Here is a 72,089-nt window from a genome sequence, read left to right on the forward strand (position 1 = left end):
GTAACCAACTGTATTTAATGGTGTTATGTAGTTGTGTTGTCATGTTGTGAATGTTGTATTGTAGTAACCAACTGTATTTAATGGTGTTATGTAGTTGTGTTGTCATGTTGTGAATGTTGTATTGTAGTAACCAACTGTATTTAATGGTGTTATGTAGTTGTGTTGTCATGTTGTGAATGTTGTATTGTAGTAATCCTCAACTGTATTTAATGGTGTTATGTGGTTGTGTTGTCATGTTGTGAATGTTGTATTGTAGTAACCAACTGTATTTAATGGTGTTATGTAGTTGTGTTGTCATGTTGTGAATGTTGTATTGTAGTAACCAACTGTATTTAATGGTGTTGTGTAGTTGTGTTGTCATGTTGTGAATGTTGTATTGTAGTAACCAACTGTATTTAATGGTGTTATGTAGTTGTGTTGTCATGTTGTGAATGTTGTATTGTAGTATCCAACTGTATTTAATGGTGTTGTGTAGTTGTGTTGTCATGTTGTGAATGTTGTATTGTAGTAGGCCTAACCCCCACCAACAGAGACAGCAACAGACGACACAGAGAAAGTGATGGAGAGAGGCAGAGGATGGGAGTGTACAGTAGACTGGGATTCTAATTACTGCACTGCGCATGTGTGTGTGTGTGTGTGTGTGTGTGTGTGTGTGTGTGTGTGTGTGTGTGTGTGTGTGTGTGTGTGTGTGTGTGTGTGTGTGTGTGTGTGTGTGTGTGTGTGTGTGTGTGTGTGTGTGTGTGTGAGAGGGTGTTTTGGTACTGTAGGATTCTTTAATCAATGTGGCTCATTGGACAGGTCAGAGTCTCAACACAATTGAAAAGTTACCATCAATAAAACACCAAATGATGTAATTTATTGTGGAAGAATGGTGTCACATCCCTCCAATAGACTTCCAGACAGTTGTAGAACGTTTGCCAAGGCTCATTGTAAGAGCTGTAAAGAGAGAGGGACTCGGAGAGAGAACAGGCAGAACCTGATATGTAAATGAGCAGAGCAAACGAAAGTAACTTTCAACGACCGAATGATCATTCAGACTCTGTTTCTATTGAGAGATAAAAGGTAAGACGACGATTGTCATGTGTATTAATATAGTTGATGATATTGTTGTGTGTATTCATATAGATGATGATATTGTTGTGTGTATTAATATAGTTGGTGATATTGTTGTGTGTATTAATATAGTTGGTGATATTGTTATGTGTATTAATATAGTTGGTGATATTGTTGTGTGTATTAATATAGTTGGTGATATTGTTGTGTGTATTAATATAGTTGATGATATTGTTATGTGTATTCATATAGTTGATGGTATTGTTATGTGTATTCATATAGTTAATTATAATTTTGGTGGACAGTTTTAGAATAGTCCTACTCTCCTTAAAATGTATTTGATATAAATTAGATGCGTGGGGTGAATTCGTTCTGTGCCCATCTGTGTGCCCCAGGGTGATCGCTCCTACACTATCTACAATCTAAAAGGGTTCTTTGGCTGTCCCCATAGGAGAACCCTTTGTAGAACCCTTTTTTTGGTACTAGGTAGAACACTTCTGGGTTCCGTGAAGAACCCTTTCCACAGAGGGTTCTACATGGAAGCCAGAAGGGTTCTACCTGGAACCCAAAAGCGTTCTCCTATGGGGACGGCCGGAGGACCCGTTTGGAACCCTTTATTCTAAGAGTGTACTGTATCATAGGTCTATAGACTTGTCTTCTCAAAACAGGCTTAAAACACAACTAGCAACAAACAAACATGTTCTCTTTCTAATCAACTGTTAATGCTTTTCACTCAGGAAGGTATGTTGTGTGAAAGAGAGACACATAAATATTGTTCGAGAGACTAACAACAACTTACACTTCCTCAAAACAGTTTGTGTGTATTCATTAGTGCCCACCGTAGCAAAACGTTTTGGCAACAGAAACCGTTTAGGTCACATTGTACAGCGTTTAGAGTAAACAGTTTATGTTTTATTTAACATCTTAAAACTGTTGGCTGTGGAGTAAACTAATGAATACAACCCAGGTTGTCGCCTACGACTCGGCATGTTGATACCTGCCTCTTGCTGAAACCTGAACGTAGCCTGAGGGGTATACTATGATACAGGCTTGATATACTGGTTTTCTAAAGCTAGCCAGCTTCAGTTAGCTTCACATTCCAGCTCAGGCCTCACCCATCAGAATATACAGAACAGAACAGAAAAAAATCACAATGAAGTTTCAAGGTGAGAATCCTGCCAGGGATTATTGTAAAGTGTGTAGATAAATTAAATGTAATGTTAGTATAGTGAATGACAGTAAAACACTCCTAACGGTCTACTACTACTGAGACAGGTTGGTGTAATGTTAGTATAGTGAATGACAGTAAAACACTCCTAACAGTCTACTACTACTGAGACAGGTTGGTGTAATGTTAGTATAGTGAATGACAGTAAAACACTCCTAACAGTCTACTACTACTGAGACAGGTTGGTGTCAGTTTAATCAGACAAAATGGAGCTGACTGGATGTGGTCAAGTCAAATTCAATATATCAATATTCAGATACTATAGTTCAGGTGCGACCTGGGTTCACTTCCCTGCCCAGCTGTTTGCTACATTGGTGTCAGAAGTGGTATGGTGTCTGTGAGGTCATCAGAATGGACCGGATGTGTGAGGGGTCTGAGTAGCTGAAGCACGGGACTAATTAACACTGATACTGGGTTAACCCTATTGATACTGATACTGGGTTAACACTATTAATACTGATACTGGGTTAACCCTATTAATACTGATACTGGGTTAACCCTATTAATACTGATACTGGGTTAACCCTATTGATACTGATACTGGGTTAACCCTATTGATACTGATACTGGGTTAACACTATTAATACTGATGCTGGGTTAACCCTATTGATACTGATACTGGGTTAACACTATTGATACTGATACTGGGTTAACACTATTAATACTGATACTGGGTTAACACTATTGATACTGATACTGGGTTAACACTATTAACACTGATACTGGGTTAACCCTATTAATACTGATACTGGGTTAACCCTATTAATACTGATACTGGGTTAACCCTATTGATACTGATACTGGGTTAACCCTATTGATACTGATACTGGGTTAACACTATTAATACTGATACTGGGTTAACACTATTGATACTGATACTGGGTTAACAATATTAATACTGATACTGGGTTAATCTTACTTGGGGCGGCAGGTAGCTGCGCTCCAACGCTCTAGAGCGTTGTTAACCACAGGTGTTAACCACAACCAACATGCTGGATCTCTGTTTAGTTGTCACTGTGTTAACCACAACCAACATGCTGGATCTCTGTTTAGTTGTCACTGTGTTAACCACAACCAACATGCTGGATCTCTGTTTAGTTGTCACTGTGTTAACCACAACCAACATGCTGGATCTCTGTTTAGTTGTCACTGTGTTAACCACAACCAACATGCTGGATCTCTGTTTAGTTGTCACTGTGTTGACCACAACCAACATGCTGGATCTCTGTTTAGTTGCCACTGTGTTAACCACAACCAACATGCTGGATCTCTGTTTAGGGGTCACTGCTCTAAAATGAGTCTCTCTTGGAAGAGAGAGGAGGAGGGCCCTGCCTCTAAAAGGAGTGTCTCTGGGGAACATGGCACCAAATCTAAGAGGTGAGATTAGTTTTGTAAAGAATTTATCAAGAGTTTATATCCAAAACACTATATCCACCATTTCTTCTCATTTGTGTTTTTTTCTTCAGAAATTAAGGCTTATGGGTGTGTAAAATATTACTGTTCTAAGATTTAAAATTAAAGATTTTAGCGTATGACATTTTACTGAGAACATCACAGCAAGATGACACAAATATTGTTGCATTCTCTAGATTCTGCATTCATAGATTCTCACACTTCATTTGCGTTATAGAGCCCCACAGTGGAGGTGTCATAATACCCATAACACCTAGCGGTCAAACAGGGAAATGGTTCCAATAGTTTTATAGAGCCCCACAGTGGAGGTGTTATAATACCCATAACACCTTGTGGTCAAACAGGGAAATGTTCCAATAGTTTTATAGAGCCTGTGCCTTCTTCAGGGTGATGTCATCAATACTTGAACCAGGTTATGTAGACAAACAGTGCAATTAGTGCAACCAATGACAATACAGAGGGGTGTGTCATAATTATTAAGTTAATTAGAATGAATTGAGTGAAACTGTTAAAAAACAATAGTTTCTGGCATATTGAATATATCAGGCTATTGTTATCATATAGAAACATAACTGATAATTGTACATAACATTAGCGTCAACATACATTATTGTTTTATTCAATTTCACATATTTAATTGTTTCCTATTTCAATAAAAACGTTTGTTCCATGTAATGTTTTGGTTCAACCATAATGCATAATGAGCATCATCAACAGGGGAACATATTGGATGTACTCTGATAAGCTGTAGAAAGAATATATCCATTTAAAACAGAGAACTGTTCATAAGGGCCTGAGAACAAAGTCAATATTCAGACCACTAGGGGTCCATGTTTTTAGACAGGATCTCCAGTAAGCCTCCCTTTGTAGTAGTAGGATCTCCATGTTACCTCCTCTCCTTGGTAGAGCAACATGCTCAATGCCTGTGTATTTGAGGGAGGAGATTGGATGGTCAGCTTCAACAAAGTGAGCTGCTATTGGACAGTCAATGTTCTTACACCTGATTGAGCTGCGGTGTTCAGCTATGCGTTGTTTTAATTGTCTTTTCGTTTGTCCTACGTAGGCTTTCCCACATGAACAGGTGATGAGATAGATTACTCCCTTGGTGTTGCATGAGATGATCCCTCTAACAGGGATTTTTCTACTTGTATGTTGATGTCTGAAGATGGATGTTTTTATAGTGCTGTTGCACTGTGCGCATGAGCCACGTTTGTAGTTCCCATTTGGGATGGGTGTCAAGAGTGTCTGAGTGGGCTCAGAGGGCAGGTCAGATCTCACCAAACTATCTACAATATTGCAACCACGCTTATAGACCACCAGTGGGGGGTTCCTTGAAGAGGTGTGTGATTGTTTTGTCTGACTGCAGACTATTCCAGTGCTTTTCCAGTATTGCTATCTATCAGAATACTTGGTGTACTTGGTGCAAAAGACGGTTGTTTTCCTTCTTTGGTTGAGTTTTTAGCAATTCCTCTGTTGGTTTTTGAGATATTTTCATCATTGCTGCATCAAGAGTTCTGTCCTTTTAGCCTCTCATTTTGAATTTATCTGTAACTTCTTAGCATTGCTGTCAAAATCCATTTTTTCCCCTACCATACAGTTTTCCCATAGGGAATTATAGAAACACTTAAAATAAGGGATGTGTTTCGTATAGGGTGGGGTGGCGCGGCGGTCCTTGTGGGCAAATTCTGTCATCAAAGTATGTCATTCTCTGGATTTATGGTGCTTTCAAGACAACTGGGAAATGGGAAGTTCTAATGATGACGTCAGTGATCTTCAGGTTGGAGCTCTAGAAAGAGGCCGAGATCCCCACTTGGAATTTCGAGTTGGATGACCGTTCAAACCGTATTTTCTCAGTTGGAGCTCGTTTTTTTTTCAGAGTTGTCCTGAACTCACTGAAGTCTGATATTTCCCAGGTTCCAGTTGTTTTGAACGTTGCAGAAGTCATGCTGGATTCACAGCATGGCCAATGTATTCAACCTTTTCTGTCCCTTGGTGTTGCATGTGAATGTTTATCCTTTTAAGTTTGGAAAAGAGACCCTTAACTTCTCCTGGGATGCTACCGTCCCACCCACGGTTCACACTATTCAACAGCCTGTGAAATGTCAGGGCGCCAAATTCAAAACAACAAAATGTCATAATTCAAAGTTCTCAAACATATCACTATTTTACACCATTTTAAAGATACACGTCTCCTTAATGTAACCACGTTGTCCGATTTCAAAAAGGCTTTACGGCATAAGCATAAAGTTAGATTATGTTAGGACAGTGAAAACACAAGAAAAACCACACAGTCATTTTCCAAGCAGGAGAGGGGTCACAAAAACCATAAATTCAGCTAAAATTAATTAAGCACTAACCTTTGACGATCTTCATCAGATGACACTCCTAGGACTCAATGTTAGACAATACATGTATGTTTTGTTCAATAAAGTTCATATTTATATCCAAAAACAGCATTTTACATTGGCGCGTGATGTTCAGAAAATATTTTGCCTCCAATACTGCCGGTGAATCAGCACAACAATTTACAAAAATACTCATCATAAACGTTGATAAAATATTAAACTGTTATTCAAGGAATTATAGATGAACATCTCCTTTATGCAACCGCTGTGATAGATTTCAAAAAAGCTTCATGGGGAAAGCATACTTTGCAATAATCTGAGTACTGCACTCAGAAAAAGACATCAAGCAAGACAGATACCTGCCATTTTGGAGTCATCTAAAATCACATTCGAAATATTCACTTACCTTTGATGATCTTCATCAGAAGGCACTTCCAGGAATCCCAGGTCCACAATAAATGTTGTTTTGTTCGATAAAGTCCATAATTTATGTCCAAATACCTCGTTGTTTGCGCGTTCAGTAAGCTACTCCAAATGTAGGAAGCGCGGCCAAAATGTCACGCCGAAAAGTAAAAGAAAAGTTATATTTACGTTCGTTCAAACATGTCAAACGTTGTATAGCATCAATCTTTAGGGCCTTTTTAACTTAGAACTTCAATAATATTCCAACCGGACGATTCCAATGTCTTGAAAAACGTTATGGAACACAGCTACCTCATCACGTGAATGTGCGTCACAAAACCCATGTAATTTTCTGAATCACCTAATTCCAGGTCCTCTTGTTCGCTCTGTGTTCACCGCAAAAGCCTGAAACTAGGTTCTAAAGACTGTTGACATCTAGTGGAAGCCTTAGGAAGTGCAAAATGAACCCTAAGTCACTGTATGTTAGATAGGCAATGACTTGAAAAGACTACATGCATCAGATTTCCCACTTCCGGGTTGTATTTTTCTCAGGTTTTTGCCTGCCATATGAGTTCTGTTATACTCACAGACATCATTAAAACAGTTTTAGAAACTTCAGAGTTTTTTCTATCCAAATATACTAATAATATGCATATCCTACCTTCTGAGCCCTAGTAGCAGGCAGTTTTATTTGGGCACATTTTTCATCCGAAATCGAAAATACTGCCCCCTATACATTGACAGGTTAAACGCAGAATTGGACCAGTCCAATCAAAGCCATGGTAGATATAACGTGATTTGACAATTTTATCTGTGGCCAATGACCTTGAGCCTTTTGGATGGGCACTTCTAATGTAACTCTATGGCAGCACCCAATGGGCTTGAATTTTTGAGCTCTCCCTGTAGATTTTGCGGTGACGTAGTGTCTCCATGAGTGACAGAACACTGAGCCAATCAAGGCGCAACTACAGAACATTACCAACCCCTACGCTCAGTATTTTCCTCTGGCTGCCCCACCACCACAGAAAGCACTGAGCTAGGCTGAAACACCTGCATTTAGGAGCTGCCTAACTCAAGACAACAAAAAAGAGCATGTTTGTATGCAGCTTTATTATTATTTGTTTTACATTGTTTGCAAACTAATATGTGACACGTATTAACTAGGCAAGTCAGTACAAATTCTTATTTACAATGACGCCTACCCCGGCCAAACCCGGACGACGCTGGGCCAATTGTGCGCCTCCCTATGGGACTCCCAATCACGGACGGATTCGAACCAGGTACTGGCAGTGTGTTAGACAACTGTGCCAGTCGGGTGCCAATGTATATTGTATGTTGACTTTGACATGTTGTGGCTTTCAATATAAAAGAATATAAATATGAAGACTCGTATTTCACTTACCAGTCTAATGTAACGTTAGCAGGTAACGTTAGCGTCCTCTCCTTTAGCTGTTGTCTCAAAAAAAATGTAAGCAAGAATATCGTCAAAAATCTCTATGCTTGGACATTGATTTAGCTTTTCCAGTATTAGTAGCCATATTGTAAGTTCAAAATTTGCAAAACACTTTGTTTTAATAACTTTCATAACTCATAGATATGCGTAACGCGCTTCGCCATATACTTGCATAAATGGCCAAAAGGAACTAGCCTCCTGGTGCGCAAGCAAGCAATTGGTGTGGGATAGGTGAGGCAGGTTTGAGACTGATCTAATGAATTTACAAGAAAAATACACTTTATTTCTCAGCTGCCTCACCAACGTCTGAATGTGAATTAATAACTTTTAATTGGTAAATATTTCCAATAGATGGCAGCATAAGACCACGAAGCATCAGTTATAGGCTACAAGCAGCAATATGATTGACATAAAATAACATGCAACCACAGACTATATGTCCCATGATTTTCTAAAATGGTCACTCATTACTTTAGGTAGCTATATATCTTGTATTAGGCCTGTGTTGCTTTTGGGAGAGCAAATAAACAGTGACTATAGCAGGTATTGAACCCCAGGTAAATAATCACTAGTCAGAACCTCAACCTTATCATTGTGATTAGGATGCATTATAAAAAATCATTTTAAATATCTGATATTGTGAGTAAACAACCTCGGAATAGAAAAGACAAGACTGCATCTTCCATCCTGCCAATAAATTACATCGTACAAACCTCGTGGTTAGAAAATTACCTCAACATGCCCCTCGTTTTGCTCGAGAAGGCAGAGTGCACGTACTGAACCACAGCTACTGTAGTTTCAAATGGGACTAGAAATAAGAATTACAATTCTCAGACCTTACACTTCCTGGTTGAAATGTTCTCAGGTTTTTGCCTGCAATATGAGTTCTGTTATACTCACAGACACCATTCAAACAGTTTTAGAAACTTCAGAGTGTTTTCTATCCAAATCTACTAATAATATGCATATTCTATTTCCTGGGCAAGAGTAGTAACCAGTTTAAATTGGGTACATTTTTCATCCGGCCGTGAAAATACTTCCCCCTAGTCCCAAGAAGTTAAATAATTGTTATATATTTTGTCAACGTTTATGATGAGTATTTTTGTAAATTGATGTGCACATTCACCGATGGTTTTGGTGGGAATACATTTTCTGAACATCACGCGCCAATGTAAAATGCTGTTTTTGGATATAAATATGAACTTTATCGAACAAAACATACATGTATTGTGTAACATAATGTCCTAGGAGTGTCATCTGGTGAAGATCGTCAAAGGTTAGTGCTTCATTTAGCTGTGTTTTGGGTTTTATTGACACATGTCCTTGCTTGGAAAATGGCTGTGTGATTATTTTTGTCTATGTACTCTCCTAACATAATCTAATCTTTTGCTTTCGCTGTAAAGCCTTTTTGAAATCGGACAATGTGGTTACATCAAGGAGAAGTGTATCTTTAAAATGGTGTAAAATAGTCATGTATTTGAGAAATTGAAATTATTAGATTTTTGCGCTAGCGCCCCATGTAGCCCATAGAAGTTAAACAGTTTTAGAAATGTCAGAGTGTTTTTTTTATCCAATACTACCATGCATATGCATATCCTAGCTTCTGGGCCTGAGTAACAGGCAGTTTACTTTGGGCACGTTTGTCATCGAAACTTCAAAATTCTGCCCCCTACCCTAAAAGCTAATTCATGAACGTTTCTGAAAGTGATATATAGCGTTTTGTAATGAAACTCTTCTTATGTTTCCCCATCTGAGATCAGAGTAGATGAGAGATGTAATGTTTGTCTCTGTTGTGTTGAAGTCCAATCAAGCAGGAGAGACCAGCCTCCCCTGTTCCCAGCTGTGTGTCCATGAGTGACCGGTCTATGGACCAACCTATAAACTTTAGAGAGGGAGACGTTTCTACTGAACAGAGGTAAGAAGAACTCATGGGTCATGGTCAGTGAGTTAAACAACACTGTCTCTAGTCATTTCTCCTCTCCCATTTTCACATTTATTTTGGTTGTTTTCATAATCCACAGGCTAATCCTTTTGTCCATTTTCATAGTCCTAAAACAATATTAAACAAACACAACGTTCCCTCCCTGTGTGTGTGTGTGTGTGTGTGTGTGTGTGTGTGTGTGTGTGTGTGTGTGTGTGTGTGTGCTCTCCCTGGATGAGGAGATATAATCTCTATCCTGATTGCCTAGTCACTTTTACCCCTACCTACATGTACATATTACCTCAACTACCTGGTACCCCTGCACATTGACTCAGTACTGGTACTCCTTATAGTCTCATTATTACCTCAACTACCTGGTACCCCTGCACATTGACTCAGTACTGGTACTCCTTATAGTCTCATTATTACCTCAACTACCTGGTACCCCTGCACATTGACTCAGTACTGGTACTCCTTATAGTCTCATTATTACCTCAACTACCTGGTACCCCTGCACATTGACTCAGTACTGGTACTCCTTATAGTCTCATTATTACCTCAACTACCTGGTACCCCTGCACATTGACTCAGTACTGGTACTCCTTATAGTCTCATTATTACCTCAACTACCTGGTACCCCTGCACATTGACTCAGTACTGGTACTCCTTATAGTCTCATTATTACCTCAACTACCTGGTACCCCTGCACATTGACTCAGTACTGGTACTCCTTATAGTCTCATTATTACCACAACTACCTGGTACCCCTGCACATTGACTCAGTACTGGTACTCCTTATAGTCTCATTATTACCTCAACTACCTGGAACCCCTGCACATTGACTCAGTACTGGTACTCCTTATAGTCTCATTATTACCTCAACTACCTGGTACCCCTGCACATTGACTCAGTACTGGTACTCCTTATAGTCTCATTATTACCTCAACTACCTGGTACCCCTGCACATTGACTCAGTACTGGTACTCCTTATAGTCTCATTATTACCTCAACGACCTGGAACCCCTGCACATTGACTCAGTACTGGTACTCCTTATAGCCTCATTATTACCTCATCTACCTGGTACCCCTGCACATTGACTCAGTACTGGTAATCCTTATAGCCTCATTATTACCTCAACTACCTGGTACCCCTGCACATTGACTCAGTACTGGTACTCCTTATAGTCTCATTATTACCTCAACTACCTGGTACCCCTGCACATTGACTCAGTACTGGTACTCCTTATAGTCTCATTATTACCTCAACTACCTGGTACCCCTGCACATTGACTCAGTACTGGTACTCCTTATAGTCTCATTATTACCTCAACTACCTGGTACCCCTGCACATTGACTCAGTACTGGTACTCCTTATAGCCTCATTATTGCCTCAACTACCTGGTACCCCTGCACATTGACTCAGTACTGGTACTCCTTATAGCGTAATTATTGTTATTTTGTGTTACTATTTCCTTTTTTTTATTTACAAGGTATAAGGTCAACGTAGCAAGTCTGGTGGACAGGGCAGAGCTCCATATCCGCAGGCAAACCAGCAGAAACTGGATCAGCAGCACTACAAGGTATCACGTCTGGTGGACAGGTCAGAGTTCATATCCTCAGTCAGACCAGTAGAAACTGGATCAGCGGCACTACAAGGTATCACGTCTGATGGAGCAAGTATCAATACTGATAGGATGGAAAGAAAGGGAACGCTGCTCTCGGATCAGTTTTCTCCATTCAGATATTTCCTTAACATTATAATTATGTCACAATACTGACCCAGGATCAGCTTCTATTAGCACCTATGGCTGCAAGTATTGGGGAGGCTTAGTCTAATGCTTACCCAATAAAAACGCACTAAATCACAGATTTGGCACATCATTGTGTTCATGTTTGGATACACATCATGAAATATATTGAGACATATTTCAGACAGTAGCCTACAAGTATCAAAATATTACTCAATATATTGAACAATATGATTGAAATAGTCCTAAAGACTACTGTTCATATTTTAATGTAGTCATCTCAGTTTCATTTGAAGCAAATCTGCAGACGTCCCTTGATTGAATCAAATGCAAAGACATTGGCAACTTCGTATTTGTAGTCAACTTTGTTCTGAATTCATCTGCTGTCACAGAGAGATGGATAAACTATATGATTCTATGTTTAGCAGAGATCTTCTGTGTATAAAGTCAAGTGGAAGGGCAAAAAAAGCATCTAATGACGCACTCAGCTGTTCTAGTGGTCTGAGGGAGGAGGTAGATTACTCAGCTGTTCTAGTGGTCTGAGACAGGAGGTAGATTACTCAGCTGTTCTAGTGGTCTGAGGGAGGAGGTAGATTACTCAGCTGTTCTAGTGGTCTGAGACAGGAGGTAGATTACTCAGCTGTTCTAGTGGTCTGAGGCAGGAGGTAGATTACTCAGCTGTTCTAGTGGTCTGAGACAGGAGGTAGATTACTCAGCTGTTCTAGTGGTCTGAGGCAGGAGGTAGATTACTCAGCTGTTCTAGTGGTCTGAGACAGGAGCTAGATTACTCAGCTGTTCTAGTGGTCTGAGACAGGAGGTAGATTACTCAGCTGTTCTAGTGGTCTGAGGCAGGAGGTAGATTACTCAGCTGTTCTAGTGGTCTGAGACAGGAGGTAGATTACTCAGCTGTTCTAGTGGTCTGAGGCAGGAGGTAGATTACTCAAAATATGGTTATTTGTTAGATTTGAACCTAGCAGTACTACTGATTTCACTGAGAGGCAGATATATATTATTACTGTGTAAAACCTAGCAGTACTACTGATTTCTCTGAGAGTGAGGCAGATATATATTATTACTGTATTAAACCTAGCAGTACAACTGATTTCACTGAGAGGCAGATATATATTATTACTGTGTTAAACCTAGCAGTACTACTGATTTCTCTGAGAGGCAGATATATATTATTACTGTGTATAACCTAGCAGTACTACTGATTTCTCTGAGAGGCAGATATTATTACTGTGTATAACCTAGCAGTACTACTGATTTCTCTGAGAGTGAGGCAGATATATATTATTACTGTATTAAACCTAGCAGTACTACTGATTTCTCTGAGAGGCAGATATATATTATTACTGTGTAAAACCTAGCAGTACTACTGATTTCTCTGAGAGTGAGGCAGATATATATTATTACTGTATAAAACCTAGCAGTACTACTGATTTCTCTGAGAATGAGACAGATATATATTATTACTGTGTTAAACCTAGCAGTACTACTGATTTCTCTGAGAGGCAGATATATATTATTACTGTGTTAAACCTAGCAGTACTACTGATTTCTCTGAGAGTGAGGCAGATATATATTATTACTGTATAAAACCTAGCAGTACTACTGATTTCTCTGAGAATGAGACAGATATATATTATTACTGTGTTAAACCTAGCAGTACTACTGATTTCTCTGAGAGGCAGATATATATTATTACTGTGTTAAACCTAGCAGTACTACTGATTTCTCTGAGAGTGAGGCAGATATATATTATTACTGTATTAAACCTAGCAGTACTACTGATTTCTCTGAGAGGCAGATATATATTATTACTGTGTTAAACCTAGCAGTACTACTTATTTCTCTGAGAGGCAGATATATATTATTACTGTATAAAACCTAGCAGTACTACTGATTTCTCTGAGAGGCAGATATATATTATTACTGTGTATAACCTAGCAGTACTACTGATTTCTCTGAGAGGCAGATATTATTACTGTGTATAACCTAGCAGTACTACTGATTTCTCTGAGAGTGAGGCAGATATATATTATTACTGTATTAAACCTAGCAGTACTACTGATTTCTCTGAGAGGCAGATATATATTATTACTGTGTAAAACCTAGCAGTACTACTGATTTCTCTGAGAGTGAGGCAGATATATATTATTACTGTATAAAACCTAGCAGTACTACTGATTTCTCTGAGAATGAGACAGATATATATTATTACTGTGTTAAACCTAGCAGTACTACTGATTTCTCTGAGAGGCAGATATATATTATTACTGTGTTAAACCTAGCAGTACTACTGATTTCTCTGAGAGTGAGGCAGATATATATTATTACTGTATAAAACCTAGCAGTACTACTGATTTCTCTGAGAATGAGACAGATATATATTATTACTGTGTTAAACCTAGCAGTACTACTGATTTCTCTGAGAGGCAGATATATATTATTACTGTGTTAAACCTAGCAGTACTACTGATTTCTCTGAGAGTGAGGCAGATATATATTATTACTGTATTAAACCTAGCAGTACTACTGATTTCTCTGAGAGGCAGATATATATTATTACTGTGTTAAACCTAGCAGTACTACTTATTTCTCTGAGAGGCAGATATATATTATTACTGTATAAAACCTAGCAGTACTACTGATTTCTCTGAGAGGCAGATATATATACTGCTCAAAGAAATAAAGGGAACACTAAAATAACACATCCTAGATCTGAATGAATGAAATAAATAATCTTATTAAAGACTTTTTTCTTTACATAGTTGAATGTGCTGACAACAAAATCACACAATAATATTCAATGGAAATCCAATTTATCAACCCATGGAAGTCTGGATTTGGAGTCACACTCAAAATTAAAGTGGAAAACCACACTACAGGCTGATCCAACTTTGATGTAATGTCCTTAAAACAAGTCAGAATGAGGCTCAGTAGTGTGTGTGGCCTCCACGTGCCTGTATGACCTCCCTACAACGCCTGGGCATGCTCCTGATGAGGTGGCGGATGGTCTCCTGAGGGATCTCCTCCCAGACCTGGACTAAAGCATCCGCCAACTCCTGGACGGTCTGTGGTGCAACGTGGCGTTGGTGGATGGAGCGAAACATGATGTCCCAGATGTGCTCAATTGGATTCAGGTCTGGGGAACGGGCGGCCAGTCCATAGCATCAATGCCTTCCTCTTGCAGGAACTGCTGACACACTCCAGCCACATGAGGTCTAGCATTGTCTTGCATTAGGAGGAACCCAGGGCCAACCGCAGCAGCATATGGTCTCACAAGGGGTCTGGGGATCTCATCTCGGTACCTAATGGCAGTCAGGCTACCTCTGGCGAGCACATGGAGGGCTGTGCGGCCCCCCAAAGAAATGCCACCCCACACCATGACTGACCCACCACCAAACCGGTCATGCTGGAGGATGTTGCAGGCAGCAGAACGTTCTCCACGGCGTCTCCAGACTCTGTCACGTATGTCACGTGCTCAGTGTGAACCTGCTTTCATCTGTGAAGAGCACAGGACGCCAGTGGCGAATTTGCCAATCTTGGTGTTCTCTGGCAAATGCCAAACGTCCTGCACGGTGTTGGGCTGTAAGCACAACCCCCACCTGTGGACGTCGGGCCCTCATACCACCCTCATGGAGTCTGTTTCTGACCGTTTGAGCAGACACATGCACATTTGTGGCCTGCTGGAGGTCATTTTGCAGGGCTCTGGCAGTGCTCCTCCTGCTCCTCCTTGCACAAAGGCGGAGGTAGCGGTCCTGCTGCTGGGTTGTTGCCCTCCTACGGCCTCCTCCACGTCTCCTGATGTACTGGCCTGTCTCCTGGTAGCGCCTCCATGCTCTGGATACTACGCTGACAGACACAGCAAAACTTCTTGCCACAGCTCGCATTGATGTGCCATCCTGGATGATCTGCACTACCTGAGCCACTTGTGTGGGTTGTAGACTCCGTCTCATGCTACCACTAGAGTGAAAGCACCGCCAGCATTCAAAAGTGACCAAAACATCAGCCAGGAAGCATAAGAACTGAGAAGTGGTCTGTGGTCACCACCTGCCGTACCACTCCTTTATTGGGGGTGTCTTGGTAATTGCCTATAATTTCCACCTGTTGTCTATTCCATTTGCACAACAGCATGTGAAATGTATTGTCAATCAGTGTTGCTTCCTAAGTGGACAGTTTGATTCCACAGAAGTGTGATTGACTTGGAGTTACATTGTGTTGTTTAAGTGTTCCCTTTATTTTTTTGAGCAGTGTATTATTACTGTATAAAACCTAGCAGTACTACTGATTTCTCTGAGAGTGAGGCAGATATATATTATTACTGTGTTAAACCTAGCAGTACTACTGATTTCTCTGAGAGGCAGATATATATTATTACTGTGTAAAACCTAGCAGTACTACTGATTTCTCTAAGAGGCAGATATATATTATTACTGTGTTAAACCTAGCAGTACTACTGATTTCTCTGAGAGGCAGATATATATTATTACTGTATTAAACCTAGCAGTACTACTGATTTCTCTGAGAGGCAGATATATATTATTACTGTGTTAAACCTAGCAGTACTACTGATTTCTCTAAGAGTGAGGCAGATATATATTATTACTGTGTTAAACCTAGCAGTACTACTGATTTCTCTGAGAGTGAGGCAGATATATATTATTACTGTATTAAACCTAGCAGTACTACTGATTTCTCTGAGAGTGAGGCAGATATATATTATTACTGTATTAAACCTAGCACTACTACTGATTTCTCTGAGAGTGAGGGAGATATATATTATTACTGTGTTAAACCTAGCAGTACTACTGATTTCTCTGAGAGGCAGATATATATTATTACTGTGTAAAACCTAGCAGTACTACTGATTTCTCTGAGAGTGAGGCAGATATATATTATTACTGTGTTAAACCTAGCAGTACTACTGATTTCTCTAAGAGGCAGATATATATTATTACTGTGTTAAACCTAGCAGTACTACTGATTTCTCTGAGAGGCAGATATATATTATTACTGTATTAAACCTAGCAGTACTACTGATTTCTCTGAGAGGCAGATATATATTATTACTGTGTTAAACCTAGCAGTACTACTGATTTCTCTAAGAGTGAGGCAGATATATATTATTACTGTGTTAAACCTAGCAGTACTACTGATTTCTCTGAGAGTGAGGCAGATATATATTATTACTGTATTAAACCTAGCAGTACTACTGATTTCTCTGAGAGTGAGGCAGATATATATTATTACTGTATTAAACCTAGCACTACTACTGATTTCTCTGAGAGTGAGGGAGATATATAGCATTTAGCAAAAAAACATTATTTGTCTCTCTGAAATGAAACCATCAAGTGATAGATTTTAAACAAATACATGTCTGTCATTGAACAACCCCATGCCATGATTAGATAGTGAATAAACACACCAATCTCTTTACTAATTTCTTTAAACAATAAAGACTAATTTATGAACATTTCTGTAAAGTGATATGTTCCGTTTTGGAATGAAAGTCTTCTTATGTTCCCCATCTGAGATCAGAGTGGATGAGAGATGTAATGTTTGTCTCTGTTGTGTTGAAGACCAATCAAGCAGGAGAGACCAGCCTCCCCTGTACCCAGCTGTGTGTCCATGAAGAGTGACCGGTCTATGGGTCAACCTGAAGAGTTTAGAGAGGGAGACTTTTCTACTGAACAAAGGTAAGAAGAACTCATGGGTCATGGTCAGTGAGTTAAACAACACTGTCTGTAGTCATTTCTCCTCTCCCATTTTCACATTTCTTTTGGTTGTTTTCATAATCCACAGGCTAATCCTTTTGTCCATTTTCATAGTCCTAAAACAATATTAAACAAACACAACGTTCCCTCCCTGTGTGTGTGTGTGTGTGTGTGTGTGTGTGTGTGTGTGTGTGTGTGTGTGTGTGTGTGTGTGTGTGTGTGTGTGTGTGTGTGTGTGTGTGTGTGTGTGTGTGTGTGTGTGTGTGTGTGTGTGTGTGCTCTCCCTGGATGAGGAGATATAATCTCTATCCTGATTGCCTAGTCACTTTTACCCCTACCTACATGTACATATTACCTCAACTACCTGGTACCCCTGCACATTGACTCAGTACTGGTACTCCTTATAGTCTCATTATTACCTCAACTACCTGGTACCCCTGCACATTGACTCAGTACTGGTACTCCTTATAGTCTCATTATTAGCTCAACTACCTGGTACCCCTGCACATTGACTCAGTACTGGTACTCCTTATAGTCTCATTATTACCTCAACTACCTGGTACCCCTGCACATTGACTCAGTACTGGTACTCCTTATAGTCTCATTATTACCTCAACTACCTGGTACCCCTGCACATTGACTCAGTACTGGTACTCCTTATAGTCTCATTATTACCTCAACTACCTGGTACCCCTGCACATTGACTCAGTACTGGTACTCCTTATAGTCTCATTATTACCTCAACTACCTGGTACCCCTGCACATTGACTCAGTACTGGTACTCCTTATAGTCTCATTATTACCTCAACTACCTGGTACCCCTGCACATTGACTCAGTACTGGTACTCCTTATAGTCTCATTATTACCTCAACTACCTGGTACCCCTGCACATTGACTCAGTACTGGTACTCCTTATAGTCTCATTATTACCACAACTACCTGGTACCCCTGCACATTGACTCAGTACTGGTACTCCTTATAGTCTCATTATTACCTCAACTACCTGGAACCCCTGCACATTGACTCAGTACTGGTACTCCTTATAGTCTCATTATTACCTCAACTACCTGGTACCCCTGCACATTGACTCAGTACTGGTACTCCTTATAGTCTCATTATTACCTCAACTACCTGGTACCCCTGCACATTGACTCAGTACTGGTACTCCTTATAGTCTCATTATTACCTCAACGACCTGGAACCCCTGCACATTGACTCAGTACTGGTACTCCTTATAGCCTCATTATTACCTCATCTACCTGGTACCCCTGCACATTGACTCAGTACTGGTAATCCTTATAGCCTCATTATTACCTCAACTACCTGGTACCCCTGCACATTGACTCAGTACTGGTACTCCTTATAGTCTCATTATTACCTCAACTACCTGGTACCCCTGCACATTGACTCAGTACTGGTACTCCTTATAGCGTAATTATTGTTATTTTGTGTTACTATTTCCTTTTTTTTATTTACAAGGTATAAGGTCAACGTAGCAAGTCTGGTGGACAGGGCAGAGCTCCATATCCGCAGGCAAACCAGCAGAAACTGGATCAGCAGCACTACAAGGTATCACGTCTGGTGGACAGGTCAGAGTTCATATCCTCAGTCAGACCAGTAGAAACTGGATCAGCGGCACTACAAGGTATCACGTCTGATGGAGCAAGTATCAATACTGATAGGATGGAAAGAAAGGGAACGCTGCTCTCGGATCAGTTTTCTCCATTCAGATATTTCCTTAACATTATAATTATGTCACAATACTGACCCAGGATCAGCTTCTATTAGCACCTATGGCTGCAAGTATTGGGGAGGCTTAGTCTAATGCTTACCCAATAAAAACGCACTAAATCACAGATTTGGCACATCATTGTGTTCATGTTTGGATACACATCATGAAATATATTGAGACATATTTCAGACAGTAGCCTACAAGTATCAAAATATTACTCAATATATTGAACAATATGATTGAAATAGTCCTAAAGACTACTGTTCATATTTTAATGTAGTCATCTCAGTTTCATTTGAAGCAAATCTGCAGACGTCCCTTGATTGAATCAAATGCAAAGACATTGGCAACTTCGTATTTGTAGTCAACTTTGTTCTGAATTCATCTGCTGTCACAGAGAGATGGATAAACTATATGATTCTATGTTTAGCAGAGATCTTCTGTGTATAAAGTCAAGTGGAAGGGCAAAAAAAGCATCTAATGACGCACTCAGCTGTTCTAGTGGTCTGAGGGAGGAGGTAGATTACTCAGCTGTTCTAGTGGTCTGAGACAGGAGGTAGATTACTCAGCTGTTCTAGTGGTCTGAGGGAGGAGGTAGATTACTCAGCTGTTCTAGTGGTCTGAGACAGGAGGTAGATTACTCAGCTGTTCTAGTGGTCTGAGGCAGGAGGTAGATTACTCAGCTGTTCTAGTGGTCTGAGACAGGAGGTAGATTACTCAGCTGTTCTAGTGGTCTGAGGCAGGAGGTAGATTACTCAGCTGTTCTAGTGGTCTGAGACAGGAGCTAGATTACTCAGCTGTTCTAGTGGTCTGAGACAGGAGGTAGATTACTCAGCTGTTCTAGTGGTCTGAGGCAGGAGGTAGATTACTCAGCTGTTCTAGTGGTCTGAGACAGGAGGTAGATTACTCAGCTGTTCTAGTGGTCTGAGGCAGGAGGTAGATTACTCAAAATATGGTTATTTGTTAGATTTGAACCTAGCAGTACTACTGATTTCACTGAGAGGCAGATATATATTATTACTGTGTAAAACCTAGCAGTACTACTGATTTCTCTGAGAGTGAGGCAGATATATATTATTATTGTATTAAACCTAGCAGTACAACTGATTTCACTGAGAGGCAGATATATATTATTACTGTGTTAAACCTAGCAGTACTACTGATTTCTCTGAGAGGCAGATATATATTATTACTGTGTATAACCTAGCAGTACTACTGATTTCTCTGAGAGGCAGATATTATTACTGTGTATAACCTAGCAGTACTACTGATTTCTCTGAGAGTGAGGCAGATATATATTATTACTGTATTAAACCTAGCAGTACTACTGATTTCTCTGAGAGGCAGATATATATTATTACTGTGTAAAACCTAGCAGTACTACTGATTTCTCTGAGAGTGAGGCAGATATATATTATTACTGTATAAAACCTAGCAGTACTACTGATTTCTCTGAGAATGAGACAGATATATATTATTACTGTGTTAAACCTAGCAGTACTACTGATTTCTCTGAGAGGCAGATATATATTATTACTGTGTTAAACCTAGCAGTACTACTGATTTCTCTGAGAGTGAGGCAGATATATATTATTACTGTATAAAACCTAGCAGTACTACTGATTTCTCTGAGAATGAGACAGATATATATTATTACTGTGTTAAACCTAGCAGTACTACTGATTTCTCTGAGAGGCAGATATATATTATTACTGTGTTAAACCTAGCAGTACTACTGATTTCTCTGAGAGTGAGGCAGATATATATTATTACTGTATTAAACCTAGCAGTACTACTGATTTCTCTGAGAGGCAGATATATATTATTACTGTGTTAAACCTAGCAGTACTACTTATTTCTCTGAGAGGCAGATATATATTATTACTGTATAAAACCTAGCAGTACTACTGATTTCTCTGAGAGGCAGATATATATACTGCTCAAAAAAATAAAGGCAACACTAAAATAACACATCCTAGATCTGAATGAATGAAATAAATAATCTTATTAAAGACTTTTTTCTTTACATAGTTGAATGTGCTGACAACAAAATCACACAATAATATTCAATGGAAATCCAATTTATCAACCCATGGAAGTCTGGATTTGGAGTCACACTCAAAATTAAAGTGGAAAACCACACTACAGGCTGATCCAACTTTGATGTAATGTCCTTAAAACAAGTCAGAATGAGGCTCAGTAGTGTGTGTGGCCTCCACGTGCCTGTATGACCTCCCTACAACGCCTGGGCATGCTCCTGATGAGGTGGCGGATGGTCTCCTGAGGGATCTCCTCCCAGACCTGGACTAAAGCATCCGCCAACTCCTGGACGGTCTGTGGTGCAACGTGGCGTTGGTGGATGGAGCGAAACATGATGTCCCAGATGTGCTCAATTGGATTCAGGTCTGGGGAACGGGCGGCCAGTCCATAGCATCAATGCCTTCCTCTTGCAGGAACTGCTGACACACTCCAGCCACATGAGGTCTAGCATTGTCTTGCATTAGGAGGAACCCAGGGCCAACCGCAGCAGCATATGGTCTCACAAGGGGTCTGGGGATCTCATCTCGGTACCTAATGGCAGTCAGGCTACCTCTGGCGAGCACATGGAGGGCTGTGCGGCCCCCCAAAGAAATGCCACCCCACACCATGACTGACCCACCACCAAACCGGTCATGCTGGAGGATGTTGCAGGCAGCAGAACGTTCTCCACGGCGTCTCCAGACTCTGTCACGTATGTCACGTGCTCAGTGTGAACCTGCTTTCATCTGTGAAGAGCACAGGACGCCAGTGGCGAATTTGCCAATCTTGGTGTTCTCTGGCAAATGCCAAACGTCCTGCACGGTGTTGGGCTGTAAGCACAACCCCCACCTGTGGACGTCGGGCCCTCATACCACCCTCATGGAGTCTGTTTCTGACCGTTTGAGCAGACACATGCACATTTGTGGCCTGCTGGAGGTCATTTTGCAGGGCTCTGGCAGTGCTCCTCCTGCTCCTCCTTGCACAAAGGCGGAGGTAGCGGTCCTGCTGCTGGGTTGTTGCCCTCCTACGGCCTCCTCCACGTCTCCTGATGTACTGGCCTGTCTCCTGGTAGCGCCTCCATGCTCTGGATACTACGCTGACAGACACAGCAAAACTTCTTGCCACAGCTCGCATTGATGTGCCATCCTGGATGATCTGCACTACCTGAGCCACTTGTGTGGGTTGTAGACTCCGTCTCATGCTACCACTAGAGTGAAAGCACCGCCAGCATTCAAAAGTGACCAAAACATCAGCCAGGAAGCATAAGAACTGAGAAGTGGTCTGTGGTCACCACCTGCCGTACCACTCCTTTATTGGGGGTGTCTTGGTAATTGCCTATAATTTCCACCTGTTGTCTATTCCATTTGCACAACAGCATGTGAAATGTATTGTCAATCAGTGTTGCTTCCTAAGTGGACAGTTTGATTCCACAGAAGTGTGATTGACTTGGAGTTACATTGTGTTGTTTAAGTGTTCCCTTTATTTTTTTGAGCAGTGTATTATTACTGTATAAAACCTAGCAGTACTACTGATTTCTCTGAGAGTGAGGCAGATATATATTATTACTGTGTTAAACCTAGCAGTACTACTGATTTCTCTGAGAGGCAGATATATATTATTACTGTGTAAAACCTAGCAGTACTACTGATTTCTCTAAGAGGCAGATATATATTATTACTGTGTTAAACCTAGCAGTACTACTGATTTCTCTGAGAGGCAGATATATATTATTACTGTATTAAACCTAGCAGTACTACTGATTTCTCTGAGAGGCAGATATATATTATTACTGTGTTAAACCTAGCAGTACTACTGATTTCTCTAAGAGTGAGGCAGATATATATTATTACTGTGTTAAACCTAGCAGTACTACTGATTTCTCTGAGAGTGAGGCAGATATATATTATTACTGTATTAAACCTAGCAGTACTACTGATTTCTCTGAGAGTGAGGCAGATATATATTATTACTGTATTAAACCTAGCACTACTACTGATTTCTCTGAGAGTGAGGGAGATATATAGCATTTAGCAAAAAAACATTATTTGTCTCTCTGAAATGAAACCATCAAGTGATAGATTTTAAACAAATACATGTCTGTCATTGAACAACCCCATGCCATGATTAGATAGTGAATAAACACACCAATCTCTTTACTAATTTCTTTAAACAATAAAGACTAATTTATGAACATTTCTGTAAAGTGATATGTTCCGTTTTGGAATGAAAGTCTTCTTATGTTCCCCATCTGAGATCAGAGTGGATGAGAGATGTAATGTTTGTCTCTGTTGTGTTGAAGACCAATCAAGCAGGAGAGACCAGCCTCCCCTGTACCCAGCTGTGTGTCCATGAAGAGTGACCGGTCTATGGGTCAACCTGAAGAGTTTAGAGAGGGAGACTTTTCTACTGAACAAAGGTAAGAAGAACTCATGGGTCATGGTCAGTGAGTTAAACAACACTGTCTGTAGTCATTTCTCCTCTCCCATTTTCACATTTCTTTTGGTTGTTTTCATAATCCACAGGCTAATCCTTTTGTCCATTTTCATAGTCCTAAAACAATATTAAACAAACACAACGTTCCCTCCCTGTGTGTGTGTGTGTGTGTGTGTGTGTGTGTGTGTGTGTGTGTGTGTGTGTGTGTGTGTGTGTGTGTGTGTGTGTGTGTGTGTGTGTGTGTGTGTGTGTGTGTGTGTGTGCTCTCCCTGGATGAGGAGATATAATCTCTATCCTGATTGCCTAGTCACTTTTACCCCTACCTACATGTACATATTACCTCAACTACCTGGTACCCCTGCACATTGACTCAGTACTGGTACTCCTTATAGTCTCATTATTACCTCAACTACCTGGTACCCCTGCACATTGACTCAGTACTGGTACTCCTTATAGTCTCATTATTAGCTCAACTACCTGGTACCCCTGCACATTGACTCAGTACTGGTACTCCTTATAGTCTCATTATTACCTCAACTACCTGGTACCCCTGCACATTGACTCAGTACTGGTACTCCTTATAGTCTCATTATTACCTCAACTACCTGGTACCCCTGCACATTGACTCAGTACTGGTACTCCTTATAGCCTCATTATTACCTCAACTACCTGGTACCCCTGCACATTGACTCAGTACTGGTACTCCTTATAGCCTCATTATTACCTCAACTACCTGGTACCCCTGCACATTGACTCAGTACTGGTAATCCTTATAGCCTCATTATTACCTCAACTACCTGGTACCCCTGCACATTGACTCAGTACTGGTACTCCTTATAGCCTCATTATTACCTCAACTACCTGGTACCCCTGCACATTGAATCAGTACTGGTACTCCTTATAGTCTCATTATTACCTCAACTACCTGGCACCCCTGCACATTGACTCAGTACTGGTACTCCTTATAGTCTCATTATTACCTCAACTACCTGGTACCCCTGCACATTGACTCAGTACTGGTAATCCTTATAGCCTCATTATTACCTCAACTACCTGGTACCCCTGCACATTGACTCAGTACTGGTACTCCTTATAGTCTCATTATTACCTCAACTACCTGGTACCCCTGCACATTGACTCAGTACTGGTACTCCTTATAGTCTCATTATTAGCTCAACTACCTGGTACCCCTGCACATTGACTCAGTACTGGTACTCCTTATAGTCTCATTATTACCTCAACTACCTGGTACCCCTGCACATTGACTCAGTACTGGTACTCCTTATAGTCTCATTATTACCTCAACTACCTGGTACCCCTGCACATTGACTCAGTACTGGTACTCCTTATAGCCTCATTATTACCTCAACTACCTGGTACCCCTGCACATTGACTCAGTACTGGTACTCCTTATATCCTCATTATTACCTCAACTACCTGGTACCCCTGCACATTGACTCAGTACTGGTAATCCTTATAGCCTCATTATTACCTCAACTACCTGGTACCCCTGCACATTGACTCAGTACTGGTACTCCTTATAGCCTCATTATTACCTCAACTACCTGGTACCCCTGCACATTGACTCAGTACTGGTACTCCTTATAGTCTCATTATTACCTCAACTACCTGGTACCCCTGCACATTGACTCAGTACTGGTACTCCTTATAGTCTCATTATTACCTCAACTACCTGGTACCCCTGCACATTGACTCAGTACTGGTAATCCTTATAGCCTCATTATTACCTCAACTACCTGGTACCCCTGCACATTGACTCAGTACTGGTACTCCTTATAGTCTCATTATTACCTCAACTACCTGGTACCCCTGCACATTGACTCAGTACTGGTACTCCTTATAGTCTCATTATTACCTCAACTACCTGGTACCCCTGCACATTGACTCAGTACTGGTACTCCTTATAGTCTCATTATTACCTCAACTACCTGGTACCCCTGCACATTGACTCAGTACTGGTACTCCTTATAGCCTCATTATTACCTCAACTACCTGGTACCCCTGCACATTGACTCAGTACTGGTACTCCTTATAGTCTCATTATTACCTCAACTACCTGGTACCCCTGCACATTGACTCAGTACTGGTACTCCTTATAGCCTCATTATTGCCTCAACTACCTGGTACCCCTGCACATTGACTCAGTACTGGTACTCCTTATAGCCTCATTATTGCCTCAACTACCTGGTACCCCTGCACATTGACTCAGTACTGGTAATCCTTATAGCGTAATTATTGTTATTTTGTGTTACTATTTCCTTTTTTTTATTTACAAGGTATAAGGTCAACGTATCATGTCTGGTGAACAGGGCAGAGCTCCATACCCGCAGTCAGACCAGCAGAAACTGGATCAGCAGCACTACAAGGTATCACGTCTGGTGAACAGGTCAGAGTTCATATCCTCAGGCAGACTAGCAGGAACTGGATCAGCAGCACTACAAGGTATCATGTCTGGTGGACAGGTCAGAGTTCATATCCTCAGGCAGACCAGTAGAAACTGGATCAGCAGCACTACAAGGTATCACGTCTGGTGGACAGGTCAGAGTTCATATCCTCAGGCAGACCAGTAGAAACTGGATCAGCAGCACTACAAGGTATCACGTCTGGTGGACAGGTCAGAGTTCATATCCTCAGTCAGACCAGTAGAAACTGGATCAGCAGCACTACAAGCTATCATGGTTGGTCGACAGGTCAGAGTTCATATCCTCAGGCAGACCAGTAGAAACTGGATCAGCAGCACTACAAGGTATCACGTCTGGTGGACAGGTCAGAGTTCATATCCTCAGTCAGACCAGTAGAATCTGGATCAGCAGCACTACAAGGTATCACGTCTGGTGGAGCATGTATCAATACTGATAGGATGGAAAGAAAGGGAGCGCTGCTCTCGGATCAGTTTTCTCCATTCAGATATTTCCTTAACATTATAGTTATGTCACAATACTGACCCAGGATCAGCTTCTATTAGCACCTATGGCTGCAAGTATTGGGGAGGCTTAGTCTAATGCTTACCCAATAAAAACGCACTAAATCACAGATTTGGCACATCATTGTGTTCATGTTTGGATACACATCATGAAATGTATTGAGACATATTTCAGACAGTAGCCTACAAGTATCAAAATATTACTCAATATATTGAACAATATGATTGAAATAGGCCTAAAGACTACTGTTCATATTTTAATGTAGTCATCTCGGTTTTCATTTGAAGAATAATTTTATGCGTCGCTTGTTTTTATCAAATGCAAAGACATTGGCAACTTCGTATTTGTAGTCAACTTTGTTCTGAAATCATCTGCTGTCACAGAGAGATGGATAAACTATATGATTCTATGTTTAGCAGAGATCTTCTGTGTATAAAGTCAAGTGGAAGGGCAAAAAAAGCATCTAATGACGCACTCAGCTGTTCTAGTGGTCTGAGGGAGGAGGTAGATTACTCAGCTGTTCTAGTGGTCTGAGACAGGAGGTAGATTACTCAGCTGTTCTAGTGGTCTGAGACAGGAGGTAGATTACTCAGCTGTTCTAGTGGTCTGAGACAGGAGGTAGATCACTCAGCTGTTCTAGTGGTCTGAGACAGGAGGTAGATTACTCAGCTGTTCTAGTGGTCTGATACAGGAGGTAGATTACTCAGCTGTTCTAGTGGTCTGAGACAGGAGGTAGATTACTCAGCTGTTCTAGTGGTCTGAGACAGGAGGTAGATTACTCAGCTGTTCTAGTGGTCTGAGACAGGAGGTAGATTACTCAGCTGTTCTAGTGGTCTGAGGGAGGAGGTAGATTACTCAGCTGTTCTAGTGGTCTGAGACAGGAGGTAGATTACTCAGCTGTTCTAGTGGTCTGATACAGGAGGTAGATTACTCAGCTGTTCTAGTGGTCTGAGGGAGGAGGTAGATTACTCAGCTGTTCTAGTGGTCTGAGGCAGGAGGTAGATTACTCAGCTGTTCTAGTGGTCTGAGGGAGGAGGTAGATTACTCAGCTGTTCTAGTGGACTGAGACAGGAGGTAGGTTACTCAGCTGTTCTAGTGGTCTGAGACAGGAGGTAGATTACTCAGCTGTTCTAGTGGTCTGAGACAGGAGGTAGATTACTCAGCTGTTCTAGTGGTCTGAGACAGGAGGTAGATTACTCAGCTGTTCTAGTGGTCTGAGACAGGAGGTAGATTACTCAGCTGTTCTAGTGGTCTGAGACAGGAGGTAGATTACTCAGCTGTTCTAGTGGACTGAGACAGGAGGTAGATTACTCAGCTGTTATAGTGGTCTGAGACAGGAGGTAGATTACTCAGCTGTTCTAGTGGTCTGAGGGAGGAGGTAGATTACTCAGCTGTTCTAGTGGTCTGAGACAGGAGGTAGATTACTCAGCAGTTCTAGTGGTCTGAGACAGGAGGTAGATTACTCAGCTGTTCTAGTGGTCTGAGACAGGAGGTAGATTACTCAGCTGTTCTAGTGGTCTGAGACAGGAGGTAGATTACTCCGCTGTTCTAGTGGTCTGAGACAGGAGGTAGATTACTCAGCTGTTCTAGTGGTCTGAGGGAGGAGGTAGATTACTCAGCTGTTCTAGTGGTCTGAGACAGGAGGTAGATTACTCAGCTGTTCTAGTGGTCTGAGACAGGAGGTAGATTACTCAGCTGTTCTAGTGGTCTGAGGGAGGAGGTAGATTACTCAGCTGTTCTAGTGGTCTGAGACAGGAGGTAGATCACTCAGCTGTTCTAGTGGTCTGAGACAGGAGGTAGATTACTCAGCTGTTCTAGTGGTCTGATACAGGAGGTAGATCACTCAGCTGTTCTAGTGGTCTGAGACAGGAGGTAGATTACTCAGCTGTTCTAGTGGTCTGAGACAGGAGGTAGATTACTCAGCTGTTCTAGTGGTCTGAGGCAGGAGGTATATTACTCAGCTTTTCTAGTGGTCTGAGACAGGAGGTAGATTACTCAGCTGTTCTAGTGGTCTGAGACAGGAGGTAGATTACTCAGCTGTTCTAGTGGTCTGAGGCAGGAGGTAGATTACTCAGCTGTTCTAGTGGTCTGAGGGAGGAGGTAGATTACTCAGCTGTTCTAGTGGACTGAGACAGGAGGTAGATTACTCAGCTGTTCTAGTGGTCTGAGACAGGAGGTAGATTACTCAGCTGTTCTAGTGGTCTGAGACAGGAGGTAGATTACTCAGCTGTTCTAGTGGTCTGAGACAGGAGGTAGATTACTCAGCTGTTCTAGTGGTCTGAGACAGGAGGTAGATTACTCAGCTGTTCTAGTGGTCTGAGACAGGAGGTAGATTACTCAGCTGTTCTAGTGGTCTGAGGCAGGAGGTAGATTACTCAGCTTTTCTAGTGGTCTGAGACAGGAGGTAGATTACTCAGCTGTTCTAGTGGTCTGAGACAGGAGGTAGATTACTCAGCTGTTCTAGTGGTCTGAGGCAGGAGGTAGATTACTCAGCTGTTCTAGTGGTCTGAGGGAGGAGGTAGATTACTCAGCTGTTCTAGTGGACTGAGACAGGAGGTAGATTACTCAGCTGTTCTAGTGGTCTGAGACAGGAGGTAGATTACTCAGCTGTTCTAGTGGTCTGAGACAGGAGGTAGATTACTCAGCTGTTCTAGTGGTCTGAGACAGGAGGTAGATTACTCAGCTGTTCTAGTGGTCTGAGACAGGAGGTAGATTACTCAGCTGTTCTAGTGGTCTGAGACAGGAGGTAGATTACTCAGCTGTTCTAGTGGTCTGAGGCAGGAGGTAGATTACTCAGCTGTTCTAGTGGTCTGAGACAGGAGGTAGATTACTCAGCTGTTCTAGTGGTCTGAGACAGGAGGTAGATTACTCAGCTGTTCTAGTGGTCTGAGACAGGAGGTAGATTACTCAGCTGTTCTAGTGGTCTGAGGCAGGAGGTAGATTACTCAGCTTTTCTAGTGGTCTGAGACAGGAGGTAGATTACTCAGCTGTTCTAGTGGTCTGAGACAGGAGGTAGATTACTCAGCTGTTCTAGTGGTCTGAGGCAGGAGGTAGATTACTCAGCTGTTCTAGTGGTCTGAGGGAGGAGGTAGATTACTCAGCTGTTCTAGTGGACTGAGACAGGAGGTAGATTACTCAGCTGTTCTAGTGGTCTGAGACAGGAGGTAGATTACTCAGCTGTTCTAGTGGTCTGAGACAGGAGGTAGATTACTCAGCTGTTCTAGTGGTCTGAGACAGGAGGTAGATTACTCAGCTGTTCTAGTGGTCTGAGACAGGAGGTAGATTACTCAGCTGTTCTAGTGGTCTGAGACAGGAGGTAGATTACTCAGCTGTTCTAGTGGTCTGAGGCAGGAGGTAGATTACTCAGCTGTTCTAGTGGTCTGAGACAGGAGGTAGATTACTCAGCTGTTCTAGTGGTCTGAGACAGGAGGTAGATTACTCAGCTGTTCTAGTGGTCTGAGACAGGAGGTAGATTACTCAGCTGTTCTAGTGGTCTGAGACAGGAGGTAGATTACTCAGCTGTTCTAGTGGTCTGAGACAGGAGGTAGATTACTCAGCTGTTCTAGTGGACTGAGACAGGAGGTAGATTACTCAGCTGTTATAGTGGTCAGAGACAGGAGGTAGATTACTCAGCTGTTCTAGTGGTCTGAGGGAGGAGGTAGATTACTCAGCTGTTCTAGTGGTCTGAGACAGGAGGTAGATTACTCAGCTGTTCTAGTGGTCTGAGACAGGAGGTAGATTACTCAGCTGTTCTAGTGGTCTGAGACAGGAGGTAGATTACTCAGCTGTTCTAGTGGTCTGAGACAGGAGGTAGATTACTCCGCTGTTCTAGTGGTCTGAGGGAGGAGGTAGATCACTCAGCTGTTCTAGTGGTCTGATACAGGAGGTAGATTACTCAGCTGTTCTAGTGGTCTGAGGCAGGAGGTAGATTACTCAGCTGTTCTAGTGGTCTGAGACAGGAGGTAGATTACTCAGCTGTTCTAGTGGTCTGGGCAGGAGGTAGATTACTCAGCTGTTCTAGTGGTCTGAGACAGGAGGTAGATTACTCAGCTGTTCTAGTGGTCTGAGACAGGAGGTAGATTACTCAGCTGTTCTAGTGGTCTGAGGGAGGAGGTAGATTACTCAGCTGTTCTAGTGGTCTGAGACAGGAGGTAGATTACTCAGCTATTCTAGTGGTCTGAGACAGGAGGTAGATTACTCAGCTGTTCTAGTGGTCTGAGGCAGGAGGTAGATCACTCAGCTGTTCTAGTGGTCTGAGACAGGAGGTAGATTACTCAGCTGTTCTAGTGGTCTGAGACAGGAGGTAGATCACTCAGCTGTTCTAGTGGTCTGAGACAGGAGGTAGATCACTCAGCTGTTCTAGTGGTCTAAGACAGGAGGTAGATCACAAGCATTTTCCAAGTGTAATGTTATTGATGGTTTCACGAAACAGCTCTTTTACGAAATCCATGCGGGTTACTGTTATCAGCTCCTCACAACCCCAAGCTGAACATCCCCCACAACCAGAGCCTGATCGTCAAGGGGGAACCATAAACCTGCCTCTCCAACTCTCCCTGACCTGAGTGTTTTAACTCCTGAGTGTCTAGGGGGGAACCATAAACCTGCCTCTCCATCTCTCCCTGACCTGAGTGTTTTAACTCCTGAGAGTCTAGGGGGGGGGGAACCATAAACCTGCCTCTCCAACTCTCCCTGACCTGAGTGTTTTTACTCCTGAGAGTCTAGGGGGGAACCATAAACCTGCCTCTCCAACTCTCCCTGACCTGAGTGTGTTAACTCCTGAGAGTCTAGGGGGGAACCATAAACCTGCCTCTCCATCTCTCCCTGACCTGAGTGTGTTAACTCCTGAGAGTCTAGGGGGGGGGAACCATAAACCTGCCTCTCCATCTCTCCCTGACCTGAGTGTGTTAACTCCTGAGAGTCTAGGGGGCGAACCATAAACCTGCCTCTCCATCTCTCCCTGACCTGAGTGTGTTAACTCCTGAGAGTCTAGGGGGGAACCATAAACCTGCCTCTCCAACTCTCCCTGACCTGAGTGTGTTAACTCCTGAGTGTCTAGGGGGAACCATAAACCTGCCTCTCCAACTCTCCCTGACCTGAGTGTGTTAACTCCTGAGAGTCTAGGGGGGAACCATAAACCTGCCTCTCCATCTCTCCCTGACCTGAGTGTTTTAACTCCTGAGTGTCTAGGGGGAACCATAAACCTGCCTCTCCATCTCTCCCTGACCTGAGTGTGTTAACTCCTGAGAGTCTAGGGGGGAATAATAAACCTGCCTCTCCATCTCTCCCTGACCTGAGTGTTTTAACTCCTGAGTGTCTAGGGGGAACCATAAACCTGCCTCTCCATCTCTCCCTGACCTGAGTGTTTTAACTCCTGAGAGTCTAGGGGGGAATAATAAACCTGCCTCTCCATCTCTCCCTGACCTGAGTGTTTTAACTCCTGAGTGTCTAGGGGGAACCATAAACCTGCCTCTCCATCTCTCCCTGACCTGAGTGTTTTAACTCCTGAGTGTCTAGGGGGAACCATAAACCTGCCTCTCCAACTCTCCCTGACCTGAGTGTGTTAACTCCTGAGTGTCTAGGGGGGAACTATAAACCTGCCTCTCCAACTCTCCCTGACCTGAGTGTGTTAACTCCTGGGCTACTTTATTCCCCTCTGGCTGGGGGTGGAGTCAGTGAGTCACAAACCAGTAAAATAGGTAGAGACGGGTCGCTCTCTTTCAAGCTCTGAGATTTAACGATGTTCCTATGAAGGTTCTAACGATTAATTTAGCCTTCAGATGCTTTTGGGAAACCAGGCCCTGGATAAGAACATCTGCTAAAAAAAGTGTTAAATGTAAAAAATTTACAAACAGATCACATATACATTTCTTGAATATTTTAAAAAATATATATATATATTGATGTCACAAATGTATCATTTGTACATATCTTTATTAAAAATGTAGTAATTTGTTATATTTGACTGTATGATTTCTCTGAGAGTGATGCAGATATATATTATTACTGTATTAAACCTAGCAGTACTACTGATTTCTCTGAGAGTGAGGCAGATATATATTATTACTGTGTTAAACCTAGCAGTACTACTGATTTCTCTGAGAGGCAGATATATATTATTACTGTGTTAAACCTAGCAGTACTACTGATTTCTCTGAGAGGCAGATATATATTATTACTGTATTAAACCTAGCAGTACTACTGATTTCTCTGACAGTGAGACAGATATATATTATTACTGTATTAAACGTAGCAGTACTACTGATTTCTCTGAGAGTGAGGCAGATATATATTATTACTGTGTAAAACCTAGCAGTACTACTGATTTCTCTGAGAGGCAGATATATATTATTACTGTGTAAAACCTAGCAGTACTACTGATTTCTCTGAGAGGCAGATATATATTATTACTGTGTTAAACCTAGCAGTACTACTGATTTCTCTGAGAGTGAGGCAGATATATATTATTACTGTGTTAAACCTAGCAGTACTGCTGATTTCTCTGAGAGTGAGGCAGATATATATTATTACTGTATTAAACCTAGCAGTAGTACTGATTTCTCTGAGAGTGAGGCAGATATATTGCATTTAGCAAAAAACATTATTTGTCTCTGAAATGAAACCATCAAGTGATAGATTTTAAACAAATACATGTCTGTCGTTGAACTACCCCATGTAATGATTAGATAGTGAAAAAACACACCAATCTCTTTACTAATTTCTTTAAACAATAAAGACTAATTTACGAACATTTCTGTAAAGTGAAATGTTGCGTTTTGTAATGAAACTCTTCTTATGTTTCCCCATCTGAGCTCAGAGTAGATGAGAGATGTAATGTTTGTCTCTGTTGTGTTGAAGACTAATCAAGCAGGAGAGACCAGCCTCCCCTGTACCCAGCTGTGTGTCCATGAAGAGTGACCAGTCTATGGATCAACCTATAAAGTTTAGAGAGGGAGACTTTTCTACTGAACAAAGGTAAGAAGAACTCATGGGTCATGGTCAGTGAGTTAAACAACACTGTCTCTAGTCATTTCTCCTCTCCCATTTTCACATTTCTTTTGGTTGTTTTCATAATCCATAGGCTAATTCTTTAGTCCATTTTCATAGTCCTAAAACAATATTAAACAAACACAACGTTCCCTCCCTTGTGTGTGTGTGTGTGTGTGTGTGTGTGTGTGTGTGTGTGTGTGTGTGTGTGTGTGTGTGTGTGTGTGTGTGTGTGTGTGTGTGTGTGTGTGTGTGTGTGTGTGTGTGTGTGTGTGTGTGTATGTGTGTGTGTGTGTGTGTACTCCCTGGATGAGGAGATGTAATCTCATGTTTTGTGCACAGAAACCAACAGGAGAGATCAGAGTCAGAGATTCTCAGTGGTCAGTCTTCCCAGAGTCATCAAACAGACCTGGCCTCCATATTCAGTGTATGTGGTCCTGTTATGAACATTTGTTTTTGTTGACCTCAAGTAAAGTTGATCTGTCAATCATTCATTAATGTGTTAATGAGAAAGCCTTTCTTCTCTTGCTTAACTTATTTACTTGATTTATTTCAGTTGCTTGAAGAGAAAATGATGACATTTGTGAAGAACGAGCTGAAGATGTTCAAGACGATTCTTAGTCCAGAACTCCCAGAAGGCTTTGAGAGTCAGAAGCAGGATAAGGAAGTGGTGGATGCTGAAGATGAGAAGCAGGAGAGCAGTGCCAGAGAGGGGGCTCTGAAGATCACACTGCACATCCTGAGGAAAATGAACCAGAAGGAGCTTGCTGACACACTGGAGAAATGTAAGATCTGTCTGCCTCATGTTGAATGCTGTTTTATAACATTTAAAAGCTGTAGCTAAAGTACAGCTAAAGTAGCTGTGTAACTCAATGATATTGTAGCAGCCTTAACACAACACCTAGTGACCTCATCACGTAGCAGCAGCAGAGAGAGAGAGACAACATTAATAATACCATCAATAATACCAAAAATAATGTAATCAGTCACACCAGTCTGTAATGCATTATGAAAACATTTACACATTTATACAGTCAGTTAAGAGAATAAATGATTATAATTTAACTTTATAACAGTCCTACAATACTGTAGGCATTAAAACAAATGTAATATTAATATAATCCTTGTTATTTCTTCATTCAGATGAACTTGCTGTGATTTGCCAACGTGAACTCAAATCTAATCTAAAGAAGAAGTTTCAATATGTATTTGAGGGGATCGCTAAACAAGGAAACCCAACACTTCTCAATAAGATCTACACAGAGCTCTACATCACAGAGGGTGGAACAGGAGAGGTCAATAATGAACATGAGCTGAGACAGATTGAGACAACAACCAGGAAACAAGCAAGACCAGAGACTGCAATCAAATGTAACGACATCTTCAAACCCTTAACTGGACAAGACAAACTCATCAGAACTGTGCTGACAAAGGGAGTCGCTGGCATTGGAAAAACAGTCTCTGTGCAGAAGTTCATTCTGGACTGGGCTGAAGGAAAAGCAAATCAGGATGTTCAATTTGTGTTTTCATTCCCTTTTCGGGAGCTGAATTTGATGAAAGGGGACAAACACACTTTCATTGAACTTGTCAATCACTTCTCAATGGAAACCAAACAATCAAGAATCTCCAATTACAACAAGTACAAAGTTCTGTTCATCTTTGATGGTCTGGATGAGTGCCGACTGCCCCTAGACTTCCAGAAGAACAAGATCTGTTGGGACGTCACAGAGTCAACCTCAGTGGATGTTCTTCTGACAAATCTCATCAAGGGAAATCTGCTTCCCTCTGCTCTCCTCTGGATAACTACCCGACCTGCAGCAGCCAATAAGATCCCTTCAGGGTGTGTTGACCAGGTGACAGAGGTACGAGGGTTCAATGACCCACAGAAGGAGGAGTACTTCAGAAAGAGATTCAGTGATGAGGACTTGGCCAGCAGAATCATCTCACACATAAAGACATCAAGGAGCCTCCACATCATGTGCCACATTCCAGTCTTCTGTTGGATTTCTGCAACAGTCCTCGAACACATGCTGAAACATAAGAGAGAAGAGATGCCCAAGACTCTGACTGAGATGTACACACACCTTGTGGTGTTTCATACCAAACAGAAGAATGAAAAGTATCTTGGGAAAGAAGAGACAGATCCACACTTGAGTAACGAGAGCATTCTGTCACTGGGAAAACTGGCTTTTCAACAGCTTGTGAATGGCAATCTGATTTTCTATGAAGAAGACCTGAAAGAGGCTGGCATTGATGTCAATGAAGCCTCAGTGTACTCAGGATTGTGCACACAGATCTTTAAAGAGGAATGTGTGCTGCACCAGATGAAGGTGTACTGCTTCGTGCATCTGAGCATTCAGGAGTTTCTGGCTGCTGTGTATGTGTTCCTCTCATTCATCAACAACAATGAGAATCTAATGGACAAACAGCAAACAAAGTCCAGTATATTTTCTTTGCTGTACAGAGACGAGCCTGAAGTTACTGTCTACAAGAGTGCTGTGGATAAAGCCTTACAAAGTGAGACAGGAAACCTGGACCTTTTCCTCCGCTTCCTTCTGGGCCTCTCACTGGAGTCCAATCAGAAGCACTTACGAGGTCTACTGACAAAGACAAGAATCAGCTCACAGAGCCATGAAGAAACAGTCAAGTACATCAAGGAGAAGATCAGGGAGAATACCTCTCCAGAGAGGAGCATCAATCTGTTCCACTCTCTGAATGAACTGAATGACCATTCTCTAGTGGAGGAGATCCAAAGCTACCTGAAATCAGGAAGTCTCTCAAAACCCAACCTGTCACCTGCACAGTGGTCAGCTCTGGTCTTTGTGTTGCTGACTTCAGAAAAGGAGCTGGATGTGTTTGACCTGAAGAAATACTCCAGATCAGAGGAAGGTCTTCTGAGGCTGCTGCCAGTGGTCAAAGCCTCCAGAGCTGCTCTGTGAGTAAATAAAATGACATATAAGAAGTAATCATCAGGAAGAAAGAAATATTATGTTTAGAGAAAAATGTGTATTATAATATGTATATAATATTAAATTGAATAACATATTGAATCAGATATTCAATCTAGTATTACAATATGACCATACAATTCTAGGAGACGGAAGATGAATCTATATGTTGTTTGAGAGAATAAACCAAATGCATCTACCGTTGTCCTTCTACACTACTGGTGTTAAATTAACAGTGTGTTTGTGAAGTCATGATGATCTCGTTGCAGGCTGTCAGGCTGTGGAGTCACAGAGGAAGGCTGTGCTTCTCTGGTCTCAGTTCTCAGTTCAAACCCCTCACACCTGAGAGAGCTGGACCTGAGTAACAATGACCTGAAGGATTCAGGCGTGAAGCTGCTCTCTGCTGGACTGGAGGATCCACACTGCAGACTGAAGACTCTGAGGTCAGTATTCCTTTAGTTGGTCAACAAGTGATAACTGTTCACCAGATCCACATGTGTTTACCAGGCACACATAGTCCACACCATATGTGTTTGGACAGTGAAGCTTACAGTTGTACATTTGGTTGTGTTTTAGATTGTAGCCTCTGTTATTGGTAATGGTGAGAGGTTAGCATGTTTTGTTGTAGCCTCTGTTATTGGTAATGGTGAGAGGTTAGTATGTTTTGTTGTATCCTCTGTTATTGGTAATGGTGAGAGGTTAGCATGTTTTGTTGTAGCCTCTGTTATTGGTAATGATGAGAGGTTAGTATGTTTTGTTGTATCCTCTGTTATTGGTAATGGTGAGAGGTTAGCATGTTTTGTTGAAGCCTCTGTTATTAGTAATGATGAGAGGTTAGCATGTTTTGTTGTAGCCTCTGTTATTGGTAATGATGAGAGGTTAGCATGTTTTGTTGTAGCCTCTGTTATTGGTAATGGTGAGAGGTTAGCATGTTTTGTTGTAGCCTCTGTTATTGGTAATGGTGAGAGGTTAGCATGTTTTGTTGTAGCCTCTGTTAATGGTAATGGTGAGAGGTTAGCATGTTTTGTTGTAGCCTCTGTTATTGGTAATGGTTAGTATGTTTTGTTGTAGCCACTGTTTTTGGTAATGGTGAGAGGTTAGCATGTTTTGTTGTGTCCTTTGTTATTGGTAATGGTGAGAGGTTAGCAGGTTTTGTTGTATCCTCTGTTATTGGTAATGGTGAGAGGTTAGCATGTTTGTTGTAGCCTCTGTTATTGGTAATGGTGAGAGGTTAGCATGTTTTGCTGTAGCCTCTGTTATTAGTAATGGTGAGAGGTTAGCATGTTTTGTTGTATCCTCTGTTAGTGGTAATGGTGAGAGGTTAGCATGTTTTGTTGTAGCCTCTGTTATTGGTAATGGTGAGAGGTTAGCATGTTTTGTTGTAGCCTCTGTTAATGGTAATGGTGAGAGGTTAGCATGTTTTGTTGTAGCCTCTGTTATTGGTAATGGTGAGAGGTTAGCATGTTTTGTTGTAGCTTCTGTAACTTTTCTCACTCATTATTATTAAAATAACTGCAAATGCGTCAATGTCACCTCTTATGAAACATTTGATCTGAAATCCAAAATGCTGGAGTGTAGGGCCACATTTAAATGTTTTGCTTCACTATCAAAATAGATATGGTGTGGACTGTATACTCAATACAATCTAAATCTGATACCTCACTGTCTGTCTTTTGACTGATACTGCTTTTAAACTGGTCTGGTCAGTCTACTCAAATATTTGTACTATACATGTTTCTATCTGCAGGAAAAACTTTGATAATTTGTCATTTTTAATGACGATATATTAATTTACAAATAGATATGGAAGGTTTCATATGTTGAAAAAATATACCGCCACTATTTTCACCACCAAAGAATAGCAGTGTGATTTTAATATGATTTGACTCTTTGCAGGCTGTCAGCCTGTGGAGTCACAGAGGAAGGCTGTGCTTCTCTGGTCTCAGTTCTGTGATCAAACCCAACACATTATTTGTAAACGGGTAACAGTGTAAACAGGGAAAGCTAAGCGTATCATTTTAATACAAAATGTCTGTCATTGTATTTCTTCTGTGTTGGCAGACTCACTGGCTGTAAACTCACAGACACATCCTGTAAAGTGTTGGCCTCAGTTCTCAGTTCAAACCCCTCACACCTGAGAGAGCTGGACCTGAGTAACAATGACCTGAAGGATTCAGGAGTGGAGCTGCTCTCTGCTGGACTGGAGGATCCACACTGTAAACTGGAGACTCTGAGGTCAGTATTCCTGTAGTTGGTCAACAAGTGATAACTGTTCACCAGATCCACATGTGTTTACCAGACACACATAGTCCACACCATATGTGTTTGGACAGTGAAGTTTACAGTTTTAAATGTGGTGCTATGCTCCAGCATTTTGGATTTGAGATGTTTCATATTAGGTGACAGTACAGAATGTCACCTTTTATTTAAACGTATTCATACATATACAGTCGTGGCCAAAAGTTTTGAGAATGACACAAATATTAATTTCCACAAAGTTTGCTGCTTCAGTGTCTTTAGATATTTTTGTCAGATGTTACTGTGGAATACTGAATTATAATTACAAGCATTTCATAAGTGTCAAAGGCTTTTATTGACAATTACATGAAGTTGAAGCAATGAATCAATATTTACATTTAAAAATTATTAATTATTTGGACAAATGTATTTAGTCAAAAGTTGAATGTTTTGTCCCATATTCATGCCTGCAGTGATTACATCAAGCTTGTGATTCTACTAAATTGTTGAATTAATTTGCTGTTTGTCCTAGTTGTGTTTTAGATAATATTTTTCCTAATCGTAACTTAATGGTGAATAATGTCCTGTAATTTTGGAGTCACTTCACTTGTATTGTCAGTAAGAATAGAAGATGTTTCTGAACACTTCTACATTCATGTGGATGCTACCATGATTATGAATAATCAGGAATGAATCGTGAATAATGATAAATGAGCCTCTGTTATTGGTAATGGTGAGAGGTTAGCATGTGTTGTTGTAGTCTCTGTTATTGGTAATGGTGAGAGGTTAGCATGTTTTGTTGTAGCCTCTGTTATTGGTAATGGTGAGAGGTTAGCATGTTTTGTTGTAGCCTCTGTTATTGGTAATGGAGAGAGGTTAGCATGTTTTGTTGAAGTCTCTGTTATTGGTAATGGTGAGAGGTTAGCATGTTTTTTTGCAGCCTCTGTTATTGGTAATGGTGAGAGGTTAGCATGTTTTGTTGTAGCCTCTGTTATTGGTAATGGAGAGAGGTTAGCATGTTTTGTTGTAGCCTCTGTTATTGGTAATGGTGAGAGGTTAGCATGTTTTGTTGTAGCCTCTGTCATTGGTGATGCTGAGAGGTTAGCATGTTTTGTTGTAGCCTCTGTTATTGGTAATGGTGAGAGGTTAGCATGTTTTGTTGTAGTCTCTGTTATTGGTAATGGTGAGAGGTTAGCATGTTTTGTTGTAGCCTCTGTTATTGGTAATGGTGAGAGGTTAGCATGTTTTGTTGTATCCTCTGTTTTAGGTAATGGTGAGAGGTTAGTATGTTTTGTTGTAGCCTCTGTTATTGTTAATGGTGAGAGGTTAGCATGTTTTGTTGTATCCTCTGTTATTGGGAGTGTTGAGAGGTTAGCATGTTTTGTTGTAGCCTCTGTTATTGGTAATGGTGAGAGGTTAGCATGTTTTGTTGTAGTCTCTGTTATTGGTAATGGTGAGAGGTTAGCATGTTTTGTTGTAGCCTCTGTTATTGGTAATGGTGAGAGGTTAGCATGTTTTGTTGTAGCCTCTGTTATTGGTAATGGTGAGAGGTTAGCATGTTTTGTTGTATCCTCTGTTATTGGTAATGGTGAGAGGTTAGCATGTTTTGTTGTATCCTCTGTTTTAGGTAATGGTGAGAGGTTAGTATGTTTTGTTGTAGCCTCTGTTATTGTTAATGGTGAGAGGTTAGCATGTTTTGTTGTATCCTCTGTTATTGGGAGTGTTGAGAGGTTAGCATGTTTTGTTGTAGCCTCTGTTATTGGTAATGGTGAGAGGTTAGCATGTTTTGTTGTAGTCTCTGTTATTGGTAATGGTGAGAGGTTAGCATGTTTTGTTGTAGCCTCTGTTATTGGTAATGGTGAGAGGTTAGCATGTTTTGTTGTAGCCTCTGTTATTGGTAATGGTGAGAGGTTAGCATGTTTTGTTGTATCCTCTGTTATTGGTAATGGTGAGAGGTTAGCATGTCTTGTTGTAGCCTCTGTTATTGGTAATGGTGAGAGGTTAGCATGTTTTGTTGTATCCTCTGTTATTCGTAATGGTGAGAGGTTAGCATGTCTTGTTGTAGCCTCTGTAACTTTCTCACTCATTATTATTCATGATTCATTCATGATTTGTAGTAATCATGGCATAATCAGGATTCATTTAGTAGTGTTTAGAAACATGTTATCTACTCACTTAGACAGAAAATTATCCAGTCATCATCCACCATTTTATTATTGGGCAAAACACAACCAAAACAAACTGCAAATGCAACCAACTAGTTTACAACGAAACACTAATCTATTGACTACTTTAATACACTATAAATGAATTGGTCAGAATACTTATGACTTCTTCAAATGGGGGGACTAGATACATAAACTGCTTTCATTTCTAAATGGTGAATCAGATATGTATGAAAATATCCTCAAATAAAAGGTGACATTATATACTGTTACCTCATATGAAACATTTGATCTGAAATCCAAAATGTTGGAGTTTAGAGCCACATTTAAAATATTAGCTTGGATCATCATTGGATCATCATTGCAGGCTCCGTGCCTTGGATCACCACTGGAGGCTCCGGGCCATGGATCATCACTGGAGTCTTCGTGCCATGGATCATCACTGGAGGCTCCGGGCCATGGATCATCCCAACAGCCTTCTTGCCATGGATTATCACTGGAGACTCCAGGCCATGGATCATCACTGGAGGCTTCGTGCCATGGATCATCACTGGAGGCTTCGTGCCATGGATCATTATTGGAGGCTTCGTGCCATGGATCATCACTGGAGTCTTCGTGCCATGGATCATCATTGGAGGCTTCGGACCATGGATCATCACTGGAGGCTTTTTACATGGAGCCGGAACAGGTCTCACCGGACTGGGGAACGTCGCTGGAGGCTCCGGACTGGGGGACGTTGCCGGAAGCTCTGGACTGGGAAGGCGTACTGGAGGCCTGATGCGTGGGGCTGGCACAGGTGGCGCCAGACTGGTAACACACACCTCAGGGCAAGGAGCAGGAACAAGACACACCGGACTGGGCAGGCGCACTAGAGACCTGATGCGTGGGGCTGGAACAGGTGGCGCCCGACTGGTGACACGCACCTCAGGGCAAGTGCGAGGAGCAGGAACAGGGCGTACCAGGCTGGATAGACTCACTGGAGGCCTGGTACGTGGGGCAGGCACAGAGCTCACCGGGCTGTGAATGCGCACTGGCGACACAGTGCGCATCACCGCATAACACGGTGCTTGCTCAGTCACTCGCTCCCCACGGTAAGCATGAGGAGCTGGCTCAGGTCTCCAACCTGACTGTGCCAATCTCCCAAATTTTTTGGGGGGGTGTGTCTGCCTCTCGTGCTTCCCTTGTTGCCGCGCTCTCGCTGCCTCCACCTGTTCTCGTGGGAGGTGCTTTTCTCCTGCCCCTAATTCCTCCAAAGCCCTGGATATACTCCTCCTAACCTCCGCAATAGTCCACAGGTCCATATCACGTTGGAATGACAAGTGGACTACACGTCTCGAATGTTCAGAAAGTTAAGCTTACGTTGCAAAAATCTTATTGACTAAAATTACAAATGATGCAGTACTGCTGGCTGGTGAAGTAGGCTAGCTAGCAGTGGCTGCGTTGTTGACTTTGCCATACTTGTTGTAGTCAACACCATCAGCCTCATTCATCTATTCCTCCATCAATATCACCATCGTTGTTGTAGTCATCACCCTCAGCCTCATTCATCTATTCCTGTCAAAATAGATATGGTGTGGACTGTATACTCAATACAATCTAAATCTGATACCTCAATGTCTGTCTTTTGACTGATACTGCTTTTAAACTGGTCTGGTCAGTCTACTCAAATATTTGTATTATATATTTTTCTCTCTACAAGATGATTTTACTCGTTGCAGGCTGTCAGGCTGTCTAGTCACAGAGGAAGGCTGTGCTTCTCTGGTCTCAGCTCTGTGGTCAAACCCAACACATTATTTGTAAACGGGTAACAGCGTAAACATGGAAAGCTAAGAATATAATTTTAATACAACCTGTCTGTCATTGTATTTCTTCTGTGTTGGCAGACTCACTGGCTGTAAACTCACAGACACATCCTGTAAAGTGTTGGCCTCAGTTCTCAGTTCAAACCCCTCACACCTGAGAGAGCTGGACCTGAGTAACAATGACCTGAAGGATTCAGGAGTGAAGCTGCTCTCTGCTGGACTGGAGGATCCACACTGCAGACTGGAGACTCTGAGGTCAGTATTCCTGTAGTTGGTCCACAAGTGTTTTGTTGTAGTCTCTGTTATTGGTAATGGTGAGAGGTTAGCATGTTTTGTTGTAGCCTCTGTTATTGGTAATGGTGAGAGGTTAGCATGTTTTGTTGTAGCCTCTGTTATTGGTAATGGTGAGAGGTTAGCATGTTTTGTTGTAGCCTCTGTTATTGGTAATGGTGAGAGGTTAGCATGTTTTGTTGTAGTCTCTGTTATTGGTAATGGTGAGAGGTTAGCATGTTTTGTTGTAGCCTCTGTTATTGGTAATGGTGAGAGGTTAGCATGTTTTGTTGTAGCCTCTGTTATTGGTAATGGTGAGAGGTTAGCATGTTTTGTTGTAGCCTCTGTTATTGGTAATGATGAGAGGTGTCGTGTCTTTGGGGGTACCATTAAACGGAAGATATGTTTATCAATTAGCTCCCTGTAATTATTATCACGCGATTAAACTGATTAATCATTTAATTGTAATTAACTAGGAGGTCGGGGCACCAAGGAGAATATTCAGATTACAAAGCTATAATTTTCCTAATATAACTTTCCTGTACTATAATATTATATTCTATTATAATATAGGTCGATTATCTTCTAAGTTTAAATGGTGTATTTACCTCTAGTCCAGTCTCATTCCAAAACGTCATAAATTGTTGTATCTGCACGAACCCAGTCTTTACTAAAATCATCCATACATCAATTGTCTTAAAATCATTTATTTACTACACTAAGTAATTAACAGAAAAACATACAAACAGTAATTATCGTCACAAAGGATTGGTAGAGGAATGTGCCCTTGTGGGCTAAACAGGCAGGTCGGCCTGTTGAACAATGGGTCATAAACGGTCCGCTGAGAAGTTACACAGAGTTCATTAATATTAACAATTGACAATTGAAGGCTCACTCATTCGGGAACAATTGCAATCAATATATATTTACGCTCAGTGTGTCGTCGTTCTTTGTTGGAGAGTTCGGTTCTGTTGGAGAGTCTCTCTCTCGGTTAGAATGGATCTTTCAAAGCAACATTCATTAATGTCGTCATAGAATGGTGGTTTCGTTGGTCTTCGCGTTCGATGATATAATTTACTTAGCTGCAGACTAATAATTAATATCAAAGACTTGTTCTTATTCTGTCGGTATCAATAGTCTAAAAGTTAACCACGTGGTATGGTTCACTTTCAGTAGAGGAATTGGAAGGTAGAACCTATGTGCCAACGGAGTGTAGGCCTGGTCTGGAGAAATGTAAATCAGGGAGTGTTTTATAGTGCCCATAGAACAGCTTGTCAAATGAAGCCTGGTCCTGTATGGGTGTTGGTACAAAGGGGAGGGGGGTCAACTGTCCTTCCTGTACCCAAAGAGGCCAACGTCATGACAGAGGTTAGCATGTTTTGTTGTGGCCTCTGTAACTTTTTCACTCATTATTTTTCATGATCCTTCTCAATCATGGCAGTCACAGGCTTGATGTCGTCATTGCAGTCAAAGAATATGGGACCAAATACTAAACTTTTGACTATTTTAACACACTATGATTTAATTGGTCAGAAAACATATGACTTATTTAAATAGGGGGACTAGATACATGAAGTGCTTTCATTTTACTAAATGGTGAAACAGATATGTATGAAAATATCCTCAAATAAAAGGTGACATTATATACTGTCACCTCATATGAAACATTTGATCTCAAATCCAAAATGTTGGAGTTTAGAGCCACATTTAAAATGTTATCTTCACTGTCAAAATAGATATGGTGTGGACTGTATACTCAATACAATCTAAATCTGATACCTCACTGTCTGTCTTTTGACTGATACTGCTTTTAAACTGGTCTGGTCAGTCTACTCAAATATTTGTACTATACATGTTTCTATCTGCAGGCAAAACGTTGATAATTTGTAATTCATAATATGATACATTAATTTATGAATAGATATGGAAGGTTTCAGGACACTGATATATCTGAATATGTTTAAGAAATATACTGCCACTATTTTCACCACCAAAGACTAGCAGTGTGATTTTAATATGATTTTACTCTTTGCAGGCTGTCAGGCTGTCTAGTCACAGAGGAAGGCTGTGCTTCTCTGGTCTCAGCTCTGAGGTCAAACCCCTCACACCTGAGAGAGCTGGACCTGAGCTACAATCACCCAGGAGACTCAGGAGTCAGACTGCTGACTGCTGGACTGGAGGATCCACACTGCAGACTGGAGAAACTCAAGTATGTAGAGGGTTTATGTCAATGTTCATATCAGACATGTTTGACTTTTCAGGCTAGTTAAGACAAACATTCTGACCACCACTTGGACAAAATTATATGCTGTGTGTGTGTGTGTGTGTGTGTGTGTGTGTGTGTGTGTGTGTGTGTGTGTGTGTGTGTGTGTGTGTGTGTGTGTGTGTGTGTGTGTGTGTGTGAGTTCAGGTGTATCCCTCAATGACTGTCTGTTTTTCTGCTTACCGCTACAGTGTGGAACATGGTGAAGAGATCAGAATGAAACCTGGGCTTAGAAAATGTGAGTGTTGACTGCTGTGAAGAATATGACTAAGAATAAGTCTTAATTCAAGTTAAGTCAAAGTCAAAGACCACCATCATTACTGACTTGGTCATATTAAATATCAGCTGGAGTTCTACAGAAGCAGAAATCAGGGACACCAAAGTTTACAAAGAGTTGATGTGTGTGTGTGTGTGTGTGTGTGTGTGTGTGTGTGTGTGTAATTAATGTGAATAAGTGTGTATTATATTACCATACAGTATAACATATGATCATTCAACAAGTCTCAAGTTACCTTAACTTCTCCTTTTGATACCTAGAAACATCTACATTAAATGAATTAGTGAAAAGTGAGTTAACATTCTAATGTGAATGATGATGATTTCTAATATTGTGTCTGGTTTCATCCATCAGATGTCTGTGATCTCACACTGGACCTAAACACAGTAAACAGACTCCTCTCTCTGTCTGAGGAGAACAGAAATGTGACATGGAGGAGAGAGAAGCAGCTGTATCCTGATCACCCAGAGAGATTTGAGGACTGTAGACAGGTGCTGTGTAGAGAGGGTCTGACTGGGCGCTGTTACTGGGAGGTAGAGTGGAATGGGGGGGCTGATATAGGAGTGACATATAAAGGAATCAGCAGGAGAGGAGGGGTTAAGGACTGTTGTCTTGGATACAATGACAAGTCCTGGTGTCTGTTCTGCTCTGACAACAGATACACTGCCTGTCACAATAATAATCCCACTACCATAGACGTCCCCTCCTCCAGCCCCCACAGAGTAGGAGTGTATCTGGACTGGCCAGCCGGCACTCTGTCCTTCTATAGAGCCTCCTCTGACACACTGACCCACCTGATCACATTCACCTCCACATTCCCTGAGCCCCTCTATCCAGGGTTTAGGGTTTGTGATGTTGACTCCTCAGTGTCCCTGAAATAATAACTGGACACACACACACACACACACACACACACACACACACACACACACACACACACACACACTGGACACACACACTGGACACAGACACACACTGAACACACACACACACTGGACACACACTCACTGGACACACACACACACACACTCACTGGACACACACACACGCTTGACACACACGCTTGACACACACACGCTTGACACACACATGCTTGACAAACACACTGGATACACACACACACACTCTGGGGACACACACACAAACACTGACACACACACACACACACACTGACACACATAAACACAGACACACACACACACACTGAACACACACACACACACACAAACCCACTGGACACACACACACACACACACACACAAACCCACTGGACACACACACACACACACACACACACACACACACACACACACACACACACACACACAGAACACACACACACACTGGACACACACTCACTGGACACACACACACACTCACTGGACACACACACACACGCTTGACACACACACGCTTGACACACACATGCTTGACAAACACACTGGATACACACACACACACTCTGGGGACACACACACAAACACTGACACACACACACACACACACACTGACACACATAAACACAGACACACACACACACACTGAACACACACACACACACACACACACACACACACACACACACACACACACACACACACACACACACACACACTGGACACAGACACACACACTGAACACACACACACACTGGACACACACTCACTGGACACACACACACACTCACTGGACACACACACACACGCTTGACACACACACGCTTGACACACACATGCTTGACAAACACACTGGATACACACACACACACACTCTGGACACACACACACAAACACTGACACACACACACACACTGACACACATAAACACAGACACACACACACACACACACACACTGAACACACACACACAAACCCACTGGACACACACACACACACTCACTGGACACACACACACACACACACACACACACACACACACACACACACACACAATGAACACACACACACTGAACACACACAATGGACAAACACACACTGGACACTCACACATGACAGGCTTGTAATATTTTCTGATCTTTTTCCACTTTGCCTTTTTTATGATATATTTTACTGTTTGTGTTTGTACCACAGGAGGTTGGTGGGACCTTATTTAGGGAGGACAGGCTTGTAATGGCTGGAGTGGAATAAGTGGAATGGTATTGTCATGACGTTGGCCTGTGGGTAAGGTTTATGACCCCCCCCCCATAAATACCTTTCTCCCTTCCCCTCTCTGACCCTACTGAAGGACTTGAATAGCCTGTGTTAAATATAGAGAGTCTGGGAACATCAAACAAATGGGGAAAGGAACCATATTTTGGTAATAAAACCAGTTGGAAATATGCTTGGGAACGTAATGAGTATGCATGTAAGGTTCGGTTGTCATCTGAGACATTATGACTGATGACAGGACGACATAAACTGTACCTGAGAAAGTATACACCCTCTAGTTATCAGAGTAACATGGAATTGTTATGCAATTGAAATGTTTGATATTGGAATTGTTTGTTAGGAGATTAAATGTAATTTTAGCTTCCAAATGAGAGAATTGGGTTTTCATAAGGAAAGTGCCCTGCTTGATCAGTGGCCCACCCCTGTGAAGAGGAGGGGTTATAAACGATGAAACACATCCTTCCCCCCTCTCCACTATATAAGCCTTTGACGAAAAGATAATCACGTTGTTCCAGTACGGGAGGTCTTCAGCCTCTACGTTAGAAGGACACACATGTCAAGTACAGAACTAAGCCAACCTCGGCGTGAGCTTTGGTGGCGAATGGTATGAACTTTGAGCTTATTCACTACAGAAGTGATACTTCCTAGCCGTTGAGTTAGCAGCGGCCGCTGTAGACGTGGGCTAGGAAAGGACGGACGACGGATCCAGTCTAACAACCAGATGAAGATACCACCACGTATCCAATTGACCACCATTGACATTCTTCCAAAAACAGGAAGATCTGTTGGCCAACCCGGCCAGCATCTACGACCAATCTACTGAAGCGCAGCTCAGAGTAAATATTTATTGCATTTTCCTTTTCCAAATGGGCGGTAATTTAGAATGCATAAGATAATGTATTTACGATAGCATAGCTGCTGTTTCTGTGTTCCTAAATCTTCCCGCTCTTTCATTCAAGCCCAACACCCTTTCCTTTGTGTAACCAGCCGTCATACAGGTTCCGTCCACCGGGACGTTTTCTGTATGACATCATCTGTATTCTGTGTATTTGTAATTCTGTGTGCTTAGTTTATTTAGTAAATAAATAATTAAACCCAATTTTGTATTGCTGATTCAACTTGTTAGCCAGGGTTCATGAAAATAGCCAAGAACTTAAAACTTTCATTATGAGACTGAAAATAAAACAAGGGTTAATATTGACTGCTATCGATGTAAAATATTACAAAGTATTTTAAGAGTTTATTCGGAAGATAACGGCTCTATAAACGTTCTTCCGTGGTGCCCCGACTTTCTAGTTAATTACTTTTACATGATTAGCTTAATCAGGTAATATTAATTACAGAGAAATCATTTTATAAGTTAGCATGTCATATCACTTAATCCGGCATAGCCAAAGCCACGACAGTATTTACCAACGTTTCAGCATCACTGTGCCTTCTTCAGGGTGATGTCATCAATACTTGAACCAGGTTATGTAAACGAACAGTGCAATTAATGCAACCAATGACAATAGAGAGGGGTGTGACATAATGATTAAGTTAATTACAATGAATTAATGAAACTGTTAAAAAAAAACTGTTTATGGCATATTAAATATTAAAAAATAGTAGGGTATTGTGGCAAAGAAGGGGGTCGAGTGATAAATGGCAGATATGTGAGGGCAGAACTAATAAACGGGCTCTGCCCGATCACTAAAATGGCCACCCCGATCAGAACTACAGATCACAAAATGGCCGACTGCCAAAACTACAATTCCCAGAAGCAAGGGGAACCCTCAGAAGGTGGAGCCGACCCACAGATAAAAGGTCAAGAAAAACCAGGAAGAGAGAGAGAGGGCGGGAAGGATCTATGAACCATAGAGAAAGAGACAATCTACATTGGCTGGATTTACCGTGTACGAGCTGGACTGTTTTGGACTTACCTGTTGCCGTTTAGACCTGGACCTACCTTACCTGGACCTTGACCTTACCTGCGGCCTGGGTGGACCAGGACAGCGAAACAAACACACAGGTACTGTCATGTTCGAAAGAACTTTCATTCTGGGCTGACTTTGGTGACAGTTTCCCACTTAATTTGTGACAAACGCTCCTAACTTTGAAGAGGTTTGCCACAGTATATTATATATATCCGGCTCTCAATGTAATCTGATTCATTATGATGTAGGATCAGGTCCCCCCTCTCCATGTAATCTGATTCATTATGATCTAGGATCAGGTCCCCCCTCTCCATGTAATCTGATTCATTATGATCTAGGATCAGGTCCCCCCTCTCAATGTATTCTGATTCATTATGATCTAGGATCAGGTCCCCCCTCTCCATGTAATCTGATTCATTATGATATAGGATCTTTTTATTTGTATTATTTCACCTTTATTTAACAAGGTGGCTAGTTCTCATTTACAACTGCGACCTGGCCAAGATAAAGCAAAGCAGTGCGACAGAAACAACAACACAGAGTTACATGGAATAAACAAGCGTACAGTCAACACAAAAGAAAAAAGAAAGTCTATATACAGTGTGTGCAAATGGCGTGAGGAGGTATGGCAATAAATAGTCCGTAGTAGCAAAGTAATCAGAATTTAGCAGATTAACACTGGAGTGATAGATGAGCAGATGATGATGTGTAAGTAGTGATACTGGAGTACAAAAGAGCAGCAAAGTAAATAAAAACAATATGGGGATGAGGTAGGTAGATTGGGTGGGCTATTTACAGATGGGCTATGTACAGCTGCAGCAATCGGTTAGCTGCTCAGATAGCTGATGTGTAAAGTTGGTGAGGGAGATATGAGTCTCCAACCAGTGATTTTTGCAATTCGTTCCATTCACTGGCAGCAGAGAACTGGAAGGAAAGGCGGCCAAAGGAGGTGTTGGCTTTGGGGATGACCAGTGAGATGTACCTGCTGGAGCACGTGCTACGGGTGGGTGTTGTTATCGTGACCAGGGAGCTGAGATAAGGCGGAGCTTTACCTAGCATAGACTTGTAGATGACCTGGAGCCAGTGGGTCTGGCGACGAATATGTAGCGAGGGCCAGCCGACTAAAATGACCTGGGTTGCAATCATGAAAAAAAACTACCCAGCCTTCATCGTTTGACATTGAGAACATTGGGAGAGATGAGAGCTGACGTTTTAGTAAATGTGCAGATTACGTATCTCAGTCACAGACAAGAAGCTCAATTAAGACATTATCTTCACCACTGGGACTGGGGGCAACAGGACCACAGGCCAAATAATACAGCTCAACACTTCCACACTACCACAGTGAGTAGAATCAGGCTTCTGAACACAGAAAACTTGCAGAATTATTAATTATGAATTGTATTAGACGTTATTAGACATTTCTGTTGTTGAGGAGGATGGGAGACCCACAGAGACGTCAAAATGTTTTTCAAAAATCGTCAAAGAGTAATTATTTTAACCTGAAGCATTTAATAAAGACACTTATAGTACAATATTATGGGGAATAGGAATGGGAGGGCTACTTACACCATTTTGGGACGGGATCACAGCAGTGATTGAATGAGGGTATGAGGCATGAGTTGAGGTGTTCAGAGGCTTGACCAGTGCAGGACAGGATTTGACCGGGAAGACAATAACACAAAAACACTACACAGTGAGACAAAAGAGCTAAGAATGAGTTAGTCCAAGCAAGGAGTCAAATCATAGATGTGTAATAATGTGATTGTGATTGACTCTACATAAAGTAATGACAAAAAAATTGACAGGGGTTCCCTCACTGTGCTTGGAGAGGAAACATTCAATGTGCCAGTGGATGAGTGGGCCACATGAGACGTGGCTTCCAGTTCATGTGAGGAGGTAGTTGAATGGTAGTGGAGTGGTCATCGCTTGTTAAATCATGGAACAGGAGGGGACTCAGCTGGAAATACAAATGGCAGATACGTTCCCTTGAAGCTGAGCCATCGTAGGTTAAAACAACAAGTTTGTCCATGAAGATATACACGGAATTCACATCTCACCCACTTGACAAACCAAAGTAGCCCAAGAAACTTTTTCTGAATAAAGCCCTGATCATCCACATACAGTACCTGACGATAACTGAGAATGGCAAGCAGACTGGTGGCAACCATAGGTCCCAGAGTGGGGGGGGGGGGGGGCAATTTTTTTGCCCTGGGGCCCAGAGTTTGTCCTTATCTGTTGACCTAACCAGGAAAACTCTGGACCCTATTAGGTATGACAGTGATGAATCAGTTGTTAACCTCTTGGGGCTAGGTGGGACGCTAGCGTGCCACCCGTGGTGCACTCCATCAACAGCAGGTGCATTTCAAGAGCGGCAAATTTGAATCCAAATAAATGTCAAAATTCAAATTTTTCAAAAATACAACTATTTTACACCATTTGAAAGATAAACATCTCCTTAATCTAACCACGTTTTACGATTTCAAAAAGGTTTTACGGCGAAAGCATAAATTTAGAGTATGTTAGGACAGTACATTTACAAGAGTTGTGTGTAATGTTTTGTCAAGTCAAAGACAGGGTCACCAAAACCATAAAACCAGCTAAAATGATGCACTAACCTTTTACAATCTCCATCAGATGACACTCCTAGGACATTATGTTAGACAATGCATGCATTTTTAGTTCTATCAAGTTCATATTTATATCCAAAAACAGCGTTTTACTATGGCATTGATGTTGAGGAAATCGTTTCCCTCCAATAACCGGCAGTCAAGTCAGCGTCACAAATTAAATAATTAAAATTAGAAAACATTGGTAAAATATTATATTGTCATTTAAAGAATTATAGATTTACATCTCTTGAACGCAATCAACTTGCCAGATTTAAAAATAACCTTACTGGGAAATCACACTTTGCAATAATCTGAGCACTGCGCCCAGAAAAATACGCGTTGCGATACAGACTAGACGTCATGTTGGGGAGATCTAAAATCGAAAATACTATGTAAATAATCCATTACCTTTGATTCTCTTCATCAGATGTCACTTCCAGGTATCACAGGTCCATAACGAATGTAGTTTTGTTCAAAAAAGCTCATCATTTATGTCCAAAAATCTCCGTCTCGTTAGCACATGATGTAAGCCAGCCGGACTTCTCGTCATGAACGAGGGGAAAAAATATATTTACGTTCGTTCAAACATGTCAAACGTTGTATAGCATAAATCATTAGGGCCTTTTTTAACCAGAACATGAATAATATTCAAGGTGGACGAATGCATACTCTTTTATAACGTATTGGAACGAGGGTACCCAACATGAACTCGCGCGCCAGGTGTCTAATGGGACATCATCGTTCCATGGCTCTTGTTCGGTCAGATCTCCCTCCAGAAGACTCAAAACACTTTGTAAAGGCTGGTGACATCTAGTGGAAGCAATAGGAAGTGCCAAAATATTCCTAAGCCCCTGTGTTTTTCAATGGGATAGGTTTAAAGTCAATACAACACATCAGGTATCCACTTCCTGTCAGAAAATGTCTCAGGGTTTTGCCTGCCAAATGAGTTCTGTTATACTCACAGACACCATTCAAACAGTTTTAGAAACTTTAGAGTGTTTTCTATCCATATATAATAAGTATATGCATATTCTAGTTACTGGGTAGGATTAGTAACCAGATTAAATCGGGTACATTTTTTTTATCCAGACGTGCAAATGCTGCCCCCTAGACCCAACAGGTTAAAAGGTTTTGTAAGGGCTATGATGGGAACAGTTTGTCCTTATCTGTTGACCTAACCAGGAAAACTCTGGACCCTATAAGGTATGACAGTGATGAATCAGTTGTAAAAGGTTTTGTAATGGCTCTGATGGAACCAGTTTTATCTAAATCAGGGCACATGGTTTTAATAATTCTTAGGGCTCGTGGACCGCTAGCAAAACACCTACGACAACATCCGGTGAAATTGCAGAGCGCCAAATTCAAAATGGAAACATATTAAACATTCATGAAAATACAAGTGTCATACATCATTTAAAATCTTAAAATCTTGGCAATCGAACTCCGTTGTCAGATTTCAAAAACACTTTACGGTGAAAGCATAGCTTTAGATTATCTGAGGACCCCACAATAACATATTTTCCAAACTTGCACAGGCGTCACAGAATCCCAAATAGTGATAAAATAAATCCCTTACCTTTGAAGATCTTCCTCCATTTGCAATCCCAAGGGTCCCAGCTACACAATGAATGGTCGTTTTGTTCGATAAAGTCCTTCTTTATATCCCAAAATAGTCTGTTTAGCGGGAGCCATGACTTCAGAAATCCACTCCTTCAACATGCAGACAAAGAAGTTCTAAAAGCTACCAGTGTATTTCGTCCAAACAAGTCAAATAACGTGTCTATATCATCTTCAGGTTGTCTAAAATGTAAATAAACTATAATATTTAACCTGTTAGGGCTAGGGGGCAGTATTGACACGGCTGGATAAAAAACATACCCGATTTAATCTGGTTACCACTCCTACCCAGTAACTAGAATATGCATATACTTATTACATATGGATAGAAAACACCCTAAAGTTTCTAAAACTGTTTGAATGGTGTCTGTGAGTATAACAGAACTCAAATGGCAGGTCAAAACCTGAGAGATTACTTTACAGGAAGTGGCCTGTCTGACCATTTCTTGAACTTGTTTTCCATCTCTATCATTTACTAAGGATCTCTGCTCTAACGTGACACTTCCCACGTCTTCCATAGGCTCTCAGAGCCCGGGAAAAAACAGAATGTCGTCATTCCAGCCCCAGGCTGAAACACATTATCGCCTTTCTCAAGTGGCCGATCAAGGGACACTGGCTTATGCGCGTGACCCCGACCGCCCCCGCCTTTGGGATTTTTAACAGCGGTTGACATGCTTCGAAGTACGGTAATGGAATACTTAGAATTTTATTGTCACGAATTGCGCCATGCGCGCGACACTTCTTTACTATTTCGGATAGTGTCTGGAACGCACGAACAAAACGCCGCTATTCGGATATAACGATGGATTATTTTGGACCAAACCAACATTTGTTATTGAAGTAGCAGTCCTGGGTGTGTATTCTGACGAAGACAACAAAAGGTAATCAAACTTTTATAATAGTAAATATGATTATGGTGAGTGCTAAACTTGCCGGGTGTCTAAATAGCGAGCCCGTGATGCCTGGGCTATGTACTTAGAATATTGCAAAATGTGCTTTCACCAAAAAGCTATTTTAAAATCGGACATATCGAGTGCATAGAGGAGGTCTGTATCTATAATTCTTAAAATAATTGTTATGCTTTTTGTGAACGTTTATCGTGAGTAATTTAGTAAAATGTTAGCGAATTCCCCGGAAGTTTGCGGGGGGTATGCTAGTTCTGAACGTCACATGCTAATGTAAAAAGCTGGTTTTTGATATAAATATGAACTTGATTGAACAAAACATGCATGTATTGTATAACATAATGTCCTAGGGTTGTCATCTGATGAAGATCATCAAAGGTGAGTGCTGCATTTAGCTGTCTTCTGGGTTTTGGTGACATTATATGCTGGCTTGAAAAATGGGTGTCTGATTATTTCTGGCTTGGTACTCTGCTGACATAATCTAATGTTTTGCTTTCGTTGTAAAGCCTTTTTGAAATCGGACAGTGTGGTTAGATTAACGAGAGTCTTGTCTTTAAATGGCTGTAAAATAGTCATATGTTTGAGAAATTGAAGTAATAGGATTTTTAAGGTTTTGAAAATCGCGCCACAGGATAGCAGTGGCTGTTACGTAGGTGGGACGAATTCGTCCCGCCTAGCCCATAGAGGTTAATACGGAAAGTACTGTGTTCAATAGGAATGCCAAATTTGCAAGTGTGCACCCTCTCCATCGCGCGCAAAAACACTGATGTGACCCAAGCAGTCAGCTCACTGAAAGTGTAAATATTTATTTATTTTTCAAAATAGAAGCCTCAAAACCTTGAATAAATACTGTTGACATCTAGTGGAAGCTATTATGAATTGCAATCTGGGTGACGGACATAGGAGTTTTCAGTAGCTTTACAAAATATGACCCTGTGATTTTATTTATTTATTTTTTGGTCGGATTTCCTTCGGGTTTTCGCCTGCCATATCTGTTCTGTTATACTCACAGACATTATTTTAACAATTTTGGAAACGTCAGAGTGTTTTCTTTCCAAATCTACCAATTCTATGCATAGCTTCTGGGCCTGAGTAACAGGCATTTTACTTTGGGCTCGCCAGACTCTCCGAACTTCCGAAAACTGCCCCCTAGCCCTAAGACGTTTTAACGGTCCTCACACTGTTCACGCTCTCATTTTATAGACGCGTACTGCTCACCTGTTCATCTTGTAATGAATAATGTGGAAATTGAGCAAGTTGAGGAGACTAAACTGCTTGGAGTAACCCTGGATTGTAAACTGCCATGGTCAAAACATATTGATACGACAGTAGCTAAGATGGGGAGAAGTCTGTCCATAATAAAGCCCTGCTCTACCTTCTTAACAACACTATCAACAAGGCAGGTCCTACAGGCCTTAGTTTCTACCTTCTGTCATGGGAATTCTGTTCCCAATGTTCATAAACCGAACTTCAATCAAACTACTCTGTCTGCCCCCCAGAGGGTGTAAAATTCTGGTTGAATGACGCAGACGGAGAGCCAAGCTACAATTTGTCAGAATGTTTATTTACGAGAGCTCTGAATATCATACAATGTACACAGCCTTTTATACCTGACATTTGGTCATACCATATGTCATACCCCTTACAAATGCCCCTCCTCTTCTTTAACACTGTCAATGCTTATTTACAAGTCTTCTCCATCTCATACATTGCTTATCATATCCTGCCCCATGTTACATAATCTTCTGCAAGCCTAAAGGTTTCTCCCCTCCCTGGGTGGGGAGACCTTCTTCCTGTTATCAGTTTCACAGTGGTCACAAGTTGTCTGCTGTCTGGTTGCTTACATTGCTAAATCATTAAGCTTCAACTTTTCCGACACACACACATTAGTACATTCATCTTATAATCACTCGGTTATACCTTTTTTAGGGTGAAATCATTTAGTCAAACCTTTAATCATATTATTTCCATTACAATCCACCCTATTGGCTAAATATTTCACATACACTATAACACATCTATTTTTATTGGATTCAGAAATGTCACACAAAATCAAATTAGATCAAAGAAAACGAATACATGTATTTTGATTACATACTTATCAATGACTGTTCTAAGCCAATGTCCAGTCATAACTCTTCGGATTAGGATTTTTGCTATGACCTTCATTTAGAGAAACAGTCTTCCTAAACATTAAAGATGGTCTCGTCTAACATGTTCTCCTCGTAATTGAATGAATCCTCCACCAGGCTTGGCGGTAGGTATTTGTCATCCCACTGGTCTGAACTTGGAATCGGTCCGTATCTCACCATCTGCTCCGTCATCGATCTCTCCAGAGCCCTGGAAATGAGACCTCTCGCACAAGGGACCAAACAACAACCACATAATATCAACACAGTCATACAGGTGAAAGCAGCCCACGACACAGTGATTACAACCTTTTTCCATTTTCCGAACGTACTATCAAACATCCCGTGAGTGCCGTGTCCACCCCGGAATTTTCTGCTAACTCCTGAGCTAAATTGTTTAGACCGGCCAGGGCCTTGGTCACTGATCCATCTGGAGCTGTGTTCTCGGGGATGAAAGTACAGCATTCAGATCCGAACATCACACACACACCACCCTTTTCAGCCAGAAGCATATCCAAAGCTATTCTATTCTGCAATACCATCAAAGTGGTCGCAACTGTCTGTTCTGCTAACCCTTGAATTGCCTCTCTGGTATAGCTGATGAAACGCTGTTGGTTATAATAAATGTAATTTATCCAATCCATATTTTTATTGAGAGTCGACCACCAAAAGAGACTTGATTCCAATCCAGCCCATATCTGATTCCTAGCTTTAAATTCATCAGGCACCCCCCTTGGAACCCCAATGCTATCAATGTATATTCTATCGTCAAAGGACCCTGACAGAGCACTCCTCCCCTCTCTTTCACCTGGCACTAGGTCTTTGTGTTGTATAAGGGTGAAGGGCATGCCTAACTGTACCAATGCACAAATACCAGTCCAATTTGCAGGCAGGTTTGGCCACAGCTCCATACCTCCACACAACCACCAGACATCCGCTCTCGGCCTTTTTATCATACTAAAGTCCTCGGAACTCAACCACCCAGTCAGGTCCCTCATTGTCTCGTCAGTTGTAACATTCTCTGTCCTATTGCATGTTCTTACTTCCCCTATGTTCCATCCGTGTGTGTTGTGTCGAGCCACACAATAATAGTCTCCTCCTGCGACTGTGAAAAGGGGAAGTCTGGATCTAATGGGCACATAGGATACAGATAATGCAGATCAGTGCAACTGTCTGGCTTCCTTCCCTTCATGAACAGCTTTACCATACAGGCCATTCCCCTTGGTAAATTAATTCCATCGAGTAGAAAGGGGATGGTTGTCAACTGAAGTTTGGCTGCTGCGCAGGCATAACCTTCTTCTTTAGCTACTGATCTAGCTGTATACTGAATCCATTCCAGCCATAGGTTGGAATCCCCAAACCAAGTCTCCACCTCAATCACTTCCTTAATGGTCATTCCTATCTTCAAGCAATACTTCCCTTGCTCTGGATTGCAGTCAAAAACCCTGGCCTTCACTATACTCCATCTGTTTCTATATTGGGTGTGTGGATTGACATGGCCTTCTCTCTCTGTGTGAGCTAGGACCTGATTCCATGAGTTACACCGGGATCTACACAGATATCTTCCCCATGAAGTCCGAGTCCTAGACTGCCAGGAGGTTAGGGACCCCATTTGGTCTGCATAGAACTCTATTGAGACATCCTTCCCTAACTCTACTCTCACTTCCTTTTTATCCAGATCGAGTGACCTTTTGTACCTAGGCCATAAAAACTCCTCATCTTCTACACTATGGGTCAAGTTACCACTTTCTGCCTTCTCGAGTGGTTCATGGTGTATTAGGAATATGGCTCCCACAATCAGACAGCTCAGACTGACCAGTACCCCTGTAAAGCCCCACCCCCTCCCGGAGAATATATCACTGGCTAGAGGCCAACCCACACTTTCACTTCTATGAACGCACACAGTGAGGATCGGGCGCGTTAGGGAATCTTCGTTAGAGAGGTAACCCCCGAAACTTATTGGTATTCGGTTCTTCTCCTAACTCTGTGATTGTTCGATAGTGTCAGTGTGTCTTACCCTCCCGCAATGTGTGATATGAACCCAGGTAGCTCTTTCAGCTATTCTCACCGCGAAGGCTATTACCAGGAACACTTGGTATGGGCCCTCCCACCGTGGCTGCTTCCAGTTCTTTTCTCCTCAGGGACTGGATCCACACCCAGTCTCCTGGTTGGATTGAGTGAATCATCTTCTCCTGTAATTCACCTGTTGGACACAAAGTTTCGGACATACGGGTTTGGTTAACCATGTGTTCTGTTAGTATATCTTCAACTTCTATGTCTACCTGTTCTGGCCTCCCTAACTCTGGCATTCTATATGGTTTACCTGATCAGCTAAAATGTAATCCATTATTTAAAGAGATAGATCCTAGTAAACCAACTACCCTAATCGTGTCCACCCAGTAAGTTGGGACCACTTCTTCCCATTTAATATACTTATCTATTATAAAAAATGTTTTTTTAAGTAGTTCGTTTTCCAATAGGCCACAAAGTGTTTCCGAACATGCTCTACTATCCCCCTGTTGACACATGGCTCTGCCCATGTGTCGATCTTGCCGCATCTCTAAACAATGACTTAGGTAGTATTGGTAACTTATCATGATACCAAATACCGTCCTTATATAAATTGCTCCTAACTTCTTCCATTTCGAAATCCCTTTCACTGGTGCTCTAGACTGACAATTTTAATATAGATGTGTCTATGTTTACTTCCTCTTTTAACCTGTTAGGGCTAGGGGGCAGCATTTGCACGTCTGGATAAAAAAATGTACCCGATTTAATCTGGTTACTAATCCTACCCAGTAACTAGAATATGCATATACTTATTATATATGGATAGAAAACACTCTAAAGTTTCTAAAACTGTTTGAATGGTGTCTGTGAGTATAACAGAACTCATTTGGCAGGCAAAACCCTGAGACATTTTCTGACAGGAAGTGGCCTGTCTGACCATTTCCGGAACTTCTTTGCCATCTCTATCTTTTACTAAGGATCTCTGCTCTAACGTGACACTTCCTACGTCGTCCATAGGCGCTCAGAGCCCGGGAAAAACCTGAATGTCGTCATCCCAGCCCCAGGCTGAAACACATTATCGCCTTTCTCAAGTGGCCAATCAAGGTACTCTGGGCTTAGGCGCGTGACCTGACCGCCCCCGTCTTTGTGATTTTTTTCCTCTGTTTGCCGAAAAGGAGATTCCGGGTCGGAATATTATCGCTTTTCTACGAGAAAAATGGCATAAAAATGGATTTTAAACAGCGGTTGACATGCTTCGAAGTACGGTAATGGAATATTTAGAATTTTTTTGTCACGAATTGCGCCATGCGCACAACCCTTCTTTACCATTTCGGATAGTGTCTGGAATGCACGAACAAAACGCCGCTATTCGGATATAACGATGGATTATTTTGGACCAAACCAACATTTGTTATTGAAGTAGCAGTCCTGGGAGTGCATTCTGACGAAGACAACAAAAGGTAATCAAACTTTTATAATAGTAAATATGATTATGGTGAGTGCTAAACTTGCCGGGTGTCTAAATAGCTAGCCCGTGATGCCTGGGCTATGTACTTAGAATATTGCAAAATGTGCTTTCACCAAAAAGCTATTTTAAAATCGGACATATCGAGTGCATAGAGGAGGTCTGTATCTATAATTCTTAAAATAATTGTTATGCTTTTTGTGAACGTTTATCGTGAGTAATTTAGTAAAATGTTAGCGAATTCCCCGGAAGTTTGCGGGGGGTATGCTAGTTCTGAACGTCACATGCTAATGTAAAAAGCTGTTTTTTGATATAAATATGAACTTGATTGAACAAAACATGCATGTATTGTATAACATAATGTCCTAGGGTTGTCATCTGATGAAGATCATCAAAGGTTAGTGTTGCATTTAGCTGTCTTCTGGGTTTTTGTGACATTATATGCTAGCTTGAAAAATGGGTGTCTGATTATTTCTGGCTTGGTACTCTGCTGACATAATCTAATGTTTTGCTTTCGTTGTAAAGCCCTTTTGAAATCGGACAGTGTGGTTAGATTAATGAGAGTCTTGTCTTTAAATAGCTGTAAAATAGTCATATGTTTGAGAAATTGAAGTAATAGGATTTTTAAGGTTTTGAAAATCGCGCCACAGGCTTCAAGTGGCTGTTACGTAGGTGGGACGAATTCGTCCCGCCTAGCCCATAGAGGTTAAGCTTGAAAGGGCTGGTAACTGTGACAGCATGGAATTCAAATGAGGAGATAGACAGATGGGTCAGGGGAGAAAGAGAGAATGTCCACTTGGGAGAGATGAGGATTCCAGTGCCACCACCCCGCTGGCCAGATGCTCTCGGGGTATGCGAGAACACGTGGGCAGACGAGGAGAGAGCAGTAGGAGTAGCAGTGTTATCTGTGGTAATCCATGTTTCCGTCAGTGCCAAGAAGTCGAGGTGCTGGAGGGTAGCATAGGCTGAGATGAACTCTGCCTTGTTGGCCGCAGACCGGCAGTTCCAGAGGCTGCCGGAGACCTGGAACTCCACGTGGGTCGTGCGCGCTGGGACCACCAGGTTAGAGTGTCAGCGGCCACGCGGTGTGAAGCGTTTGTGTGGCCTGTGCAGAGGGGAGAGAACAGGGATAGACAGACACATAGTTGACAGGCTACAGAAGAGGCTATGCTAATGCAAAGGAGATTGGAATGACAAGTGGACTACACTTCTCGAATGTTCAGAAAGTTAAGCTTAAGTTGCAAAAATTTTATTGACTAAAATGACGAAGATGATACAGTACTGCTGGCTGGTGAAGTAGGCTAGCTAGCAGTGGCTGCGTTGTTGACTTTGTTGGAACGTGTAGCTGGCTAGGTAACCTCGATAGTTTCAGTACAACACCTTATCATGATACAAAAGCAACTATGTAGCTAGCTAACATTGCACTAATCAAGATGTTCCTTTGTAATGTATTTAGTTCTACAATGCTGCTCGTCGGTAATAGTTGGCTAGGTTTGGAAAAATGGCGTCGCGGGGGACGAAAATAGCTGGCTAGCTAACCTCGATAATTACTCTAATCTACACAGTTATCAAACTATGACAAAGACAACTAACACTGCACTAGTCAAATCGTTCCGTTGTAGTGTATTAGTTTCTACAGTGCTGCTAGTCAGTAAAGGTTGGCTAGCTAGCAGTGGGTTTGATGATGACTAGGTGTGTTGACTAAGTCTGGAGTCTGGACAACGGCGTCGCGGCGCGGCTGGCTAGCTAACCTCGATAAATTACTCTAAACTACACAATTATCTTAGATACAAATACAGCAAAGACAGCTATGTAGCTAGCTAGCACTACACTAATCAAGTCGTTCCGTTGTAATGTAATAGTTTCTACAGTGCTGCTAGTTGGTAGAAGTTGGCTAGTTGGCTAGCTAGCAGTGTTGACTAAGTTGACTAAGTCATTCCGTTGTAATGTAATAGTTTCTACAGTGCTGCTAGTCGGTAGAAGTTGGCTAGTTGGCTAGCTAGCAGTGTTGACTAAGTTAGGAGGACGAAAACAGCTGGCTGGCTAGCTAACCTCGATAATTACTCTAAACTACACAATTATCTTTGATACAAAGACGGCTATGTAGCTAGCTAAGAAAAAATTGCTCAGATCAAACAAATCAAACCGTTGTAATGTAATGAAATGTAATATTACCTGTGGAGCGAAGCGAAGTGCGTCTACCCGCTCCAAACCCTCATCACTGATGTCATGAACCCCTCCCTACAGTCTACTTTCTGGGTAAAGGGGCGATCATATCTGGGAAACGCCAGTACTGAGCTAGATGTTAATAACTTTTTAATGTTTACAAACTGATTTTCAGCCTCATCTGTCCACTTGATCTTATCTTTTGCTGCCATAGCTTTACCATATATCAACTCACTAAGCTTCCCTGTATGTAATGCAAAATGGGGTATCCACGCACTGCAATAGTTAATAATTCCAAGAAAACTCATCATTTGTTTCTTATTGAGTGGTTTAGGTGCTTCTAGGATGGCTGTCTTTCTGGTAGAATTAAGTGTTCTCCCTTCTTGAGTTATAGTGTGCCCCAAATAGATAACTTCCTCCTGCCAGAGTTGCAACTTCCTCTTGCTGACTTTATGACCTTGTTCTGCTAAGAATACTAACAGTCTGCCTTACAGCCCTCCTGAGAAGGATTCGTAAAATATCATTTCCATAAATCAAAATTTAGCTTCCCTCGGGGCTCAAATTTTCCTAAATTACTAATAAGGTATTTTAATAAAATCTATAATTTGACTTCAGGACTACTTACACTAAAATAACTCCTTTAATTAACCCCACATCAATGGGTCCTTGGGACCCTAACACGGAGGGTACCGCTTTTAACTCTTCTTCCTGTTCCTAAGTTAAAAACAAATCATCCTGACATTAATCGGGCCCCACGCCTAAGTGGACCCCAGGTTAAGTTCTCACTTCTACAATTCAGTTTTCATTTTTACCTGCCTAAAACTTAACTATGCTGCTCTCCACTCAGTAACTGTTATCTAACAATTCTGTATCACTTCTATCTTCTCTCAATCCTGACTTATTATGGGAATCTTACCTTCTGCTCTCTATCTTGCTCTCCTCCTGGCCCACCCTTTTGACACAAGGCTCTCATGTATTTTAGAAAAATCCACATGTCTTATAATAGTAATCCCTGAGATGATACCATAGCTACTTAAATGTATCTCCATACTCTTCATGATCACCACAGATGTCATATATCCCTGTCCTGTTGGCTTAGAATATATCCTATATACTTAACCTAAGTCTACCGTTATTACGCTTATTCTGGCTAAATATAATAATAATATTATGGCAATTTCACAACCTTGTTGTGTTAAATTCCTTACACTGCATCCAACCACAGCTAAACTTAGCTTTATAATGTATAAAAATACCACTACTGGTCAAAAGATATTCAAATAACATAATCAGATCAAATTCACTAATCTGAACTACTCCACAAAGAAACATTATTGTACCCTTATCGTCATTCTGTCTTCTCATTGGTTCAAATTACCAATGTGTCTAAGAACTTTAAACTCCATCATCATTATCAGTTATACAAATTTCCTTAAAACCAGTATTACAAATGCCGTTAAATTCATCATCCAAATGGCCCTCCCATGAGGCTGATCAGACCACAAAGGGGTGCCATGATAGAGGTCAAAAGTCATACCACCCTTTCAAAACGGTGTTTCTTATTATATTAGACAAATTAAAGAAAAACCATCAGACATTTTATACATGTTGGATCCCAGGTTCCCAGACCATTCCCTTATCACATATTTAATTAAAACTCAGAAAATAAAACTTCAATGATTCCATGTGTGTGTGTAACTTCTAAGATTCCATATGTGTGTATACCCCTTTAAGGAATCGTGGCTTCTAGGAAACATTCCACAGAGAGACAATGAAGCGCTCTTTTTCCCCCAAAAAAGCATTTCATTAAACTACACCGATTCAGAAACCCATAAGTTGACTACAAACAAAACCTAATAATGATGATAATTTCACTGTACTTCAAATCTATGAACCTCCCCTACTTAACCTCTCTGGGCTAGGCGGGACGAAATCGTCCCACCTACGCAACAGCCAGTGTAATCCCGTGGCGCGATTTTCAAATACCTTAGAAATGCTATTACTTCAATTTCTCAAACATATGACTATTTTACACCATTTTAAAGACAAGACTCTCGTTAACCTCTATGGGCTAGGTGGGACGCTAGCGTGCCACCCGTGGTGCACTCCATCAACAGCAGGTGCATTTCAAGAGCGGCAAATTTGAATCCAAATAAATGTCAAAATTCTAATTTTTCAAACATACAACTATTTTACACCCTTTGAAAGATAAACATCTCCTTAATCTAACCACGTTTTACGATTTCAAAAAGGTTTTACGGCGAAAGCATAAATTTAGAGTATGTTAGGACAGTACATTTACAAGAGTTGTGTGTAATGTTTTGTCAAGTCAAAGACAGGGTCACCAAAACCATAAAACCAGCTAAAATGATGCACTAACCTTTTACAATCTCCATCAGATGACACTCCTAGGACATTATGTTAGACAATGCATGCATTTTTAGTTCTATCAAGTTCATATTTATATCCAAAAACAGCGTTTTACTATGGCATTGATGTTGAGGAAATCGTTTCCCTCCAATAACCGGCAGTCAAGTCAGCGTCACAAATTAAATAATTAAAATTAGAAAACATTGGTAAAATATTATATTGTCATTTAAAGAATTATAGATTTACATCTCTTGAACGCAATCAACTTGCCAGATTTAAAAATAACCTTACTGGGAAATCACACTTTGCAATAATCTGAGCACTGCGCCCAGAAAAATACGCGTTGCGATACAGACTAGACGTCATGTTGGGGAGATCTAAAATCGAAAATACTATGTAAATAATCCATTACCTTTGATTCTCTTCATCAGATGTCACTTCCAGGTATCACAGGTCCATAACGAATGTAGTTTTGTTCAAAAAAGCTCATCATTTATGTCCAAAAATCTCCGTCTTGTTAGCACATGATCTAAGCCAGCCGGACTTCTCGTCATGAACGAGGGGAAAAAATATATTTACGTTCGTTCAAACATGTCAAACGTTGTATAGCATAAATCATTAGGGCCTTTTTTAACCAGAACATGAATAATATTCAAGGTGGACGAATGCATACTCTTTTATAACGTATTGGAACGAGGGTACCCAACATGAACTCGCGCGCCAGGTGTCTAATGGGACATCATCGTTCCATGGCTCTTGTTCGGTCAGATCTCCCTCCAGAAGACTCAAAACACTTTGTAAAGGCTGGTGACATCTAGTGGAAGCAATAGGAAGTGCCAAAATATTCCTCAGCCCCTGTGTTTTTCAATGGGATAGGTTTAAAGGTAATACAACACATCAGGTATCCACTTCCTGTCAGAAACTTTAGAGTGTTTTCTATCCATATATAATAAGTATATGCATATTCTAGTTACTGGGTAGGATTAGTAACCAGATTAAATCGGGTAAATTTTTTTATCCAGACGTGCAAATGCTGCCCCCTAGCCCTAACAGGTTAATCTAACCACACTGTCCGATTTCAAAAAGGCTTTACAACGAAAGCAAAACATTAGATTATGTCAGCAGAGTACCCAGCCAGAAATAATCAGACACCCATTTTTCAAGCTAGCATATAATGTCACAAAAACACAGAAGACAGCTAAATGCAGCACTAACCTTTGATGATCTTCATCAGATGACACACCTAGGACATTATGTTATACAATACATGCATGTTTTGTTCAATCAAGTTCATATTTATATCAAAAACCAGCTTTTAACATTAGCATGTGACGTTCAGAAATAGCATAGTTCCGGTGAATTTACTAAACATTTACTAAATTACTCACGATAAACGTTCACAAAAAGCATAACAATTATTTTAAGAATTATAGATACAGAACTCCTCTATGCACTCGATATGTCCGTTTTGCAATATTCTAAGTACATAGCCCGGCATCACAGGGCTAGCTATTTAGACACCCAGCAAGTTTAGCACTCACCAGCTGGGTACTCTGCTGACATAATCTAATGTTTTGCTTTCGCTGTAAAGCCTTTTTGAAATCGGACAGTGTGGTTAGATAAAGGAGAGTCTTGTCTTTAAAATGCTGTAAAATAGTCATATGTTTGAAAAATTGAAGTTTTTGTATTTTTGAGAAATTTGTAATTCGCGCCACGCCTATCATTGGATATTGGAGCAGGTGTTCCGCTAGCGGAACGTCTAGATGTAAGAGGTTAAATCGGGTACGTTTTTTATCCGGCCGTGTAAATACTGCCCCCTACCCCCAACAGGTTAACACTGAGCACATGTGACAGACGTGACAGAGTCTGGAGACGCCGTGGAGAACGTTCTGCTGCCTGCAACATCCTCCAGCATGACCGGTTTGGCGGTGGGTCAGTCATGGTGTGGGGTGGCATTTCTTTGGGGGGCCGCACAGCTCTCCATGTGCTCGCCAGAGGTAGCTTGACTGCGTTAGGTACCGAAATGAGATCCTCAGACCCCTTGTGAGACCATATGCTGGTGCGGTTGGCCCTGGGTTCCTCCTAATGCAAGACAATGCTAGACCTCATGTGGCTGGAGTGTGTCAGCAGTTCCTGCAAGAGGAAGACATTGATGCTATGGACTGGCCCGCCCGTTCCCCAGACCTGAATCCAATTGAGCACCTCTGGGACATCATGTCTCACTCCATCCACCAACGCCACGTTGCACCACAGACTGTCCAGGAGTTGGCGGATGCTTTAGTCCAGGTCTGGGAGGAGATCCCTCAGGAGATCATCCGCCACCTCATCAGGAGCATGTCCAGGCGTTGTAGGGAGGTCATACAGGCACGTGGAGGCCACACACACTACTGAGCCTCATTTTGACTTGTTTTAAGGACATTACATCAAAGTTGGATCAGCCTGTAGTGTGTTTTTCCACTTTAATTTTGAGTGTGACTCCAAATCCAGACCTCCATGGGTTGATAAATTGGATTTCAATAAATTATTATTGTGTGATTTTGTTGTCAGCACATTCAACTATGTAAAGAAAAAAGTATTTCATAAGATTATTTCATTCATTAAGATCTAGGATGTGTTATTTTAGTGTTCCCTTTATTTTTTTGAGCAATGTATAATCAAACTAAGGGTGGTGGGAGTCATATCATGTATTATATTATCACACTAAGGCTGGTGGGAGTCATATCATGTATTATATAATCACACTAAGGCTGGTGGGAGTCATATCATGTATTATATTATCACACTAATGCTGGTGGGAGTCATATCATGTAGTATATTATCACACTAAGGCTGGTGGGAGTCATATCATGTATTATATTATCACACTAAGGCTGGTGGGAGTCATATCATGTATTATATTATCACACTAAGGCTGGTGGGAGTCACGTAGTGGCCAGGGTTGTGCTAATTTCACAATTTCCCCTTCACTGTGGTTGACTGATAAAGAGTTTCACTACCTAAAGTCACACAGACGCAGGACTTTGCGGGGAGAAGACACAGCTATAGACGTATATTAGAGTTGAGGTTAGAAGTTACTGTATTTCACCACAAGTGTGTTAAGATGTCAGAGGGAGTCTATGAAAACTCAGATGGATTTGAAGACGATGAGCTTGATGCAATGAAGAACACAGAGATTGATGACCAATTATATTCCAATGTAAGAGCCTTCAAGCCCAGTTCAAGAGATGGAGTTGTTGATTCAGGTAAGATTACACACACACACACACACACACACACACACACACACACACTAAACAGGTGAGATTGCCATGTAGCAATATGGCTTTGTTCTGGACGACTGTGTGATCACGCTCTCCGTAGCCGACGTGAGTAAGACCTTTAGACAGGTCAACATTCACAAGGCCGCAGGGCCAGACGGATTACCAGGACGTGTACTCTGAGCATGTGCTGACCAACTTGCAAGTGTCTTCACTTACATTTTCAACCTCTCACTGTCTGTCTGTAATCCCAACATGTTTTAACCTGTTAGGGCTAGGGGGCAGTATTGACACGGCTGGATAAAAAACGTACCCGATTTAATCTGGTTACTACTCCTGCCCAGTAACTAGAATATGCATATAATTATTGGCTTTGGATAGAAAACACCCTAAAGTTTCTAAAACTGTTTGAATGGTGTCTGTGAGTATAACAGAACTCATATGGCAGGCCAAAACCTGAGAAGATTTCAAGCAGGAAGTGGCCTGTCTGAGAAGTAGTGTTTCATCTTGGCTCTTTTTATTGAAGACTCAGGATCTGTGCAATAACGTGACACTTCCTACGGCTTCCATAGGGTCTCAGAGCCCGGGAAAAAGCTGAACGATATCGATGCAGGCTCTGGCTGAAACACTTTATCGCTTTTGGCAAGTGGCCACACAGAGTACTATGGGCTTAGGCGCGTGCCCGCTTCGACCGAATGCTTTCTTTTCCTTTGTCTGTTTACCTAAAAGCAGATTCCCGGTCTGAATATTATCGCTTTTTTATGAGAAAAATGGCATAAAAATTGATTTTAAACAGCGGTTGACATGCTTCGAAGTACGGAAATGTAATATTTAGAATTTTTTTGTCACGAATTGCGCCATGCTCGCCACCCTTATTTACCCTTTAGGATAGTGTCTAGAACGCACAAACAAAACGCCGCTGTTTGGATATAACGATGGATTATTTTGGACCAAACCAACATTTGTTATTGAAGTAGAAGTCCTGGGAGTGCATTCTGACAAAGACAACAAAGGTAATAACATTTTTCTTATAGTAAATCTGACTTTGATGAGTGCTAAACTTGCTGGGTGTCTAAATAGCTAGCCCTGTGATGCCGGGCTATCTACTGAAAATTTTGCAAAATGTGCTTTCACCGAAAAGCTATTTTAAAATCGGACATATTGAGTGCATAGAGGAGTTCTGTATCTATAATTCTTAAAATAATTGTTATGCTTTTTGTGAACGTTTATCGTGAGTAATTTAGTACATTCACCGGCAGTGTTCGGTGGGAATGCTAGTCACATGCTAGTCACATGCTAATGTAAAAAGCTGGTTTTTGATATAAATATGAACATGATTGAACAAAACATGCATGTATTGTATAACATAATGTCCTAGGGTTGTCATCTGATGAAGATCATCAAAGGTTAGTGCTACATTTAGCTGTGGTTTGGGTTTATGTGACATTATATGCTAGCTTGAAAAATGGGTGTATGATTATTTCTGGCTGGGTACTCTGCTGACATAATCTAATGTTTTGCTTTCGTTGTAAAGCCTTTTTGAAATCGGACAGTGTGGTTAGATTAACAAGAGTCTTATCTTTAAAATGGTGTAAAATAGTCATATTTTTGAAAAATTTAACCTCTATGGGACCGGCGGGACGAATTCGTCCCACCTACGTAACAGCCACTGCCATCCTGTGGCGCGATTTTCAAAATCTTCAAAATCATATTACTTCAATTTCTCAAACATATGACTATTTTACAGCCATTTAAAGATAAGACTCTCGTTAATCTAACCACACTGTCCGATTTCAAAAAGGCTTTACAACGAAAGCAAAACATTAGATTATGTCAGCAGAGTACCAAGCCAGAAATAATCAGACACCCATTTTTCAAGCCAGCATATAATGTCACCAAAACCCAGAAGACAGCTAAATGCAGCACTCACCTTTGATGATCTTCATCAGATGACAACCCTAGGACATTATGTTATACAATACATGCATGTTTTGTTCAATCAAGTTCATATTTATATCAAAAACCAGCTTTTTACATTAGCATGTGACGTTCAGAACTAGCATACCCCCCGCAAACTTACGGGGAATTCGCTAACATTTTACTAAATTACTCACGATAAACGTTCACAAAAAGCATAACAATTATTTTAAGAATTATAGATACAGACCTCCTCTATGCACTCGATATGTCCGATTTTAAAATAGCTTTTTGGTGAAAGCACATTTTGCAATATTCTAAGTACATAGCCCAGGCATCACGGGCTCGGTATTTAGACACCCGGCAAGTTTAGCACTCACCATAATCATATTTACTATTATAAAAATGTCATTACCTTTTGTTGTCTTCGTCAGAATGCACACCCAGGACGTCTACTTCAATAACAAATGTTGGTTTGGTCCAAAATAATCCATCGTTATATCCGAATAGCGGCGTTTTGTTCGTGCGTTCCAGACACTATCCGAAATAGTAAAGAAGTGTCGCGCGCTTGGCGCAATTCCTGACAATAAAATTCAAAGTATTCCATTGCCGTACGTCGAAGCATGTCAACCGCTGTTTAAAATCAATTTTTACGTCATTTTTCTCGTAGAAAAGCGATAAAATTCCGACAGGGAATCTCCTTTTCGGCAAACAGAGGAAAAAATCCCAAAGGCGGGGGCGGTCGGGGTCACGCGCATAAGCTAGTGTCTCTTGATGGGCCACTTGAGAAAGGCGATAATGTGTTTCAGCCTGGGGCTGGAATGACGACATTCTCTTTTTTCCCGGGCTCTGAGAGCCTATGGACGACGTGGGAAGTGTCACGTTAGAGCAGAGATCCTTAGTAAATGATAGAGATGGCAAAGAAGTTCCAGAAATGGTCAGACAGGCCACTTCCTGTAAAGGAATCTCTCAGGTTTTGACCTGCCATTTGAGTTCTGTTATACTCACAGACACCATTCAAACAGTTTTAGAAAATTTAGGGTGTTTTCTATCCATATGTAATAAGTATATGCATATTCTAGTTACTGAGTAGGAGTGGTAACCAGATTAAATCGGGTATGTTTTTTATCCAGCCGTGTCAATGCTGCCCCCTAGCCCTAACAGGTTAAGTAATAGCATATCTAAGGTATTTGAAAATTGCGCCACAGTATTCAACTGGCTGTTGAGTAGGTTAGCCCATAGAGGTTAAACAGACCACCCTGTGCCCAAGAACACTAAGGTAACCTGCCTAAATGACTACCGACCCGTAGCAACAGTTAGTGGAAGGCTGGTAATGGCTCACATCAACACCATTATCCCAGAAACCCAAGACCCACTCCAATTTGCATATCACCCAAACAAATCCACAGATGATGCAATCTCTATTGCACTCCACACTGCCCTTTCCCACCTGGACAAAAGGAACACCTATGTGAGAATGCTATTCCTTGACTACAGATCAGTGTTCAACACCATAGTACCCTCAACGCTCATCAATAAGCTAAGGACCCTGGGACTAAACACCTCCCTCTGTAACTGGATTCTGGACTTCCAGACGGGCCGCCCCCCAGGTGGTAAGGGTAGGTAACAACACATCCGCCACGCTGATCCTCAACACGGGGGCCCCTCAGGGGTGCGTGCTCAGTACCCTCCTGTACTCCCTGTTCACTCATGACTGCATGGCCAGGCATGACTCCAACACCATCATTAAGTTTGCCGATGACACAACAGGGGTAGGCCTGATCACCGACAATGACGAGACAGCCTATAGGGAGGAGGTCAGAGACCTGGCCATGTGGTGCAAGGACAACAACCTCTCCCTCAACGTGATCAAGACAAAGGAGATGATCGCGGACTACAGGAAAAGGAGGACCGAGCATGCCCCTGTTCTCATCGATGGGGCTGTAGTGGAGCAGGTTGAGAGTTTCAAGTTCATTGGTGTCCACATCACCAACAAACTAACATGGTCCAAACACACCAAGACGGTTGTGAAGAGGGCACAACAAAATCTGAAAAGAGGGCACAACAGACTGAAAACATTTGGCATGGGTCCTCAGATCCTCAAAAGGTTCTAACGCTGCACCACCGAGAGCATCCTAACTGGTTGCACCACTGCCTGGTATGGCAACTGCTCGGCCTCCGACAGCAAGGCACTACA

General features: G+C 41.5%; 4 protein-coding genes across 4 annotated transcripts in view; all 4 read left to right on the forward strand.

Annotated features, from left to right (window-relative positions):
• The first annotated feature begins 3,549 nt into the window (after positions 1–3,549).
• Positions 3,550–33,549, forward strand: LOC123741811 (uncharacterized). Its single transcript, XM_082971927.1, has 8 exons — positions 3,550–3,658; positions 9,696–9,809; positions 11,306–11,395; positions 17,149–17,265; positions 18,764–18,853; positions 23,335–23,451; positions 25,766–25,855; positions 33,269–33,549. The coding sequence occupies exons 1-8, from the start codon at positions 3,576–3,578 to the stop codon at positions 33,387–33,389; spliced, it is 822 nt and encodes a 273-aa protein (XP_082828053.1). The 5' UTR covers positions 3,550–3,575; the 3' UTR covers positions 33,390–33,549.
• Positions 33,550–33,714: 165 nt separating this feature from the next.
• LOC123741803 (NLR family CARD domain-containing protein 3-like) lies at positions 33,715–36,685 on the forward strand. The gene is made up of 3 exons (XM_082971925.1): positions 33,715–33,824; positions 33,954–34,182; positions 34,541–36,685. The coding sequence occupies exons 2-3, from the start codon at positions 33,969–33,971 to the stop codon at positions 36,334–36,336; spliced, it is 2,010 nt and encodes a 669-aa protein (XP_082828051.1). The 5' UTR covers positions 33,715–33,824; positions 33,954–33,968; the 3' UTR covers positions 36,337–36,685.
• Positions 36,686–38,148: 1,463 nt separating this feature from the next.
• Positions 38,149–48,627, forward strand: LOC145876133 (tripartite motif-containing protein 14-like). Its single transcript, XM_082971915.1, has 6 exons — positions 38,149–38,155; positions 38,355–38,580; positions 42,632–42,805; positions 44,856–45,029; positions 45,275–45,321; positions 45,715–48,627. The coding sequence occupies exons 1-6, from the start codon at positions 38,149–38,151 to the stop codon at positions 46,239–46,241; spliced, it is 1,155 nt and encodes a 384-aa protein (XP_082828041.1). The 3' UTR covers positions 46,242–48,627.
• An 18,417-nt stretch (positions 48,628–67,044) lies between these two features.
• LOC123731878 (uncharacterized) overlaps positions 67,045–72,089 on the forward strand; it is a 9,538-nt gene continuing 4,493 nt past the window's right edge. The window contains exon 1 of the mRNA XM_082971928.1: positions 67,045–67,960. Coding sequence (XP_082828054.1) covers positions 67,819–67,960 — 142 coding nt within the window. The 5' untranslated portion in view covers positions 67,045–67,818. The remainder of the gene's footprint in view (positions 67,961–72,089) is intronic.

This window comes from Salmo salar, unplaced genomic scaffold (genome assembly GCF_965601325.2).
Source record: "Salmo salar unplaced genomic scaffold, fSalSal1 ptg000436l, whole genome shotgun sequence".
NCBI lineage: Eukaryota > Metazoa > Chordata > Actinopteri > Salmoniformes > Salmonidae > Salmo > Salmo salar.

Bases quoted from the DNA above. Each gene is read 5' to 3' on its own strand.
- LOC123741811 (XM_082971927.1), top strand. From the start codon at position 3,576: ATGAGTCTCTCTTGGAAGAGAGAGGAGGAGGGCCCTGCCTCTAAAAGG. The intron at 3,659-9,695 runs GTGAGATTAGTT...GTTGTGTTGAAG, and splicing joins CATGGCACCAAATCTAAGAG to TCCAATCAAGCAGGAGAGAC. The intron at 23,452-25,765 runs GTAAGAAGAACT...TTTATTTACAAG, and splicing joins GACTTTTCTACTGAACAAAG to GTATAAGGTCAACGTATCAT.
- LOC145876133 (XM_082971915.1), top strand. The intron at 42,806-44,855 runs GTCAGTATTCCT...TACTCTTTGCAG, and splicing joins TGCAGACTGGAGACTCTGAG to GCTGTCAGGCTGTCTAGTCA. The intron at 45,322-45,714 runs GTGAGTGTTGAC...TTCATCCATCAG, and splicing joins GAAACCTGGGCTTAGAAAAT to ATGTCTGTGATCTCACACTG.
- LOC123741803 (XM_082971925.1), top strand. From the start codon at position 33,969: ATGATGACATTTGTGAAGAACGAGCTGAAGATGTTCAAGACGATTCTT. The intron at 34,183-34,540 runs GTAAGATCTGTC...TTCTTCATTCAG, and splicing joins TGCTGACACACTGGAGAAAT to ATGAACTTGCTGTGATTTGC.